The sequence below is a fragment of the Varanus komodoensis genome, unplaced genomic scaffold (genome assembly GCF_004798865.1).
Source record: "Varanus komodoensis strain SLA01 unplaced genomic scaffold, ASM479886v1 scaffold45, whole genome shotgun sequence".
NCBI classification, from domain to species: Eukaryota; Metazoa; Chordata; class Lepidosauria; order Squamata; family Varanidae; genus Varanus; species Varanus komodoensis.
The window spans coordinates 7818898-7890223 of NW_025336011.1; the positions used below are offsets into that span (position 1 = coordinate 7818898).

At 40.9% G+C, this 71326-nt stretch overlaps 7 protein-coding genes and 1 pseudogene across 9 annotated transcripts; 6 read left to right on the top strand and 2 right to left on the bottom strand.

Moving 5' to 3' along the window:
* Nucleotides 1-5839: 5839 nt before the first annotated feature.
* Nucleotides 5840-6808, bottom strand: LOC123030521 (olfactory receptor 10C1-like). Its single transcript, XM_044444534.1, has one exon. The coding sequence runs from the start codon at nucleotides 6806-6808 to the stop codon at nucleotides 5840-5842; it is 969 nt and encodes a 322-aa protein (XP_044300469.1).
* A 6340-nt stretch (nucleotides 6809-13148) lies between these two features.
* Nucleotides 13149-14117, top strand: LOC123030522 (olfactory receptor 2AP1-like). Its single transcript, XM_044444536.1, has one exon. The coding sequence runs from the start codon at nucleotides 13149-13151 to the stop codon at nucleotides 14115-14117; it is 969 nt and encodes a 322-aa protein (XP_044300471.1).
* Nucleotides 14118-18285: 4168 nt separating this feature from the next.
* On the top strand, nucleotides 18286-19247 carry LOC123030523 (olfactory receptor 5V1-like). The gene is given in 2 exon segments (XM_044444537.1): nucleotides 18286-18445; nucleotides 18448-19247. Coding segments are annotated over 2 exon segments (960 nt in total).
* Nucleotides 19248-22720: 3473 nt separating this feature from the next.
* On the top strand, nucleotides 22721-23659 carry LOC123030524 (olfactory receptor 146-like). The gene has a single exon (XM_044444538.1). The coding sequence runs from the start codon at nucleotides 22721-22723 to the stop codon at nucleotides 23657-23659; it is 939 nt and encodes a 312-aa protein (XP_044300473.1).
* A 7552-nt stretch (nucleotides 23660-31211) lies between these two features.
* Nucleotides 31212-32141, bottom strand: LOC123030525 (olfactory receptor 6N1-like). The gene has a single exon (XM_044444539.1). The coding sequence runs from the start codon at nucleotides 32139-32141 to the stop codon at nucleotides 31212-31214; it is 930 nt and encodes a 309-aa protein (XP_044300474.1).
* Nucleotides 32142-43777: 11636 nt separating this feature from the next.
* On the top strand, nucleotides 43778-44716 carry LOC123030609 (olfactory receptor 10A7-like). The gene has a single exon (XM_044444679.1). It carries the CDS (start codon nucleotides 43778-43780, stop codon nucleotides 44714-44716), a length of 939 nt encoding a protein of 312 aa, XP_044300614.1.
* Nucleotides 44717-49665: 4949 nt separating this feature from the next.
* Nucleotides 49666-51858, top strand: LOC123030526 (annotated as a pseudogene).
* A 3081-nt stretch (nucleotides 51859-54939) lies between these two features.
* Nucleotides 54940-67659, top strand: PLA2G4C (phospholipase A2 group IVC). 3 transcript variants are annotated; one of them, XM_044444676.1, is made up of 13 exons: nucleotides 54940-55073; nucleotides 55410-55526; nucleotides 56584-56726; nucleotides 58877-59075; nucleotides 59602-59710; nucleotides 60270-60410; nucleotides 60826-60879; nucleotides 62253-62297; nucleotides 62943-63068; nucleotides 63759-63866; nucleotides 65227-65381; nucleotides 65906-66074; nucleotides 67042-67659. In XM_044444676.1, exons 1-13 carry the CDS (start codon nucleotides 55050-55052, stop codon nucleotides 67206-67208), a joined length of 1557 nt encoding a protein of 518 aa, XP_044300611.1. In that variant the 5' UTR covers nucleotides 54940-55049; the 3' UTR covers nucleotides 67209-67659. The 3 variants fall into 3 exon arrangements, with proteins under 3 accessions (XP_044300611.1, XP_044300613.1, XP_044300612.1); XM_044444678.1 differs by lacking the exon at nucleotides 65906-66074; XM_044444677.1 differs by lacking the exon at nucleotides 60826-60879.
* The last annotated feature ends 3667 nt before the right edge of the window (nucleotides 67660-71326 follow it).

The following is a 71326-nucleotide window of genomic DNA, read 5'->3' on the forward strand; positions in this document are numbered from 1 at the left end:
GCTTTGTTTTGTATGTTTTACTGTATTTTATTGTTGTTTTAATATATAATATGTTATGGGTTTTATCATGTTTTATTGTGTTTTTATCTTGTGTTGTGAGCCTTCCAGAGGTGCTGTGGCACAATCGGGTGAGATACAAATGTTTTAAACAAACAAACAAACAAACAAGGGACAAAACTATTCAATGCATTTCTAAGTTTTCTAACATTGGTGAAAGATTATAGCCATGGTTCAGCACAGATGTATGTACTGAAACCCATTAGTTTCAAAATGTTCAAGTCCTCTGGAGCACCTAATGTTAATCTATTTTATGTTTCTTTTGCCCAAGCAGAGCATGGTGGGAACTCTGATGGAAAGCCCTGTGTGTTTCCCTTTGTTTACAAGGGCCGGAAGTTCTATACCTGCACGGATGAATCCACAAAGCCCAGGATGTTCTGGTGCGCTACCACAAGCCACTATGACGAAGACAAAAAGTGGAGCTACTGTGCTGATACCAGTGAGCATGCTTTGGACATCAACTCCTTGATTCAGAGGGTTTGTTTCATACTGCTCGTCCAGAGGGTCATGCAAACCAAAGCAATGAGCAGCAGATAGTCCTATTTTTAAAGAATTAAGGAGTTACTCCTGGTAAAATTCCTGGTCCAATAATAAGCAACAAGACATGGCATAAATGTACAGAGATCTCTTATTTAAGGGATTTCTTCCTTTCCTATGGTTCTGTTGCAATACATTGGCCAAGAACTTGCTTTCAAGTATGACACATGGCGATAAGGGCAGCAAGTAACTGTAGTTATGGAACTCCCTTTCTTTGAAGATCTTTTATATGTTATTCTTTTTGTGCTGTTTCAGTACTTGTTGGAAAGCCCTGCTATGATGCGGATCAGAAAAAGTCTGACTGTGACCCTTCAGGCAAGGACTCTCAGAGAGGAATTGAAAAGGTTAGTGTGGGCACATGGGTACATGACACTAACGGATGGATGAACTGTCAAATTCAATTTCTCATATTTCCCCTTTTTCCCAGTCTTAAATTCATCCCTGCTAAGGATTGGGACTAGATCTAGCAGTCTTGAATTGCCAGAAAAGCCTGGCTCAATGCCCTTGAGAGTTCCCTTCTCAGTGGAATTGACATGTGGATAGGAAGGGAACTGCCAAAGATTCTAGGACTGGTATCCCTAGTTCATAATGGGAAAAGGCACTGCTGGAATCAATGTCCACCTGTGACTTCATTCTTATGCTCCAAGGTTTCCGGACCTTCAGCAAAGAAAGAGCACTTCCCCAATCTGCTCATTCATGTAGGCATGTTCATCTCTGGAAGATGTGAAGCTGCAGACAAATCCCAGCACAAGCCAGAATGAAAGCTGAAGGGGGAATACACCTGACCTGAAGCCTTCATATTCTGAAATGCCTCTCCCCACAATTCTCAGTTCATTCCATAATTCCTTGCAGTTATCTGAGTTTGATAAACATGAGTAGGGAGAGAAGAAAGCACATAATGCTCCCTCAAAGAGTGAAACCAAGATGGTTTGATGACTTGCCTGAGAACAGAAAGTGCTCCCTTAATTCTCAAAATATAATAAATTAAATAATTACTTCACAGTGGCATTCAGATTTTGCCACCCGGGTGCTTCTCTCTGTCTCACAGTGGAGACAACAGTCTCCCCACCAAACACATGGACTCATAAAGTTCAGTGGTGAGGATTTCCTATCATTAAACATGTCCCAGAATTGTGGCTATTATTTTGTACTATCATTTATTGGAGATGAAGAATCAAATAAATACATAAATAAAAGTCCAACACTTGCTTTATCTCATTGTAGATCCTGACTGCTTCATTGCTCTCAGCAGACCAGAAGGAACCATTGGCAAAGGCTAAGAAACATCCAGAAAAAAAGGTCATAATAAATGAGCGGGGGCATTAAAGAGACCCAGAAAAGGCAGCTGAATAACCTGCCTCATTCACCTGGAAGTCTTTTTCTGGTTATCTGTGTGGAACACTTCTTTCTCTACCCGGGGTTTTTCTCACAGATGATCAAACCATGGATTGTTTTCTCAATTCCTGGGCTGTGTGTTTCTCTCCTTTGCTGGTTCTTTCCCTGTACTCCAAATGCCTTTGCAACACTCTAATACTAGCATGTGGAGTGGCTGGTTTTTAAGGTGTGTGTGTTATATTCTTGTCTCTTGTTACAATTTAATAGACCTATACACTGCTGAATATATTTTAAACTATTTCTAGGCAGAACTAACCATGAAAACCTGCAATTATGGGCACACAGATAAGTGCCACCCATGCTTTAAATAACTTAGAACTTGCAAGAACATACCATGGGTTCTCTTTTTGGGCTAAAAGAAAATCTGATTTGTTTTAATTGTATGTGTGTACATGTAAGTTGAGTAGTCATAATCATATTAAACTATAGTGAGTTGTGACTAAGCCAGTCCAATGGGAAATCTTTGAGCTCCATGACCTTCAGTGGAATTTTGTCAAAATTAGTTTTAAGGCCCATGTGTTTTTTGCTATGATAATCTATATATGGATAGGCAAAGCATATAAATGAGTGTTCTTAATGATGTAACAATGTATTCATATACAAAGATAATGAACAAATCAATACTCACTAAGGAGTTGTAGTGCTAAATGTCTGGGAACGTCTTTTGGATTGGCTGAAACCCCTTGCATTCATGAATGACATTTTTTATGATTATTTGTCCAGTTCCTCCAGGATTCTATCTGGTGGCCAAAACCAGAATGGCTGCTGTTGTAATTGTAAGATTGGTCCCAGACCCTGCTGGGACACCCAGGCCTGGGGGTAAAGCTATATGAGAGCAAACTCTTCCCTTCAGCTCTCACCTCAGCAATGCAGGTCTTTCTGCTACCTATGGTCTGGTTCAGCTCTTGCATCTTGCCAGACCTTTACTGCATCTGGTTCCTGCCTGCTTGTATCCTGCCTTGCTGTCTTGCCCCAGCAACACAGTTCTTCCTGTTTGCTGCAGTGCATTTCAGCTCCTGTATCTTACCTGTCCTTTGCTGGATCTGGTTCCTGCCTGCTTGTGTCCTGCCTTGCTGACTTGCCTCAGCAGCAGCACAGGTCACTTGCTTGCTGTTGCACATTCCAAGGCTTGCATCCTACCTGACCTCTGCCTGATCTCGTTCCTGCTTTGTCCTACTTTGCTTAGTCCTGCCTTGACTCACCCTGCCTTGCTACCATACCTTGCTTGCCACATCTTCTCTGCTCCTGAAGGCACTCCTTGCCAGTTCTGCAACTGCAAGGTAACTGTTCCTTGCTCTGTTTTCTTTTTTTTTAAAATAAATATTTCCCCAACATATACAATTATAAAGAAAAAAATACAGTACAAAAGAAAAAAAAATGTAAACATAAACAGAACAAAATAAAGTGAACAAAATAAACAAAATTGTGAAGGGAATTACAAACAAATGCAGTCCATATACTGCAGCCCCCTGAACCAACTCTCTTCATATCTTCCCATGCTCTATGAGAATTTACAAAAATAAAAAAAATATTAATTATTGCATACATGAACAGATTTTCTAAAAAATTCAAATTCTAATGCTTTCCTTTTCCCCTTCCAGACTCTCTTGAACTTTCATTAATCATGCTGAACACAATAAAATTTCTATTTGTCATTAATTCCTCTAATGGTCTTTTATTACTTATTTATTTATTACAAGCATTTATATCCCGTCCTTCCACAGAAGTGCTCAGGACAGCTTTTATTTATATAATTAGTTAGCTTTGCCATCACTGCATATTCTGCTTATCTATTTCCCATTCGTCAATGGTTGAGGGCTCCGGTGATTTCCATTTTGAAGTTATTATGATTCTTGCTGCCATAGTCATATACTTAAATAACTCTGACATATTTTTTAAAAGGGTCTCTGGCACGATATTCAAAAGCATGCTCTTGGGACTCAGGGAAACTTAATTTCAAAGATTTTCTGCATTTCTGCATGTATCTATTTCCAGAATGTTTGTGTTATTTTGCAGGTCCACCACATATGATAGAAGGTCCCATCTACCCTGTTACATTTGCAACATTTTACGTTATAATTCTTATCTACTGCAGCCAGTATAGAGACAGTTCCTGCTGAGGACAAAGCATCATAAACTGAAGCTTTCAGAGACCCAACCAGGACTCAGCTGCAGAATGTCATAGGTATCTGGAAGAAGTCCTCCTTTGAGGAGGGATCTGCTTACAAAGTACCCTTTACTCTTGAGGAACCCTCCTCTGTAACTGATTACTTTTTAGATTAATCGTTCTGGCCTGCCACTCCTCAGTGGCTAGCTGGTTACTCAACCTCTCTCTTAGAGCAATAATTCTCCTTCTCTTTTGAACGTGCAGAAATACGAGCTCAGCAAAGTGCAGTAATTAAATGCACATTTTGCTCCACATGCACTTTTTCTGAATTAAAAAAAAATAGTTCTTTGTTGTATTTTCTCAGGGAAAGAGCAGAATACAGAGGGCTTCTCTAGATGAGGTGGTACTTTACTGTAGCTGGCACTGTACTGAAGCTTTGTCTGATTTCTTTGTGGAAGAATTAGAGTGCCCTTCCCATGGTTCCTCCATGAAGTAGCCTTCCTCTCTGCCTTTCTTATATATTCCATTACAGACCACAAGGTGGTGCTGTAGCATACAGTCAACTTGCAAATAATATAGAGGCACCTTGTCCATTGTAAAACTCCCAGAGCCTATTGCTACCCTTAAGGAAAGAAGGTGGATTCAGACGAAAAAATCCTACAACTGATCCATGTGGAAAATCTTATCTAAGTGGGAAAGATCAAACTTCAGTGCGAGTCAATAAATGGGCAGTTGTCATACAGCAAGGTTCAACTCCCCATCCTTGATGGAATGTTGTATTGTTTTCAGAGCTATATTATATTATATTATATTAATTATATTATATTACATTAATATATAAAATGGTAGGGATGACCCCAGTCATGAAATATTACAAAACAGAGGGTAATATTTTTGAAAATATTTGCCATGGACAGATAAAGGAATTCCAAGTATTAAATAGACAATCTGAGGTATAGGATTTAAGTTTATTAACCATAACCTATTATTAGTCTATCATTAACCTTAGGTTCATTAGCCTACCCCACAAACTTGAGCATGCTCATCTGTGTATTTCTTGCGAAATCTCATTTTAATCAGTGTGTTCAAGTTTAGCTTCATCATTAGAGATGATATCTTGGAGGAGGGCCGTTTCCACTGTCAAAATTGCCAGTTGGCTAATACACCAGGCAACATATTGCCCTCATTGATTAGGTGTTGAAAGATTCTGTAGAACTGGAGAGTTTTCAGTTATTTCACTGTTATGTTTATCGTTTTGCATGTTGTGTTCATGTTCATTCTTTACACTAATCCAGATTACATTGATTAGTCAAGAGGGAAGAGGGACGTTTTTCAAATGAACAGATAAATGTGAAGTGGTTTTATGAGCAGCAACCCAGTGATTCCTCGATCTGGCTAGGACTAGCCAGGTGTGCAGATCCAGTGCTAAGAGTTTCAGACCACAATCTGAAGAACTGCCCTTTACCTTTCATATCCATCTATGGTGGGAGCTGAGGAAGCCACAGTGCTGTCCGACCACTCTTCCTTTTGCCTTTGTAAAGAACTGGTGTCCAGGTGTGTAGCACAGTTGGCTCAGGTGCTCATAGACAGGGCCAGACAAGAAATGAATGGGAGAAACTGTAACTGCCTCATCACCTGTAGCAGAGAACACTGGAAGAAAAACGTGGGCCTCAGATTGCCACTAGTCAACCCTTCCCAAGGTGCATCTGTGCATTAAGATAGTCCGTAGCACACCTTTTCATTTCAGTTGGAGTCCATTATTAGTATTTGAATTGGCACACATTTGTTGATGGCCCTTCTTAGAGACTTGCTCACCTCCTTATTTCTCAAGCTGTAGATCAGAGGATTGACAAGAGGTGTAATGACCATGTAGAAGAGGGAGAAGATTTTGTTCATTCTGTGCAGAGCATCAGTATCTGGGAGCAGGTATGCTGCAATTAATGCTCCATAAAATAGGGTTACTACAGCAAGATGAGAGGAGCAGGTAGAAAAGGCTTTCTTCCTCCCAGTATCGGACGGAATTTGCAGGATGGTGGTGATGATGCAAATGTATGACGCAAGGGTCAGCAGAAATGGGGGCAGTGTTAGCAGAGAGGTGGTTACGAAGCTAGACAAGAGCAGAAGGTGGGCACCGCTGCAGACATGTTGCATCAAAGGCTTGAAATCACAAACGAAATGGTCAATTTCAGATGGGGCACAAAAGCTGAACTGTGACATTGTTAGTACAATGGCAGTGACTATAAAGGAGCCAGTCAGCCAAGAGGCAAGGGCTAACTGGATGCAGCAACGACTGTTCATAAGGGACGTGTAGTGAAGTGGTTTGCACACTGCAAGGTAGCGGTCGTAAGACATCACTGCCAGCAGATAACATTCAGTTGCTGCCAGAAATCCAAAGATCCAGAGCTGCATAACGCAGCAACTAATAGAAATGGTTCTATTCCCTGTTAGAAGGCTGGCCAGCATTCTTGGCAGAATGGTGGAGCTGTAGCAGGTCTCTAAGCAGGACAAGTTTCCCACAAAGAAGTACATGGGGGTGTGAAGGTGCTGGTCAAAAGCCACAAGGGCGATGATGAGGATGTTCCCAGTCATGGTCACAAGGTAGATCAGTAGAAAAATTAGGAAAAGGAAGATCTGCAGATCTTGGCGATCACTGAACCCCAGGAGGAGGAAATGGTTTATGAGTGTTTGGTTTTCTTTTGGGATGCTACTCATGGAAGACATTGGCTAGAAGTCAGGCAGACATAAAAGAGACTTTAGATGAATGTAATTGCAAATGAGATAATCAAAACAAAAGGCAGACTTGTAAAAATGGGACATGTGGATTATGCAAGATGTTTGCCTGGCTTCTGGATCAAGAATGCAAAGCAGATGGACTTAGGAAACATTAATTATGCTTAATGTACAAACACTGAAATCAACTGGACTAAATGGAGTCCAGATTCACTTTCCTATTAACTTTAGGGGATCTGCAAAACCTGGTCTATGACCAGAGCTGGAATCCCAGGCTCAGGAGAACTTGTCCTCCAGCTTTGCTGCTAGAAAGAACTGTGCCGGGCATGGTCCTGAGGTTGCAGGGTAGGGGGGACCTCACTGGATTGTACTGTAGAGCTATCACTCAGTGTGCATGTGTGTGAGAGGAGGAGAAAAACATGCTGGCTTGCTGGCAGATGTATCACCATTACTTAGACCCAAATCATTGAAAAGAACACTGGACCTGAACTTGAAATAACCATTCATTGTGCTTCTAACTGCAACAGAATCTGATAGAAATGAGCTGCCTCCCATCCCCACCAATTTAGTCAGGAAATACATTCCCTTGTGCTGTAGATGGGTCAGATTTTATATATTAGAAAAATACCTAAGGAATGTTTCAGAAATCCATTGAACTATGGCTTGAATCTTGGGCCCTGAGTCTTTCCATAACCACTTTGCAGTAATTGTTAACATCATGAAGTGGCATTAAATCATTCTGTAAACTAAGTTTTGTAAATCTGTAACCTGAAACTGGATCCATCCATTACTTCTTGATGATAAACTGTCTTCCCTGGTAATATTAACTGAGACATTGTTGTCATTACTGTTTACATCAAACTAGGATACTTCAGCAGTTGCTCCTTACCAATGATGGAATTCATCAAACGTCATGGCTATCTTCTGCATGAGTTGGAATTGTTTCCCGCAGAGAAAGTGGCAGAGACTTCCTCTTTCTGTCTGTTTTGCTGTTGCTGAATTGAGCATTCACAAAAGCTTGCATCTCCTAAGTCTGTCATCACTTGCTTGCATGTTTATATATTTTTCAGAAGTGGGCTGGTTTTCCCTTCACTCTATGCAAGTGTGTAAAGGGAACTTTTTTTTGGACAGAGAATCTGAATAACAACTGAAACAAATGTCTGTATCCTTAAAACAGCCTTGTGATAACTGCTATATGGAACAATCAATAATCTACTGGGAACACAAGCCTGTGTGGCTATTAGGAACAGGCAAGGGAATTTTGTAAGCATTTGTTTTCATTATTAAATCCCTTTGAGTATTCTTGTTTCCTTGTGGTATTATTCCTTTTGTCACAGAACTTGTCAATTTTTTTCTCATTTGTATTCCTCTCCTCTCCCTTATTTTTTGTTTTTCCTTTTATTTCTTTTTTTATTAGTAGCATTATTTTTTCATGTCTGAAATAACTGCTCAATAGCTGAAGCTTTCTGGGTGGTTCACAACAGTTCATTGAACAATACAATAAAACATCATTTCTTTCCAAAATACAAACATTTAGAAACAAATTAAAAACAGCCAAATCACCAGATGGTGTAAGATAGAACTGTGAACCACCTAAGCCTTTAACTGAAGAAGTCTACCTTGTATTGTTGACTTGACGTTATCCAAGCTTGTCAAACCCTTTTCAAATGAGTCTGAGTAGTTCACCTGTCAAGGTAGTCTCCAAATGGAGATGTGGAAGAGACAAGCGTCAGTTCACACTTCAGAAAGGCCCCAGGAAGAAAAGATACAGGCAGCATTCTAATGGTGCTTCCAAGCAAACCACCATCTTCCTTGGAAGTTTTTCCACCTCCTCAAGCCTTTAACTATCCCTGCATGTTTTTAAATGCCTCTGCATAGCGGACTATGTTGACCTAGTGCTGAATGAATGACAAGATTGGCACCAGGCAGGCAGGCAGGCAGGCAGGCAGGCAGAGAGAGCATCCCATGGTTGGGAGAGGGTTGCCACTGAGAAGGACCTCCCTCTTGTTGCTTCCCTCCAAACCTCCCATGGATTTGGCACTTGGAGGAAGGCCCTGCATGTTGACCGTAGTGTGGCTGGAAGTGTGGGTGGAAGATGTACTCCACCATACTGATTTCAATAGATGACTCGGGAGCTTTGCCTTGCCTATAATTCCACTGTTTTCTATCCAAGCAGGATAGAATTTTTAAATCTTGCACTATTCATGATAAGAGCATCCCTTTGGTTGGATGAAACTCTTAGGGTTACTTTCCTTCCTATTGAATTTAAAAAAAACTAAGTTCTTTCCATCCTTATTGTAAAGAAATATATACATTTTGGCAAATGATTATAAAAATGATCAGGAATGAAACTCTGACCCATCTTTACTGACCAAATTCAATAGGTGTAGCTATTAGCAGCATGAAGAGGACTATGTTGTACCTGCCCACCACATTAAAGATGGGAAGCCCATCAGAAGAAGCAAAGGCAGCCCTAATTCTGCACCAAGTACAAGGTGATGTTGACATATAAAGCTGTAAGCAGCTTGGAAGCAGGATTCTTCCATATCAGGTTTCCCATTCCCTGAGATCTACAGCTAGGGTTCTCCTAGTTGTTCCCCCTCTTGTGCATGTACCTCTGATTGCAGCCAGAAGGGCCTTTGCTGTTACGATGCCCACCTTTTGAATGCCCTCCTCCTTGCAGTGCACTGGGTGCCAGCTTTGCAATATGAACTAGGTGCTTGCTGATTTGATTATCTAGCTTAGTAAATGTTTTGTTTAATCACAACATTGTATTTTATTTTAATCCCTGCTATATGAGACTTTGTACACCAATCTGTCATTTGGCAAGGAAGAGTACCATATAAATATCGTAAATAAATACATAATGGAGCACACTTGACTGAATCTAAACATTCACATTATGAGCATCAGCATAGCATTTATGTATAACCCTCTTCCATAAGTGTTCCAAGTAATCTTGGTTCCAGTACAAACAAAGGTAGAAGAAGTGAGGGAGGGATATGTCTTCATATCTGATGCACCAACACAACTAGCTTTTGTGCAGTTCTGAGGCCAATGCTTTTAGACACTTGATCCCTCGTCATGGAAGTAGAGGAGAGCTGTATTTCTGCAAATAGCAATGAAAGTAACCTGTTGATCCATCTCTTCTGGTATGCGAGCTTCAGTCATTGGAAGCCAACACTGAATTCTAATTGATTTTTTTGCAGTCTTCAATCATCCACAGGTATTGAGAGACAGCAAGAGAGAGAAATCTAATGATTTCCCCCAGAGTCATACATCTACCTGCTCTGCTTAAACTCTAGAACAAAGCTCGTTAGTAGCTTGCTGTTGTGGCCTTAAGAAACCTACAATACAATATATGCCAGAGGAGACTATGAGTTCCCTGTGGAAAAGAGAGAGGCACTGAAATAGAGGAAAAGAAGCACTGTGATGAGACATACATGGTAGAAAATAGGTGAAACTGCAAAAGTGCCTTTCTTTCATTTGAAGAAAGAATGGTAGTCCTAAAGAAGATGGGTGAAAAGAATAGAGGCTGGGTCCAGAAAAGAGGCAGAGCACATGAGGTAGATGGTCTTGTAACATCACAAAGCCACTTTACAATATACGGATTTTTTTAAGAAGTTGGGGTTTCAGTTTAGAAACCAGAATTGGCGGGGTGGTGGTGGAGTGGATTGTTAATGCATGCTTCACTTACTTGTATGGCTCCCAGATTAAAGCCAGTCTCGAAAGGAGTCAGCAAATGGATGGGGTCATGCAAAAGGAGGTCCAATCTGGGGTTGTGGCTGGAGTACTGGACTTAGATTAGGGAAACCAGAATTCAAATGTCCACTCAAATGCAAAATTTAGAGGATAAACTTGGGCCAGGCATGACATCTCAGTCTAGCCGATTTCATAAGATTGTTAAAAGGGCAAAGCACGGAGGTGGTGGTGATGGTGAGACCATGCACGGATGGTGCTCTGAGCTTCTCTGAGGAAGGATGGGATAATACTAAAATATTGCCATGTTCATTCTGAATATGATCATTTTGTCTGCTCAGGAGATCTAGCCACTATACAGCAGAACCAGAGGTAGGTGACTTGATTGTGAAGACCCAAGTCCGAAAATGTGATGCAATATTATTTTGGGCATAGGAAAAAGAGTCTGCATTTCACAAGTTTATCCCTTGCATAAGTTTATCCCTTAGATGTATATGCATGTATTTGCAATGCTGTGTATGTTGAGACAGAAACACATCCTGCAATTCCTAGCATTTCACAGCCAGTCACTTTCCAAGTCCTCTGAAATATAGAGATGAACAGATAAGGCAGGTTGAGCTCTCCAGTGCCTGGGAGCTGCAGCTGGCAAATCCTACTTTCCAGAATGGATAAGTAAGCCTTTAAAATACAGAATTGCTAGAGCTTTATATCTGTTTCCACACACAGGAGAGTGTTCACGCTCCCTTATTTCAGCCATTTGCGCTGGCGTGACTAAACGAACAATGGAGTACCATCTTGATTAACAAATGTCTGATGGTGCAGAATAGCTGTAATGAAGTCTGTTGAATGGGAGCTTCTTATTGCAATTTGTATAGAGTCCACAAAGAAAACATGATTCTTCCTGTATTAAGAACTTTTCTGGGATTGTCTCCAGAAGAGCTGTAATGTTTTAGGTCCCAGATTTTTTGATTTTTTGGTATTGCAATGTAAATTAGGGATAATTCTGTTGCATCCATTTTAAAATGTACTGTTTTTGTTTAATTATTCTTAATTAGTTGTACCTTTTGCATAAAAAACTTACATTCATCTGTGATTGCAATAAACCATTAATTTATTCACTTTCCAAGAAGTCTTAAGTATGAGGACTTTGGGAACATTCCCTCTACCACACACACCAGGCTAGAGTCAGTTTTAAAGCCTCTCATGTCCTATGTATGTGAACTGTTGTCATTAATGCAGGATGCAAAGCAGATCCCTTGATGTATTTATTACATTTCTATAGTGCCTCATAGCTGTAAGTGTTTGTAATCTTAATGTGCATGCTGCTAACATAGGTCCCCCCTTTTTAAAGGACTAAGATGATGCTCTACTCTTTTTCCCTTCTCCTTTGTTGTTTTTCTGAATCTTTGAATATGTTCCAAGAATGTAACACAGAAGATCTGGGTTCTGGCTCCCCCTTATCCTGGTGCTCATTGGATGACTAGATGAGCTGCTGATTCTCAGCCTAATGTACCTCTCAGGGTTGTTGTGAGGATAAACGGGAAGGGAGGGGGTTAGGTAAGCTGTCTTGCATTCTGTGCAAGAGGGAAAAAAGTGGGATATAAATGTAATAAATACAATTAAAATGTGTACAACATTTAGGTCAGGTTCCAAAGAACTGTGGAATTGGTTTTGCAAGCTTAAGCATCTCAAATCATGAAGATCTTCCTTTATTTCTGCATTACTATTTCCCTTTCCCCTTATTATTTATTAATATTACTATATGTGGGTTGGATCTATGCTACATTTCAGAACTTAATTACCATTTATGTAGATGGAGCCTAACTGCAGCTTGCTTAGTGTAGATCCCACTCTATACTATATATTTAGCAATATAGAATAATAAAAAAGAGTGGATGAATGAGTGATGTGAATTAATTTTCTCTCCAAGGACTACTACTACTATTGCAATTCTGAGAAGTAAAACTGATGAGCACAGTTACAATAAAGTCCTGCAGCCATCAATTCAGATGTAAGTTCCACTGAATTCACTAGGGCTTACTTCTAAGTGAGCATAGGATAGCAGCCTTACATTTCTTTCCATTGCATATCTTTGTATTAATCCATCTTTGCAATGGGGTTCTTAGGAGGACTGGGCATCATATGGATTTGTAGTCAACATAAAATATGAATTGGGTGGGGATAAGGCTTTTTTCCATAGACACTTATGATTTTAGCTGAATATGTGAACTTTGTCCTTGAAATGTAAGATCCAATCAATGATAGTTAATAGGTGATGGCTGTTTTCCAAAATACATCATCACTCATTACAGATCACTGAGTGATAAACATCTTCTGCAAATTCTTCAGAAAATGTGGATCTAGAGACACTTGATCAGTCTCGATCTATTCATTCTTTCTAGAATGGAAATCCTGTAATTTGCTCAAACTATCCAATATTGTTTCTCTGTGTTGGAAAACTGCTTTCCATGTGGCTTTCTCCACTTCTGTCTTGATTAGTATCTGCTTTATCCCTGCAATTAAAAACATACTTGTAGAAAAAAAAAATGAAAAGAACTACACAAATCATTTCCACCGAGTTAAAGATACATCTATTTGATCTTTGCAGGCATGAATTTATATAATGGCACAGTCCAAACTGGAAAACCAGACAGTGCTCACTGAATTCATTCTGCTGGGGTTTGGCAATCTGGGAGATCAGTGGTCCCTTCTCTTCTTTCTCTTCTCAGTGATCTACATTGTGACCATGGCTGGAAATATCCTCATCATTGCCCTGGTGGTGGTTGATTGCCACCTTCACACCCCCATGTACTTCTTTCTGGGTAACTTGTCCTGCCTGGAAACTTGCTACAGCTCCAACATCCTTCCCTTGATGCTGGCTAATTTTTTCAATGGGGGGCAAAGGGTGATTTCTGTAACTGGCTGCATGATACAGTATTACTTTTTTGGCTTCCTGGCTGCTTCTGAATGTTATCTCCTAGCTGCAATGTCCTATGATAGGTATGTAGCAATATGTAAACCGTTGTTCTACACAACTCTCATGAATAGCAAGGTTTGCTTCCAGCTAGTGGCTTGCTCTTGGATAAGTGGTTCATTGGCTATTAACATAACTATATATTTAATGCACCAATTAAAGTTCTGTGGCTCAGGAGAAATCAACCATTTCTTTTGTGATTTCAATCCAATATTAAAGCTGTCATGCAGTGACACACAAATAATCAAACCATTAACAGCCTTCTTAGCAGCCGTGTGCTCCTTGCCTCCGTTTTTGTTGACCTTGGCATCTTATATCTACATCATATCTACAATTGTGAGAATCCCATCCATCAGCGGGAGGCAAAAGGCCTTCTCAACCTGCTCCTCACACCTCATCGTTGTGTCCATTTTCTACAGCACAATAATGATTGTCTACATTTTGCCCAAAACAGATACACTGCAAGACCTCAACAAAGTCTTCTCCCTTTTCTATACAGTCCTGACACCTTTGTTCAATCCTCTGATATACAGCCTTAGAAACAGGGAGGTGAAGGTGGTCTTCAGAAAAGCTGTCACTAAATTTTGTGCATCCAAAAGAATACAGAGCTTTAAGTGAATCTGCTTGCACCCTGAAATGCTGGCTTTTGTTTTTTTTTAATTCTGCAAGGATTGTCATTTCTCTTTGGATAGGAATGAAGATTCTTTACTTACTTGCAGTTTCCAAATATATATTTGTTTTGCTTTTTGTTTTCATCCTGTTATTTCATATATTTTTGTTTTACAAATAAATTGCATAAACTAGAGATGAGCCAAGTGGTTGGCTCTTTCTATTTTATATTGATTTTCATATTTTGAGAAATAGAAAGTTTTCTTTCATTTTTAAAGGTTTGTAAATTATATGAACTTTGTTTAGCGTGTGTGCATGGTCCGAGCTGGGCAGCCAAATGTGTTTATTCATATATGCCATATTTAAATGTCAAGTGGTAAGTAGGGCTTCTTTGCTTTTTTGCATGAGATGGAGTGAGGAGGGCAGAATAACCCCATGATAATCCTTGATTGGGTTCAGACAAAACAGATAACCACACTCAAGGGCAGAATGTGGTTTAATGTGGATTGTTGTTGAACCACGGGTTATTGTTGAAACATTGGTATCATCTTGTCTGAACCCAGCTGTGTTAGGAAACTATGGTGTATTAACCAGGAAAATTATGAAGAGAAATCAGTGTTAGGTAATGAGTTGTGAGCTGTGGCTGTTTGTGGCTAACTATCATGGGTTATTTTTTTTTAGCACAACTGGGTTCAGATATATAATGATTTATATTTCAGTAGCAAACCATGGCTCACTAACAACACACACTTAACCCATGTGCAACCCTTGAAAAATGGTTTTCCTGTTGTGTGAATCCAGTCCTTACTTTAGTATGTTTCATCATTTAATGTACATTTCAGAACTGAACGTAGACATGAATGCATTCCATGGTTCTGATCCATGCATTTCCAGGCTTGAATACAATTCACAGGAAAAAAAAACCTTGAAAAAACCATGTATATTTAAAATAGAGGTATACTTTTGAAAAACATGCTCAGACACACTTGAATCAATGGGAGAAAATGTGTACTTTTCAAAAATGCACAAAATTTTGTATACCTTGGCTCAGTCATCAATTCAAAAGGAGACTATAGCCAAGAAATTCAAAGAAGACTGAGACTTAGAAAGGCAGCAATGAAAGTACTAGAAAAGATCGTCAAATATAAGGATATTTCACTACAGACCAAGTCCAAATTCATTCAGACAATGGTATTCCTAGCCACAATGTATGGATGTGAAAGCTGGACAGTGAAGAAAGCTGACAGGAAGGAAATGCATGTGTTCCAAACATGGTGCTGGAGAAGAGCTTTGGACTGTCAGGAAGACTGAATGTGAGGGTCCTTGATCTAATCAATCCAGAGCTTTCCCTAGAAGCAAAAATGACAAAACTGAGGGTGTCATACTTCAGACACATCATGAGGAGTCAAGACTCACTGGAGAAGACAATCATGCCAGGAGAAGTTGAAGGCAGACCAGATATGAGATACATCAACTCCCTGAAGGAAGCCACAGCCTTGAGTTTGGAATAGCTAGCAGGCCTGTCATGGATAAGACATTTTGGAGGGCTTTCATTTGTAGGGCTGCCATAAGTTGGAGACAACTTGACAACACACAACAATGTATAAAACATGCACAGAAATAGGAATATATTTTCATGCAAAATAGAAAAAACTTGCAATCTGATACAGTTATGAGGTGGAACAAGCTTTGAGGGTTAGGGGCAGGGGCAGGGTTATAAAAGAGGGTTTGCCTCTTTTACAGATTTGCAAATCCTATTGAGGTAGCTCTCACCTGACTTTTACAAGATTACAAATAGTTACTTGAGCATGGGGGTGGTTTCATTCCCCTCACTGGTGCTCATCATTTCATGAAAAAATAGCTCTTCAGCACTGCTTTATGTATGAGTGGGGCAGTCTTGTTAATAAACGCATGGGACTCCACCACCAGATCTTGTTTGGCTGCAAATCACTAACATAAAGCACTGCTCATAGGCTTTTTATATCAGTAGAAAGACTCAGAGTCTTCCTCTACATGTCCAGAGAAAGTCTGAAGGCTTCCCAAAGCTCTAGGCACTCCTCGTCCCTGCCTCTGGTGTGCCTGGCAGCTCCCCTCACCCACACATTTATGTAGCATGCCTAAGAAAGTACATGCCAGTGTAGCCCCCGGGTTGAATCTCTCAATGGCTTCCATCAGTTCCACATGGTTTCCTTCCATGAGTACACCTCCTGAACAAAGGTTGAGTAGGAACATTTCTGACACTCCCTTCTTAAAAGCAGCGGTAGAGAGCCCCAGACCGGATCTGGAGAGCAGCCCTGGGAAGAGAAGTTAACCCTTTCCCTTGCCATTTCCTGATGTAATTTGCCTCCCCCAGTTGCTATTAGTTGTGGTAATGGTGGGGGTACAGGTACGATCAATGGTCTCCCAAGGTTTTTCATAGTATCATGCATTTTTGCAGTTTTAATCTTTGTAAACTTTCCAGAGAGCTTTGGCTGTTGAGTGATAATAAAATGAAATTAAATATACTGTTTGGCCTATAGTAGTTGTTTGTGCCTGCATTATCCCCTGTCCATCTAGGGCTACAAGCTATTAATAGGTGAACCTTACTCAAGATGAAGTACTTCCCAGGTTCTTTCTTTCCAAAAGAAGCAATGTAAGCAAAGACTTAGGCTCCCATTGAAATCCAAGTGGATTTTAAAATAATCCACTTTGACTGGCACATGCCCAATTAACTTTAAAAGTGTCTTCCTACAGAGTAAATTACATTGGAAATAAAATTTAAAACATTCTTTTATTTTTTCTTGCTACTCTTAAATTACTATAGTGCGTTTCAAGGTAGCTTTAATTTCATGGAGATTTAAAATAGTTTGCAGTTACCCCTGTGCATAGATATCAAGGGAGGGTTTGACTTCCTGCAGGAAAAAAAAGAATCAATAAGATGAGTTATATATTTCTCTTGCAGGATAAATATGAAATAAAGGTGCTGTGCCTGTGTAGATACAATAGATGCAATAAAGATTCATGCTGAGTACTTGGAGCAGTTTGTTCATATAAACAGCCAGATGCTGGAATAAAGATCCTGGGATATTTGAAGCCCTTTGAGTTCAGGAAAAAGAGGAAGAAGCGCATGCTGAACTTTCTCATTCACTTATCTCATACAGAGACTTAGCTGCTCCTGCTGACAGAACTCACAACTCTCAACACTGTTCATTGTAGGGTAGACATCAGAAGGTAAGCCAACCTTTTCATACACATTTTCAGAACTGGAAGAAGCAGGGCCTGTGTCTTCCCACCACAAAATGCTTGATATTGCAATTCATATGGAACTTTTTATCAAGAGATGTTAACAAAACAAGCAGGAACTGTAACAAGATGTTGCAATTTCAGGCATTTATGATCAGGATTCTAGCCAGTGAGCCATGCTTTTTTCCATGAGACTCCTATCCATTCCCACCTGGAATAATCAGTAGGCATTCCATGGGCCCTGAACATGCCCATCCTTTAGCATCTCTTTGGGCCCCCTTTCCCTACTTCTCCAGTCCTTGGGTTATCTTAAGTTATGTCTTGGAAATGGTACCAGTTTAGCTACATAAGGATGGACAATTAAGGAATGCATTGATCATTAGTAAATGTTGATCATTGGAAAAAATGCAGACAGGAACCAAAACAGTGACCAAAACCAATGCTCTATCCAGGACCTTTCTATAACTCTGCAGCCAAGGGATCTAATAATAATTTAAATAATCCCTTCCTTCTTTTCCTTAGTCACAGTATGCAACTAGTGCTGATTTGCACTCTGCCCCCAAGTATCAGACCCTGGAACAATTCTCCTCCTTGTAACTCCCTTCCAGGGTAACTAAAAAGTTACATGGGAGGTGGTTTCCTGTGTTGAGCCATGTTGGACCAAGAATATGCTGGACATGTTAAATATATGAAATTAAAATGGATAGGGGGATTCCTTTACAGATTTGCATTGTTTTAGAGCCATTGGATCTCCAGTGGAATTAAGACCTGTGCAATTTTAGGCTGTGCACTAGAAAAAAGGGCATCGAACAGGCAAGTTCATGTAAGGTTGCAAATTGCCCATGAAATAATTTGAGCCAGTCATCTAGTCTCAAGTTATTGTCCAACCACCAAAGTAAAGTTGATTATAAATGGGTACTTGTATTCTTTTTCCAGTGTGCTAGATCATATTCATATGTCTCTCTGGGAAAAGCAAAATGGAGAAAATCAAACCATGATCATGGAATTCATTCTTCTGGCATTCAGGGGCAGTCAAGATTTACAGATTCCTCTTCTGTTGCTGTTTTCAGTGATTTACATTGTGACCATCAGTGGAAACCTTCTCATCGTTCTGCTTTTGTGGCTGATAAGCACCTCCACAGACCCATGTATTACTTTCTGGGCAATCTATCTTGCCTGGAGACCATCTACAGCTCAACCATCCTGCCCAGGATGCTGTACAGTCTCTCGACAGGAGATAGATCTATTTCATTAACTGGTTGCATCACACAGTTTTACATTTTTGGCATATTGGTTGCCACAGAGTGTTTCCTCCTGGCTGCAATGTCCTATGATCGTTATCTTGCCATATGCAAGCCATTGCGCTATGCTACCTATACGAATGAGGGATTGTTTGTCCAGCTGGCAGCTGGATCCTGGGTGGCTGGGAGCTTGGCCATCACCATAACATCATCTTTAATGTCACAGTTGGTCTTTTGTGGCACAAACGAGATTTACCACTTCTTTTGTGATCTTGACCCAGTGATAAATCTGTCCTGCAGTGACACCAGAATCATAGATGCCTTGGTTTTTATGCTGTCATCACTGTGTGCCTTTCCACCTTTCCTCTTGACCTTGGTATCCTGTGTTTGCATCATCACCTCTGTCCTGAGAATTTCATCAACCTCTGGAAGGCAGCAAGTTTTCTCTACCTGTTCCTGTCACCTCATAGTGGTGACCATGTTTTATGGAACCCTGGTTATCGTCTATGTCCTACCAAAATCAAGGCCCCTGAAAGACCTAAATAAAGTCTTTTCTTTTTTGTATACCATATTAACTCCTCTTGTCAACCCTCTCATATACAGCCTAAGAAACAAAGATGTGAATGAGGCTGTGAAGAATGTTGCCAGAAAGCCTGCAGTTCCTACAAGGAGCTAGCACACAGCACAGTTACTTGGACAATATGACTTACGTATTTGGGGAATGTCTATCTCAACTGTTTGCCTAAAGATTCCAAGCTGATGGCAATAGGGGAGCATAATCTATCCTGCCCCTCGCATGTGCAGTCCAACAACTAGGACCAGGAAGTACAAGATGGTTTGATCCTTTAAGACCAGGAAGATGTTGGCCCTTTGCAGGCATGACCCCTCATTTCTCAGGCAGCTTATGAAATAAAAGAATAGCTACCAATCAACGTGGTCTGTATACTGAACTTGAGATAACACATAATTCCCCTTTTCTCCACCATTGAGGTGGCTAATTCTGCACTGCCAAAAAAGGAGGGGAGCATCACCTGCAAAGGAAGATGCCAATTAGTATGGGCATCTGCATATAGACTTATGCTTGGAAGGAAGTAGTATGACTTAAATAGAGATGCAATACTTGAATTTCACCATACTGGGGAAGGGTGACTTCTCTGCCTCCTCTCCCTTTTTATATTTATCTTTAAACATGTACTTGACAGCCTTTCAAATACAGACATAATCTATGTAAACTAGGATATGTGATCACCCTACCCATCTTTGAATTCTAAGAATATTTGGAAAGAGTGATTTATGCAGGACCAAAAAAATCTGGCCAGAGGCCAGCAAGAAATAAAGATATTGTAGGAAGAATTGTTGGAAAATGTAATTGTGGGTGGACAGTTTTTATTTGCATCTGTGTGGGCGGGAAAGGGATTTTAAAGGGATATGAGCATGTAGCTAGATAAATATCTCATTATTTATTTATTTAAAACATTTTTATGCTGCCCCCATCGCAACAAAGCCTCAGGGCAGCTCACAACAAAAACAAAATACATAAATATAACAATTGTACAAATAAAAGTATTAAAACCCTTTGTAGTGTAGGTGTAGTGATGAAAAGATTTGCTTCAGCATATGTGGCCATATACAGTGAAGATGCATGAGAGTTTAGCTAGCTTAGTGGTTCCAATCTTTCAACGTCTTTCTAAAGTATGGAGTAAGTAAAGGCCTTTTGTAACTTTGCAGCTCTAGATCCTTGTAATTATTTACATGGAGAGATTGGCTTCATCCAGTTTGTCTGGACAATCAATTGGGCTTTTTGCCCTGATTCAGTGCTACAGCATAAGCTTTGCATGAAGAAGGTATAAGTTTAATCCCTACCATCTTCAGCTGAAGGAATCAGGTGGTAGGTGACCTCTTGGCCAGAGGACTTCAGACCTTGGAAGCTGGCACCACTCCAGGCAGGTAATATTGAACAATACTCTGACTGGAAACAAAAGGAGTTTTCTCTGAATGTGGACATCAAACACCAACAATTCTAGGAGTTTCTCAAACACTAGAATGCTTGGAAGCTGTGCCACCAAACAGGTCAGGTGCTATGCCATATTCTTTACAGGAAGGTGACACTGCAGACCATCAGGATGTATTGCCTGAAAAAGGCTTTACATGGCTGAGCTAATCCAGAGAAGCATTGAATTTTAAACAACACAGGGAATCCCATGAGACATGAAGCAACATAGAGCTCTCCTGTGAGTTTAGGAAGGTGGTTGCATCAGTAGTGTTCTTCAGACAGTCAGAAAACCAGCACTTACTCTTCCAATATCACTTCTTTTAAATGCTCATGAGACAGCTTTCGCAGGGACAGCTAGAAACACTTCCCTGCTCAGATTCGTTTTTCATCAAGACTTTGAAGAAAACCAGTCGTCTCTGAACATAACGACAATTTGCTGCAGGTAAGTTCTAACTTCAGTCCCTGCTCTTCTTTGGCAGGGCTATCCCATCTTTCAAAACCTTTCATTGGCATCAAAGCACCCCACCTCATCCCTTTAAGGATTTTTGGACAAATGACAGTAGGAAAAATTGAGTATATGCTCAGCCAAATGTTTTAATATCATGATACCATGGTCTTCTGCCATACCCTAGTTTTAAAGGCTGAGGACATTTTGGCAGAGTATTCTGTGCTGTTTTTTAGAGTAGATAAATATTTGCATATGGCAGATGATGCAGGGCATGCTCCATTCTGCTCATTTAATCTTCAGGGCTGATATCATTTGATCCATGAACTTGACCATTAAATTGATCTTGAGCTACAAAACAATGCTTCTTCACACACTGTGCCTGATGCACTTACCCAATTCACTATCCTAAGTCAGTTGACAAGAACTAGATATAGCAACTTATATGGCACCTATTCAGATAGCTTTGAAGGTAGGAGAGACAAATTCATGAAGAAAACAACTATCAGTAGCAATCAGTAGACAGATCTGCCAGTAGTACAATGAAGGCAAAACAGAGATTCTGTCTTTGTGAGCCAGCATATATTTTCATAGTGTGCAAGCAGTGATGCTAGGCTGTGGCCATTAGTCCCTGCCTATTGGATTTATCTGGCTGGCTTTGCTGGGAACAGAATACTGGACCTGGACTTTTGGAATAATCCAGCAAGTCCATTCTGATGTTTTTTCCCATTAGGAACATAGGAAGATCCATGCTAGATCAGACGAAGGACTCATCTAGTTCATCTAGTCTGTTCACACAGAGGCCAACTGACTGTCCACAAACACCTTCATACCCATGTCTCCCCACAGCAGCTGCCTCTTCTCCTGAAAGCAGCATCTAGCCATTAGCCCTAGTAACCATGGATAAGTCTAATCCCCTTTGTGGATAACTGTAGATAACTTTGTCTAATCCCCTTCTGAAGCCACCTAAATTGGTGGCCGCCACCACATCTTGTGGAAGGGTGCTCCATAGCATGTGTGGTGCACACTGCACCATGTCAATGGAAAGTGTGTCCTAAAATGGCCACTGAATTCCTAAAGCCTGCAGGGAAAGATTGATGGTAGTGGGAGGTTGTCTTTCAAAAATGGTAGCATCAAGGAATGCCTAAGATATTTCCAGGAAACCACAGGGCTCTCTAGGCTGCCGCAGGTCAACAGTTACCTGGCAGTCGCCAGGACATCAAGCTGCAGCACAGAAAGCTGGGAATCCAGACTTTGCTTGAAGATCCAGATCCATCAGACCACACCTTTCCCAAAAGCGTTTTCAGCTGAGGACAGGACAAACTATTTAACTGTAATAATTGGTGCCTGAATTGCTTCTTCTTCCACCTTCCCATACTTTCCCCCCTTTTGGATGTATCTTTTTGACCATCAACCTGAAGCTAAGGGTGCTTCTGTTTTGGGGATTCCATGTCAGCCACACTGGGGAGGTTTACTGATTGAAGAACAAATTAAATATATTTAGAAAAGATATAAAGAGAATGAAGTTTGGAAACCATGCATGAGGATTAGGCTCCTGCTGGGTAAATAAGAAAACTTGCTGAGTTTCACTAAGGTGTAATGGAATTACATTAAGATCTTGTATATACATTTTCGTTGCTATGGGTCCATCAACATGCATTGTGCTGTATTCATATTCTAGCTTTTGCATGAGGTGCACTGGAATAGATCAATGTGGAATGCAGAGAAAGGCAACCAAACAGCAATCACAGAAGTTGTCCTTGTGGGTTTTGGGACTCGCCTGGAGCTGCAGCCTCTTCTATTCCTGCTCTTCCTCATGGTTTATATTGTGACAGTAAGCGGGAACCTCCTCATCGTTTTGCTAATTGCGAGTGACCGGCACCTCCACACCCCCATGTACTTCTTCCTGGCCAATTTGTCCTGCCTGGAGACCTGCTACAGCACCATCATCTTGCCCCCAATGTTAGCCAATTGGTTCACTGGAGAGAGAATCGTTGCTCTTCGCAGCTGCATAGCTCAATATTTTTTCTTTGGAACCAGTGCAGGTGCAGAAACATATCTTTTGGCAGTGATGTCTTACGATCGCTATCTAGCCATATGTAAGCCATTGCTTTATGCCTCTATTATGCACAGGAAATTGTGTTTGCAGCTCATGGTTGGGACAAGGTTTGATAGTTTTTTGTTTAACATCATAATAACGTATATGCTGGCTCAGTTAGATTTCTGTGGTCCAAATGTCATAGATCACTATTTCTGTGATTTAATCCCAGTGGAAAAATTGTCCTGTAGTGATACAAGTGTCTTTGATGTGGTCTTGCTTCTCTTCACCTTTGTTTTCACTGTGGCTCCATTTGTCCTGACCCTCACCTCCTATGCTTGCATCATTGCCTCCATCCTAAAGATCCCGTCCACCACTGGGAGGCAAAAGGCCTTTTCGACCTGCTCTTCTCATCTCCTGGTGGTCTGCATATTTTATGGGACAATCATCATTGTCTACATGTTGCCAGACACTCCCACTCTGAGAGACCTCAATAAAATCTTCTCCATTTTCTACACAGTCCTGACTCCCTTGGTCAATCCGCTCATCTATAGCTTGCGAAACAAAGAAGTTCACAAAGCGCTAAGGCGAGTTTGCCATAAATTCTGTTGAACTGAACTCATCCCTGAGCTGAAAGTTCATCAATAATCCAAGTTCTGAGTCAAAGGTGCTAAACTTTCCTCCCTTTGTGAGTGCTTGTCTCTTTCTTTCTCTGTGGATTCTGATTGGGATGGAGGTAAAAGAGAGTGTTAACATAGCTCAGCCCTTCCCCATGGCAGTTACTTCTTCAAGAAAAACCAATGACACAAAGGCAATTTTGCCTAACTTGGCTCTTAATTTAATTATGTGTGATTTTGCTTGCTTATATTTTATGCTTAAAAAGTAATTTCCCCCATGTGTCATACTGTGGGGAGTTTCCGGCTGACAAGACGGGTGCTCCTGTCAAGGCTCTGGTCGAACTGTGGAATGGGGAGATGACCAGGGCTGTAGACACGATCGCTCCTAAGCACCCTCTCCCACCGGGCAGAGCCTGCTCTTCCCCTTGGTATACTCCTGAACTGAGGGCGATGAAGCAGGTTGGGAGACGGCTAGAGCGTAGGTGGAGGAAATCACGGGATGAATCTGACCGAACACACTTAAGAGCCCACTATCGGGCCTATGCTGTGGCGGTGAGGGCGGCGAAAAAGAGATTTTTTTTCCGCTTCCATTGCCTCCTCACAATGCCGTCTGGTGGAGCTCTTTTGAGTGGTGCAAGGCCTGGTCCGCCCAGGCCCGAAAGAAGATCTGATTCTACCCTCAAAGGCCCGCTGTGACGACTTTGCCAGGCATTTCAGGGAGAAAATCGCTCAGATTCGTCATGAGCTGGATTCCACTATTGAGTCAGAGGTCTTAAGGGAGACACCGATGCCAATATCCCATTTCTGGGCAAGGTGTTAGAACGAGTGGTGGCGGGACAACTCCAAGCACTCTTGGATGAAACTGATTATCTGGACCCATTTCAGTCCGGCTTCAGACCCAGGTATGGTACTGAATCTGCCTTGGTTGCCCTGTACGATGACCTGTGCAGGGAGAAGGACAGGGGGAGTGCGTCCCTGTTGGCTCTCCTGGACCTCTCGGCGGCTTTCGATACCATCGACCATGGTATCCTTCTGGATAGGCTTGCGGGATTGGGGGTCGGAGGTACTGCTTTGCAGTGGTTCCGCTCCTATCTCAATGGCCGATTCCAGAAGGTGGTACTGGGGGACTATGGCTCTGCGCCATGGCAGCTATGCCATGGAGTACCGCAGGGGTCCATTTTGTCCCCCTTGCTGTTCAACATCTACATGAAAACGCTGGGAGAGGTCATCAAGAGGTGTGGGCTGTGGAATCATCAGTACGCTGACAATACCCAGCTCTACCTCTCGTTTTCCACCAATCCAGGTGAGGCAGTGGCTGTACTGAACCGGTGCCTGGCCGAGGTAATGGGCTGGATGAGGGCCAATAAACTGAAGCTCAATCCAGACAAGACGGAGGTCCTGTTGGTAGGTGGTTCAGGCTTTGGAGAAGGTGAATTGAACCTTGTCCTGAACGGGGTTGCACTCCCTCCTAGGGATAAGGTCCGCAGCTTGGGAGTGCTCCTCGACCCGGAGCTTTCACTCGAAGCTCAGGTAACAGCAGCGGCGAGGAGCGCTTTCCTCCAGCTCTGGCTGATTCATCAGCTGCGCCCCTATCTGGAGAACGACTGCCTCGCAACAGCGACTCATGCACTGGTGACTTCCCGTCTTGACTTCTGTAATGCGCTCTACGTGGGGCTACCCTTGAAGATGGTCCGGATACTTCAATTGGTTCAAAATAGGGCTGCCAGGCTGCTGACGGGAACTGAACGTTATGTTCACATGACTCCAGTTCTCTGTCAGCTTCACTGGCTTCCCATTGAAGTCCGGGCCAAATTCAAGGTGTTGGTGATGACCTATAAAGCCCTAAACGGCTTGGGTCCTGGTTACCTGAAGAAGCGCTTACGTCCATATATGCCCAGCCGCCCCCTGAGATCAGCGGGAGAGGCCCTCCTCCGGGAGCCCTCAGTGAAGGAAATTAGGAGGGTGGTTACTCAGAGGAGGGCTTTCTCAGCGGTGGCGTCTAAGTTATGGAATGCGCTCCCCAGAGAGGTCCGCCTGGCGCCGTCGTTATTTGTTTTTCGGCGCCCGGAGAAGACCTTTTTATTTAAGCAGCATTTTAAATGTTAATGTTATTGAATTTTATTTGGCCGGGGCAGCTTATTTTATTCTAATGTATATATTTTAATTGTTATTGTTTTAGTTTATTGTGTATTTTATTCTATGTTGTGAGCCGCCCCGAGGCTTCGGCAAGGGGCGGCATAGAAATGTTTTAATAAATAAATAAAATAAAATAAATACTATGAGCCCATATTGAGTGTAGCACTTTAATTCCATCATCTTTTAGGATTTTGAATAGCTCAGCTGGAATAGTGACTTCTCCACTAGCTTTATTGTTCCTAAGACTTCCTAAGGTCTGTTTGACGTCGACCACCCCTTTGTGGTTATCAGGGACATTAAGGTCTGTCATGTATGGTTCTTCTGGGTAATCCTGCCACCCCTTCTTAATCTTTTCTTCCTCTGTTAGGTCCCCAACATTTTTCCTTTAACATCTTTGCAAGAAATGTTTCCTTTCTCTAACTTTCTTGAAGAGATCTCTAATCTTTCGCATTCTATTGTTTTCCTCTATTACTTTGCACTGTTCATTTAAGAAGGCCTTCTTGTCTCTTCTCGCTATTCTCTGGAATTCTGCATTCAGTTGGGTATATCTTTCCCTTTCTCCCTTACCTTTCTCTTCCTTTCTTTCCTCAGCTATTTGTAAAGCTTCCTCAGACATCCATTTTCCTTTCTTTTTCATGTGTTTTTCTTTGGGATGGTTTTAGTTGCTTCCTCCTGTACAGTGTTGTGAACCTCCATGCATAGCTCTTCAGGTGCTCTATCTGATCTAATTCCTTAAATCTATTTGTTACCTCTACTGTATATTCATCAGGGATATGATTTAGGTCATACCTGAGTGGCCTAGTGCTTTTCCCTACTTTCTTCAATTTAAGCCTGAATTTTGCAACAAGAATCTCATGATCTGAGTCACAGTCAGCTCCTGGTCTTGTTTTTACTGGCTGTATAGAGCTCCTTCATCTTTGGCGGCAGAGCACATAATCAATCTGACTTTGGTGTTGACTATCTGGTGATGTCTATGTGTAGAGTCATCTCTTGGGTTGTTGCAAAGGAGTGTTTGCTATGACCAGTATGTTCTCTTGACAAAATTCTGCCAGCTTTTGTCCTGTTTCATTTTGTACTTAAAGGCCAAACTTGCCTGTTATTCCAGTTATCTTTTGACTTCCTATTTTAGCATTCCAATCCCTCATGATGATAAGGACATCATTTTGGGGTGTTATTTCTAGAAGGTGTTGTAGGGCTTCATAGAACTGGTCAACTTCAGCCTCTTCAGCAACAGTGGTTGGTGCATAGACTTGGATTACTGTGATGTTGAATGTTTTGCCTTGGATTCAACCTGAGATCATTCTGTCATTTTGGAGATTGTATCCCAGTACTGCTTTTCCTACTCTTTATTGAGTATGATGACTACTAAATTTCTTCTGAGGGATTCTTGCCTGCAGTAGTACATATGATGATCATCTGAATTAAATTCACCCATTCCTGTCCATTTTAGTTCACTGATTCCTAAGATGTTGATGTTCAGTCTTGTAATTTCATGTTTGACCACATCCAGCTTACCTTGATTCATAGTTCTCACACTCCAGGTTCCTATGCAGTTTTGTTCTTTATAGCATTGGACTTTCCTTTCACCACCAGATACATCCATGACTGAGTGTCCTTTCAGCTTTGACCCAGTCACTTCATTCTTTCTGGCACTACTTGTACCATCCCTCTGCTCTTCCCTAGTAGCACATTGGAGACCTTCCAACCAGAGGGGCTCATAGTTCAGTGTCATACCTTTTTGCCTTTTGGTACTGTCCATGGGGTTTTCATGGCAATGATACTGGAGTGGGTTGCCATTTCCTTCTCCAGTGGATAATGTTCTGTCAGAACTCTGTGCTATAACCAATCCTTCATGGGTGCCCCTGCATGGCATAGCTCATAGCTTTATTGTGCCACACAAACCCTTTTGTCATGGCAAGGCAGAGATCCATGAAGGGGAAATCCTAATTTTATTGTATTTATTCTCACACAATAATTGGAAACTTCCTTTCCAACTGGGACTGGCCACTGGGACCGCCCGGTGAAGCTGCTGTCTCTATCCTCTTGGGACTTCATGATGAACATGGAAGAATTGTAGTGAGAGCTTATTTGGATATGATTACTCAGTTAATGGCTCTAGAAAAAACAACAGCTGGGAATGCAGAAATCAGCGGAAGGAAGCTGGAATTATCTGAGTGGACTGGTGCAGATCACACATTCTTCTCTCAGCATGAAGGCTGGCCCTGACAGTTAATTATCAACACCTTGTACTGTATCCAGAAATGTATTGGCAACTAATGAAAAGGCTTTAAAACAGGTGATACCTGGTCTCTCCATGATGTCCCAGAGACCAGCCTGGCTGCCACATTTTGTATTTGTGCAGTTTCCAGAGGAGGCACGGGGTAGCCCTACATAACAGGCATTGCAGAAATCGATCCTAGAAGTTATGGACTTGTGCAGTACTGTTTTCAGGTCATTCTCCTACAGGAAGGGTCACAGTTCTGTTAGTGGATGCATAACTCGATGCTATTTCTTTGACATTTGTGTGGCTATAGAAACCTACTTTCTGACAGCAATGACCTATGATCACTATCTGGAAATACACAAACCTTTGCTGGATGCATCAATCACGCCAAGAAAGCAGAGTTTTCAGCTCATGGTTGGGGCATAGATAAATGCTTTAGGCAATTCCATGATGGGGTTTTTTTTTGCTAGCACATTTATACTTCTGTGGATCCAGTGTCATAACTCATTTCTTCTGTGACTTCTTCGCAATTGAAAAGCTTTCTTGAAGTGACACTAACCTGATTCAACTTGTTGCCTCTCTCTTGTCACTCTCTCCTGATCTACACTGCCATTCCATTCCTAATAACTCTTATATCCTATGTCTGCATCATTGCTACCATTTTAAAGATTCCATCCACTTTGGGTGACAAGAAGCCTTTTTGACATGCTTCTTTTGTCTCACTGTGGCTTGTGTTTTTACAGCTTGGTAATCCTTGTCTACATGTTGCCAGATGCTCCAATTCAGGAAGACCTCAGGCTACATTCTCCCTCTTCTGCACAGTCCTGAATCACTCAATCTAACCCCTCATCTACACTCTGAGGAACACAGAAGTTCACAGCACCATCAAACACTAGGCAGTCAATTGGCAGGCCGTGCAAGGAACCAGCTTTTTCCTTCAAGTGTTAAATGAAGATCACTGAGCATGCTGTGGAGCACCATGTGGTGCCCACTGGGTGAGAATGTGGTGGCAAAAGGGCTTATTACTATGGTATAAAACCTATGGTTCCCACAAGAGTCCCCAGGGGGAAAAAGGATGGCTTGTAAAACTGCTCAGAAGAGGAAATCAACCACAGCCCCTTACTCCTCACATCTTACATGGAAAGAACTATTCCAGGTGTCTCTCCAAGTTCAGAAAGCACACCTTGGAGCCTCAGGAAAATGGGCATTCTGGTGGACCAAGGGAGGGGCTACAGAAAGTAGCATAAGAATTATCCCAAGCCCCACTGATCTCCTTTCCATTCTGTCCACAATGTCCTCTGGGCATGAGGGGATGGGGAACTGTGGATCACCTTTGCTGTTCTTCCTGCTCTACCAGCTTCAGTTTGAGTTTTGGGGGCTTCTGAGCAGCAAGAGCACAATTGGTAGGAGTGTGGCCTTAAAAGTGTTTTTAATACAGGGATACCAATGCAAGTAGAAAGCAAGGACACTAGGGAAGCACACAGGAAGGTCTGGGAACTGGAAATATTATAGGCTTTCAGGATGCTTATTAACTTTCAGCATACCTAGATTTACACCCATACCTAGCTCTTTCTGAAAATTCTGGAAAAAATGCCCTCCTTTCAAGTATAGGTGTATGTTGGTCTCTCAAATGGGCAAATATTGCATTATATTAGGAACTCATCCCTGAAAAAATTTCCAATCACTTGGGTTTAGATTGAATTAGAATTTTTGCCCTTTAACTTCACTCCTTTGTTCTTATGGCCATCCTATATCACAGTAGCTAATGTTCTTACAATCAATATTTATACATTAGCTTCCTGAAACACAACAAAGGGGTTAAACCATAGGGTTCCAGAAAAAGGGACACTGCTCACAATGAGCTAGTAGTTAGTGATGACTAACAATGTAATCCTAGATACACTCACCTAAGTATATGCACTAGTGGACAAATGCAGTCTTACTTCTGAGTAAACATTAAAAGGGTTTGTTGAAACTGAAAGCAAAGAGACTTGAGACTGTCATTGATTGATTGACTGAAATATGTGTATCACAATTTTCCATCCTACAACATGGGATATACTGCATTGACAACAAACAATAGTTTTACTTCTAAGAAGATTTACAATATCCTGAACAGAAACAAAGAAACAACAGAGTCATCAAAACAGAAAGGAAAAATGTTCAGTTGTTCCCTGTGCCTTAGATGCAAATTAACAAATTAGATTTTGCCAGATATGTAAACATTACCAAAGAGTGACCAAAGCCTTCCTTTCTAGGAAAGGGGCTTCACAACATGGGTACCATAATCAAGAATAGACAAGCTCATAATACTATAGACAAGCTCTGTCTATAGTAACCACCCACCACACTTTTGCCAGTGGTGGAACAGGGAGTAGGACATTCCCTACAGGCCAGAGTGGACTGGCAAGATTTTGTGGATGAAAATAGTACTTTTGAATATCTAGGTAATGAATGACTTAAAGATAAGGACAGGATTGATCTTCATTGAGCTTTGTTTGTTTGCTTGTTTTGTTCCACTTACCCTCATAGTAAAATGATTTATTGAGTTTGCTAATAGCATCCTTGTGCCAAATACTGACGTTCAGGTTATATACAGACCAGCAGTCAGAAAACCTGAGGTCATTTTTTGTATACATGCTGATAATCTGCTTGAATTGGCCTCAAAAACAGGTCAAGAGCCTGTGAATGTTGCACAATCATGATGTCACATATTCTGAAAAGCAGGCCTAGGTCAAAACTGTTGCAGCAACATTTTGAATCAGCTGAAGACTCCTGACACATTTAAAGGGAATCACATTTAGAGAGCATTACAATGATCTAACTTAGATGTATTATTTGCAATGAACATGCCACTTTGCTTTAACTGAACTTAGGTTTAAAATAATCACGGCAATGACCATGTCAAAAGAAGGGGAAATGGGTGTGAATGGAATGAAGGAGCAAATGAAATATGACTGTGTGTAATCTACATAACTGGTTCTAACCATTTACATATTGGTACAATGGAATAATGTGTTCACTATTGCTTTTTGTCCCAGTAGCTTCCTATTAATGAAATCACTTGGAAGGCATGTCTTGTAGTGTGTCTTACCTACACACACAGTAGGACTGTTAAACAAAAAAGGATGGAAAATGGATTTTAAGAATTCCAGAACTGATATGACTATATACTTACTGGAATCCTTCAAAGAAACACCACTTTGCAGTATACTCTTCTTAGAGCTTTGTGGACATCTTTGTTTCTTAGACTGTAGATTGAGGGATTGACCAGAGGAGTCAAGACTGTGTAAAAGACAGAGAAGACTTTATTGAGGTCTCTCAGAGTGGGGGTGTCCGGCAACATGTAGACAATGATGATTGTCCCATAAAAAATGCAGACCACTGTGAGATGAGAGGAGCAGGTTGAAAAGGCCTTTTGTCTTCCAGTGATGGATGGCATCTTTAGGATGGTGAGAATGATGCAAACATAGGATGTGAGAGTCATTAAGAAAGGTGTGATTGTGAAAATGAAGGTTGACAGAAAAGTGACCAGTTCAATCAGGCTTGTGTCACTGCAGGAAAGTTTTTCCAATGGAACAAAGTCACAAAAGTAATGATCAATGATGTTGGGACCACAGAAGGGTAACTGAGCCATCAGAAACAAGATTATGCCATTGGCCAATAAAGAATCAATCCATGCCCCTGTCATGAGCTGAACACAGAACTTTCCATGCATGATGGAGGTGTAATGCAAAGGTCTACATATTGCCAGATAGCGATCATAGGACATTGCTGCCAGGAGGTAAGTCTCTATACCAACGCAAGAACCAAACAAATAAAATTGGGCCAGACACCCACTAATAGATATGGACCTCTCGCCACTTAACAAATTGGCCAACATTTTGGGTAAGATGATCGAGCTGTAGCAAGTCTCCAGGAAGGACAAATTCCCCAGGAAGAAGTACATGGGGGTGTGAAGCTGCTGATCAGTGAGAGTTAGTAAAATGATGAGGAGATTCCCAGTTATTGTCACAATGTAGATTATTAGGAACAGCAAGAAAAGAAGAGGTTGCAAGTCCTGGAGATTCCCAAAACCAATAAGGATGAATTCCATGATGGCTGTACAGTTCCCCATTTCCTCATTCCACATAGATTTAATCCAGTGTAGGTCACACAGACACTTGAATAAAATCACAAGTATATCAATTTTAATACAGAGGCATCAACCAAGACTTGTGAGTTTTAAGTGTACAGAGAATTTTGAGCTGAGTTATCCAATCAGATCTTTTTGCTCACATGTACTTGTGGAAATCCTGTAACCATGAAACATCACTAATTTATCTGCTATTATATTCTGCTAATCTATTTCTGCATTCTTCATTGGTTGGGGGCTTCCGTGATTTCCATTTAGAAGCTATTGTGTTTCTTGCTGCATAACCCCATGTTTCAACTGCATAGATAATTCTGAGCATGACCATTCATTGCAAAAGGCATTTCCTCTGCTCCTACTTATTGTTCTTGTTGAATCCGAGGCTGGGAAGCAGAATTGACTTTGTGTTCCTGGAAAAGGGATAGTGCAAGTTAAATAAGACAAGCAGATGACTTTAGTTCAGCTGACATTTTAGTTACTTTATTTATTTTATTTATTAATAAATAAATTTATTTAGTTTTAGAGGAAAAAAGATGGGCTATAAATGCAGTGTGATAATAACAAAAGAAGATCAAAGCAGCCTAAAACACCCCCCCCCCCCCATTATAGCCTTCCAACGATCATATTTGGAGGCTGTGAAAAAGTGAGACTGATGCTGACAGCTTCATCCTGATTGGTGGGTGTGGGATCTGAACCTGGATCTTCAAGGAAAGCAATCGATTGGCATCTGCTGCTGGCTTAGTTCCAAACTTTAAGGAAGGTAAGTGTGGCTGCTAATTGGATTGGGGGAAATCTACTTGGAGGACAGAGATGGATTAGCAATGCTTCCCTGATATAAATCACCTCCTTCCTGAAGCTGCTATTAGTTCTGTAGGAAGAGGAAGGCTTCTAATAATGAATTATTTCAATTCTTTCTACACTGGATGGAGAAATTCATGTGCCAGTCATGAGAAGGAGGCTGCATTTCTCAGTGCCCAGTACAGTGGTATCAACTAACCTTAGATTCAGTGCTAAGTGATGTCACCCAGGACCTAGGAGAAGGTTTTAGTGTTGACAAAACCAGTTGGAAATGATGCCCAAAGTGCTCTCAGATCACATGCACACATGTGTGCATGCACAAACACACAGAAAGAATGAAAAATTGCCAAGGATTTCCAACACAGGCTTCAGAAAAGGTAATTTTCCTAGAATGATGACACTAATACAAAGAAAAGTTGAAAGGGGGAGACAAGAGAATTAAATCCCTTCAGAAATCTCAGAGGTTACTCAAAACCACATTAACAGAAGCTCAGCTAGATTGTATCCCACATGCTGGGAAAAGTGGCTTCATTCTAAAGGTAATCAGTATGTTAAGGAACAAGCAATGTTAAGGAAGTAATTATAAAAGAGAAGATGACTTCCTTCAGAAAATGGAAGTCCTCTGTAAATAAGGAGAACTAAAACAAGCACAAACTTGCCCCAAGGAGACACAAGGAGACAACAAGTGGTACAAAAAAGGAGGAATTTTAAGGAGCCTTTTGCTAGCAACATCAAGGAACAATAAATAAATATTTAGATATCAGAAGCAGGAAACCACCTAGAAAGACAGTTGAGCTATTGGATGAAAACGGAGTTAAACGGAGCTAAAGGACAATAAGGAGACTGCAGAGAAGATGAATGGATTGCTTCCTACTCTTTCCACTGAAAAAGATGTAAGACATAGAATGGTGTCTGATGTCTTCAGGAGTAAGAGCAAAGGCTAATAGAATGATAAAAAAAAATAAAGTACTTTTTGCTGACAATTAATAAATTGCCAGGTGTAGATTGTATCCATCCTAGAGTTCCTAGGGAACTCAATGTGAAATTGCTGGTACAGACCATGTTCCTAAGTTTCATCTTTGTACTCTGCTATGTAGCATCTCACAGAGTCAAGATACCATCAGCACTAACATAGAAACAGAGCAAGTTGGAAGGGGCCTCCTGGGTCTGACCCCTGGCTCCAGCTGACTCCACTCACGACATGCCCACCATGTGCATGTCCAGCTTATCTTTGAACACCCTCACTGATGGGACCTCAACGACCTCTTGTGGAAGCCCATTCCACACTCTCGGGTTCCTAACTGTCAGGAAGTGCTTTCTGGCATCTAAATGGAACCTTGGTTCTCTGAGCTTTGCTCCATTGCAGTGCGTCCTGCCTTCCTCTTCAGGGGAGAACAGATCTCTACTCATCTCCATGTGACATCCCTTCACATACCTGTATGTTGCCAACAAATCCCCTCTGAGTCTCCTCTCCTCCAGGCTGAAGAGATGCAGTTCCCTCAGTCTCACCTCATACCCGATCCCCTGCAAACTGGCCACCAACCTTGTGGCCCTACACTGCACTGACTCTAACCTGGCTATATCCTTTCTGTAATGAGGGGCCCAAAACTGAGCACAGTACTCCAGTTGTGGGTGCACCAGAGTCATATAGAGTGGTACCTGCAGCTATTCTCTGACACACTGAGTGATGTTCCAAGATGAAGCATCAGTTAAGAGGGTGGTTCTCAAAAAAATATGAAGAGGACACAGTGGGCTCTGTGCAAATTGGAATTGTATCAATTGCAGAATTAAACTGCCTCTCACAAAAGCTTCAAAGAAGTACACCAGGGGATTTGCTGTTGATTGGCCACCTGAAAAACATTTATGACGCAACTGGCTTGCTAAGAAGGCCTCCAAAGAGATGCCAATATTCATTCTTGCACCATGGGAGTGCTTTACTCTCTAGCTAAAAATACAACTTAACTCTTCAAAAGGTGGTTCAGATGTTCAAAAACCACCTCAGAGCCTATCAATTAATGCTGACTATGGAGTATATGAAGGGACTGCAGGTGGCGCAGTGGTTTAAACTGCTGTGCTGCTGGGCTGGTTGATCAAAAGGTCACCAGTTCGAATCTGCACAACGGGGTGAGTTCCCACTGCTCCGTCCCAGCTCCTGCCAATCCTGCAGTTCAAAAGCATGCAAATGCAAATAGATACAAAGGTACCACTTCGGTGGGCAGGTAACAGTGTTCTGTGCACTTCGGTGTATAGTCATGCCGGCCACATGACCACGGAGACTGTCTGTGGACAAACGCTGGCTCCCTCGGCTAGGAAACGGAGTTGAGCACTGCCCCCTAGAGTCAGGCATGACTGGACTTAACGTCAAGGGGAAACCTTTACCTTTACTATGAAGTATATGACACTGGTTGTCCACTGATATCACTGAAGCATCCTAATTGTGATTTCTTTCATTATTCTAACATATCTTTTAGATGTACATATCATAAAATCCCACCCAAGTAGCAAGGGCTGACCCAGTTGCATCACCCACACAAACTAGATCTAAATGTTTTGAGTTTTTGTATACTAGAAGGAAAATCCGTTGACCTTTTGTGGTAATCCACATTTCTCACAACTACCTAAAGAAAATACACTTTAACTGAAATTATCCTGTTCATTATGAGTGGGAATTCTGCAGAAATTTTAGCTTTGCAAATTCTGATATACACTAACCTGATTTGCACCGCCTTGACTAATGTGTAGGCTGAAGTATAGTCATCTGCTACACTTCTCCAAATGTTGTAACATTATTATTTCAAAGTACATCTGATGATGTGTCATTTTGAGATAAAATATGTTTAGAAATGTGTACTTTGAGGGCAAAATGCACTCAAAAACAAATATTTAAATGCACATTAAAATGTGATCATCCTGTGGATATTCATGCTGACTATAAAAAGCAATATTAATTGCAATTTCTGTGATTTCAAGTTGGTTTTACTCATGGTTTCATATGGGGAGATTCTGGTTTCAAGTTGTATCGTGATAGAATGTAAAACATATTTATAAGCAAAGTCATGTAATACTGACACTGACCATGAAAATAAAGATTTGTCCATGATCTAATCTGAGTTCATTCCTTCATGTATTCTTTTAAAGAACCATCTTTAACATTTCATTCTTGTTCAGGTCATGTCTCAAATCCTATTATTGCAATAATGCCTTGTGAATCGATTTTTTCCTTTACCTTACTTGGAAACCCTAACGCTGTTTCTTCATCTGCATAAAGATCTTCTTAAGTAAATCCATACAGCTGTAAACTCATGTAACTGGAAGTCCCTAAAGCAAGGAATTAAAGAGTAGTGATTGGATAAAATCTGGGAGATTATGACTATTTATAAACTGACTGATAAGTGCAACAAACATGAATTCTAACTTCAAGAGGGATGTGATGGTGCAAGGGCTTCCATTTATTTTCTGGGTTGAAGCCCTTCAAACTTCTGAGTGAATTCCAGCCAGGTACAATTACTTGTCACGTATGCTGCTATACCCCTTTGGAAAAGGGTTATCAGTCATGCCTGAAGAAGAGGTGTGCTCCAGTCCCATCCCTCTCTTCTACTAGCTTTCTTGCTCACTACTTATGGAGGGCACCTGTCTGAAAAGGAAAGTCTCCTGTCTCCATGGAGATTCTCCATGTGAGTCAGAATATTGAAAAAATGTGTTCTGGGTCTTGCAAAGAGACTCCAGAGATACAGGAGGTTTTCCCTTCAGATGAGTAGATAGCAACAAATGTGATGGAGGGAACAGGGCTTAGGAATCACATGTTTCAAGTTCAGTCAGTGTTTGTTGTATTTTGAATAATTGCAACTTCAAATTCTTGATTCATATGGACAGTGCTTTTTTGTAAAAAAAATAAAATAAAAGGTGCCAGAACTCACGACTTGGGGTCACACTTTTACACAATGGTCGCTGCCGGCAGTAAGCACTCAGCATGAGACCACATGATCAATCCCAAGCCGAGCAGTGCCCCCACAATCAACGCCGACAATCAGCACCGACACACAAGCAGCCCGCAGGCACTATGTTAGTGATTTTTGCTGCCGACCTGCTACGCCCACAGGGTGATTCACAATCACTTGGAAAAATCCATCAAAAAATGGTGCCAGAACACCATTCCAGTGCGTTCTATGACAAAAAAAGCCCTGCATATGGATACACATATAGCCTTCTGTTTCTATCTAGCAGGCATCTTAGAAGAGGCCTTTTTTCAGCTTCACAACTGCTGGTTCCTGTGGCATCCACCTTACTCATGGGCTGATTGTACAAATAATCTGAAATGCAAACAATTGAAGTATTAAGAATTGTTCCTGTTTTAAAATATGTTTGGGAAACCTTGTAGTACGGCAATTCTTGTAGCTTTTTGCTGTCTAGCAGATAATTGCAAATGAGATAAATACAGGAGTACCCAGTTAGTATGCAATTAAGATGTATTAATAAGCATTGCAATTAATCTGAATTAAATATGAAGCTAAATGTAATTCCTTTGTGTCATATTTTTCATCTGGGTTCATTTTGAAAATGGCTTTGCAGGGCATTGTGTGATCAATCCTCAGTGTTGCAAAAGTTGAAGCAATATCTTAAAAGTTAAAAAGTTGGGAGGAGGACACTCAAACACCTCCAATATGGAGTGAGTTCATTGGCAATGCACTGATCTCTTTTATAGTAAAAGGTAGCAGTCCACACTGCCGGTCCACATCTTTGCCAGCATTGCTCAAATCACTGTCAGCTAGGGATGGCTTGAAAATTCTGTGTCAGAATCTCTCTGCACCATAATACATTAAGTCTCAGGTTTCTCTATTATTTGCAGACCATTCTGCAGTGGGATGAATAGGGCACACTCTAGTTAGAAAAGTGACACCTGTCTTCTCCTTCTAGCACCTTTCCTTTTAATCACAAGCAGCACCTACTGAGAGTCACATCACTGCTTCTCATAGAAAAGGAAGCTTTTAGGTGATTAGGTCTTTCTCTACTGCTTCCTTCTCTCCTTTTGGTTTTTTGAAAAAGGAATGAACAAGTGGCTAAGGCCTTTCTATATAAGGAATTCATTATATACATACAATTTCCTACTCGTGGTTGCTTGTGGGTTTTGCAGACAACATTGTGACCCTTCTGTTTCATTTTTGTGTCTAAACAACATTTCCGGCAAGTTTTTTTAGAACAGGAAAAATGTGGCAATTGACTGCAAAATGAAAGAAAACACTATTTTGCTCATGTGTATTTGTGTTATTCTGCTCTACTACAGTGCCCCCTACTGATTCTGTCATGGAACTGCAGGAAAAGAAAAGCTCTTTGTGTAGTCCATGGATCTCAATTCAGCAACAAGATACAGTAGATTACCAGCTGCAAGCAGAAAAGCTCTCAGGCTTCCCCACCTACCTGGTTTCCCCAGTAGTACCATGAACACAAACTTAGAAGGAAGAGAAAGAAAAATACTCCTCAAAACAAATAAACAATTAAGCTCACGTACATTGCTGCTTGTAAGTGAAGTTAGTAAAGGAGAGAAGCTACAAAACCAAAGCAGGTGTTCTGTGTGCCTGGTATGAGTTACTATTTGGATTGTTTCAGTTCTACAGATGCTGTGCATCTATGCTAGTGAACATGGAAATCTGGAACTTAGTTCTACCATTCTGCCTCTAAGAACTATCTTGCTCTAAGATAGTAATGAAGCTGGAACTAGATGCAGCAAAGAATACTATATCAGTGGGGCATAATGGTTATATTACTGGACTAGAACTTGGGGGGGAGAGGTCCAGTTCTAATCCTCATTTTAGCTCACCAGATGGTTTTGGGCCAGTCACTGATGCTTTGCCTAACCTATCTCTCAGGACTGTTGCTGTGCGAATAAAATGGAAAGGAGGAAAAGCTTGTAAGCCATTTGGGTTCCTTGCAGGAGGAATAAAGGTGGGGAATAAATGCAAGATAATGTAATTATAATGACACCATGACCATATTGCCTAAATCAAAGGTGTCAAACCTCTTTCCAACCAAGGAAAGCCAGAGCAGCTGTGCAGAACAAATTCCAGTGGTGGGCAGGACCAAATTTTAAAAAAAGGGAAAATAGGATCCAAACTAAATCTCAGCATACTGTACTGCCAGCATTTTAGCATTAGGAAAAGCATTTCAATCCATGAAAGAAAGCATATAAAATCAAAGACTGTTTCACTCTGCAACATTCTCAGCACTTTTCCGATGGAGCCAATATTTCATGTCACCCTGTGGGTTTTGTAGCAAATTATCTTTCTAGATAGTCCCATGTTTTTCAGGAAAGGTGGGTTTTCCTGATGCAAATCCAGCAGAGTTTTTTTCTTTGGCACCTAAAGCAGTTCTATTTTCCCAACAGTTGGGATTAGGCTTGCAAAGCTGACTTGCTTGTCAATACATATAATGCTACCAGCCTGCAACATAATGCAGGTGTAACATTTTAGATTGCACATGTTACATAAAAGTAAAACAGGGGTGCTGACCCTTAAGTTGAAAAGCAGGAAGTTGTCCATCGTCCCTTTTACTTCCCTTTGTTGCTTGACCCCTGTTGTCAGTAAGTGGGCCATCTTTCCAGTTGCCCTTCCAAGGATAATCCTATAGTACAAAGACATGTGCTGCAAAGTGATTAGGGAGTGATTTGATGGCTCATAAAGGTGTGTCCTGTTCACTTTAGATCCAGAGTGCTGAAGCTGTGGATCGGAAGCTGTTGGATGACAGATGCTATCATCCCTGGCCACTGGCTACACCTGCTGGAACTGAAGGAAGCTGTCATTCAACAACATCTGAAGAGAGTACAGAGTTCTTTCCCTGATTTAGAACAAGCAAAGCCTAAAATAATTCAAACACTTTTATATTTAAACCCCGCCAGGGTTTAAGTACTCAAACAGACATAAATTGGCAATTTTAGTTCTGACTTTCAAGGACTCTGATTTGTGTTAAGGCACTAATGATTAAAATTAGTTCTGGGGACTATAGTGAATTCACCTGGGCATAAGTTACCATTTCTTTCTGAGAAAGTTTCTCCTGCTTGTTATGTTGTTAATCTTCCACTGTGCAGAGCCTGCAGTATTAAAAATAGTCTGAGATGCTTGGCATAATTCCCAGAATTCTTGGCATCTTCCTTTCCAACATTGTAGCACATAATTAATTTGTTAGGAGACTAGATTTTAACTCTGAAAGCATTTGCTCTTAATTGCATTTGTAGGAAATAAATTCACTGTGTCTCTAAAGCATAAAAAGGATTTTTTTGCAGACTGAGGTATTGTAAGTTATAAATAGGTTATGGCTGGATAACTTGAGATTAGAAACATATGCAGTTGACAAAGCTGACAGCACTTGGGATGGTACTGAAAGCAGGGGCATTATGATGCGTCTAAACAGCCATCTGAAACAACTGTTTCATCAAACCTTAAGCTTCACAGTCAATATTTTGAATCCCATGAAGGGCAGATGTCTCAAATATTTAGAATTGTGGAATTTTAAATGTAATTTTGGAATTCTGTGATTTTAATTAAAGGCACATGATTTAGCATTGCTTTGAAGGATGCTACCTATAAGCTACAAGGTTCTCAATAGGAGAATCTTTTGAGCCAATTGGACTATAATATTGTTACAATCTCTTTGAAATGACGAACCCATTGTTATCAAGATCTCAAAAATGCAACACCTGCCGGGAGAGCCCAAGAGAAGGTCTCTGATTTTTTTCTTCTTTTCTCTCCCCCCTCCCCACTACATCTATACCTCCAACAGAGAGAAAAAGGATTTTATCAGTAGTGCTGTTACTAAGATAGCACGTCAAACTGCTACATTCTTTTTCCAGTCATTGCAAACATCGGTCTATAGAAATAGCTTGTACTTAATTAAGTTGAATTAATTACTTAAGTGCACTTGATATTTTGTTACTGAATTAAAGCATGACCGAGCAAGAAAATAGAAACACCACTGACTACGTTTTGGGACACAGAAGAGAAACTGATTTCCTAGGGATGGAAGATGACTGGAACATATCTAAGATTCCACCTAGGGATACAATCATTTCAAAGGTAAAGATATATTTATGTTTCTATATTATAAGGCATTTGTCCTCATGTGAGGGATTTGGGACAGGATATTACACGAGGGTTGTTAGTGGCACATATGGATACCTAGTGCCACTTCTTTTGTACATTGTGGTAGTGGAAAATCAAGTACATACTTGGTAAATCTGACCAGACCAAGCTATGTTTGGATTGACAGAAAATAATGACATTTCTAAAATCTGTCTTTCTTTTCTTTTGTGGGTGAATCTAAGGTTTATGAGAAAAATATTAGATTTTGTAGGTATGCATACAACAAATGAAATTATATATTTTCCTTGACCAATTATTGTCATAATCATTAGAGTATCAGGCCCAAATATTTTGGATAGCATGAAATACCTATCTGGGGCTAGGAGCTTGGACTAAAAATAAGTGTACCAACCGATCAATATTTTTGATTTCATAAAGGTCCCATGGACCTAGGAAAACTTGCAGTGAATTCAGAAAACTGTAATGTGAAGAAGACATCGCATACTACAGACCTATCACCCAGATTTGGATTTACAATTCTTTAGGTCATAGAAGCTGTATGGTTTGAATCCAAGTACTTTAAATTTAGTATTAAAACTTAGACTAGTTTAGGGTGAAAAAATGCTTTTAAAGTTTGGTACAGTATGTAGATGCTAGTGCTGAAATTTGAGTCCAAATATTCAGGCTCTGTTTGGTTTGTAGCTACCAATATTTAACACTTTTGAAGTTCATTTTGGAAAATCACAGCCTACCAGACACAATCCTATGTAAATTTAGACAGAAAAAGAAATTTCCTGGCTGGTCATGCTGAGAGTTGTAGGCCTTTTTTTTCTGTGTAAACATTCATGGGGTCCCCCATTAAAATTGGATGAACAGAAAAGAGTGGGATTCCCCAGGGACATCACAAGAATAACCTGGGCACCCTTTCCTACCTGACTAGATGGCATGAGATACAGAGGCAGCTGTTGCTCAGGTGGTGAAACAGATTAAGCCACTTCATTCTGTAGGTGCAAGAATCAGATTTTTTAAATGCCACCCGGCATAAAAATTAAAATCCTGTAAAGAAGAAAAGTAGCAGAGCAGGTAAAGGGCATGTGCTAGATGTTTACCTGTGGAGAGAGAGGGAGAGACTGGAAGGCATTCAAAGTGCTACTTACACCAACACTTTTGAAGAGGTACATCCCTTTCTCAGAATTCTACTACCTCATATAAGGGGATGGATCCAAATTCACTCTGGGTGGCTTTGAAAAGGGCTTAGGCAAATTTGCAGTGAGGGGATGTCAGTGGCAACTAGCCCTGATGACTCTTTGCTACTTCTAGCATCAGAGGCAGTGTGCCTATGTACACTAGCTGCTGGGAAACATGGGTAAGAGGGTGCTGTTGCCCTTGTCCTGCTGGTGGATGTTGCTTGAGCTGCTGGTTGTCTCCTGCATGCACAGAATGCTGACCTAGATGCACCCTTAGCCTGATCTAGCATGACTTTGCTTATGGTCTCATTATTTATCTTGCCGTCCTAGATTATGTGTTTGTGTGAAATTGTGCCATGGTGCTATGAATTCCACAATGGTGCAACATTGCACATTTTCCTCCAGTGTGTGTGCATGGAATGGTGCTAGTGACTGAGGAATGATCTATCAGCATTTTAGTGGTTTCCGTTTTCCTCCAGGCAAAAATGTGCAAAACATGTAGGATTCAACCACATTCTGCCCTGCCAAGAACTAATCTGATTTGGTGCAGAATCCAGACATGGCCGTTTCTATCGCCATCTCTGGTGGGAATAACACAGACTTGTAATGGCAGGGGGTGGTGGAGGCGGGGCTGGTTGCAGTGACAAGGGATAAGTGGTGGCTGCAGAAGGGCTAAGTGTGATCTTTCCCAATTGCTGCACTTTTGCAAAGCATCTCTTCCCAGAACAATTTGTAAGGAATAGGGAGGCATATATGGATTTTGCTAAATCTATTCCGTCTGTCCTTTGTGGATTCTCAGGCAGCTATATTCCATTATCCTCTCATTGAAGAAATCAGATTCCCCCCTCCCCAAAGTTCATTTTACTTGCACTAAATCATGTTAGTACTGATTTGTATCACTGCTGATGCAAATTAATGCACCACACTGCCCCAAAAGTGTGAAAATTTGTTCTCATATCTGTGGCATCTGAATGACTCAGAAAAAAGCCAATCTATTACAGAACATAAAGGTCAGATTCTTCAAATCAAAACTGCTGCATATTTCTTCAAGCAATACTCTAGATCCATACAGATAAAGAAAGGGGAAAATGTAGTTCTGTCTTGACCCAACCAACCAGGTCATTGGCTAGAATTTATCTTATGGTAACATATATTTTTCATGTGTGTGTACATGCATATTTTTTAGATAAAAAAACTCTTCAGAATAAAGAGATCCCTGTCCTTGATGTAATACCTCTTTATGTGTTTTGAAGGAGGAATTAAAATGTGGCAGAGCGTTCAAACATATGATCCCCACTTATATTAACGAGCAATGCAGATGAAACCATACTGGTCTTCCAATATGGTTCCATCTGATTTACTACTTGATATGAGTGGGGGATAATGTGCTTCCATGCGTTACCATATTTTAAATTTTAGAACAGAACCCCCTCCCCCATACCAGTATTTACTTCAAGCATCAATGGAAGGGAAAGGGTGGCGACTGGGGACAACTGGAATCATCTAGCTTACTAATGCCCTTCAAATTTTATTTCAGGATGACCTTCATATTCATGAGCAATCACGAATGGGGGGAAATCATTCAAGCACAACATCATTCATTCTTTTGGGATTTGGCAATGCCTTTGAACTGAGAATTCTCTTCTTCATGTTGTTTCTAACCATTTATGCATTGTCAATTGTCGGGAACCTCATCATTGTTGTCCTAGTTGTGGTGGACCTACATCTTCATACCCCAATGTATTTCTTCCTTCTGAACTTGTCCTGCTTGGAGACCTGCTACATTTCAACCATCCTTCCCAGAATGCTGGCTAGTTTCCTCACTGCAGATAGATCTATATCTGTTAAGGGGTGTATCACACAATACTATTTCTTTGCTTTCTGTGCAGCTACTGAATGCTACCTGTTAGCAATGATGTCATATGATCGGTATTTGGCTATACGTAAACCATTGCACTATACATCCCTTATGAATGGTAGACTCTGCCTCCAACTGGCATGCGCATCTTGGATGTGTGGCCTGTTAACCAACACTATAATAACTGCTTTTATGTTAGAGCTCACATTTTGTGGACCTAATGAAATTGACCATTTCTTTTGTGATGTGTATCCTGTGGCCAACCTGTCCTGCAGCAATGCCCACTTAGTGAAACTCGCAACTTTTATTCTAGGCCTCATGGGAACAGGGCCCACTTTTCTACTGACTCTGTCCTCCTATGTCTGCATCCTATTCACTGTCTTGCAAATTAAATCCAAGACTGCACAAAAAAAGGCCTTCTCCACCTGCTCCTCTCACCTCATTGTTGTGACCTTTTTCTATGGGTCAATATTCCTTGTCTACATAGTCCCTGAAACTGAAAAACTGAAGGAACTTCACAAACTGTTCTCTCTGTTCTATACTGTCTTGACTCCCACACTCAATCCCCTGATATACAGTTTGAGAAACCGAGAGGTAAAGGAGGCTCTTTCCAGAACTGTCCGAAAGTTCAGCAACCGAGTTTCATAGCCTCATGATGTTTTGAAGGCCATGAAGAGCTGAAAAAGGTTTTGTCATAGACTGAGGAATCTAACCTTTGTGAATTCCTAAATGAAATGACCTTGGCAGTCTCCAATGCTGCCTATGGATCTAGGAGACCCAACTAAATCAACCAGGCATGAGCTGAAACACACATTTCCAGAGCAGAATAGGTCAGTGAAACTTGCTGGTGTGCTGACATGACATAATCAGCTTTGGACATTGGTCTCAATTTTTACCTCTCTTCCCAAGAAGCAGATCAGAAATTAGCTATCAACTGGACCTCACGCCTTTGAGTGTTGCCATACGGTTCTCAGCAGTTACAACAGATGAGGATATGTATTAAAAACTTAGTTTGAAAGAAAATACTGACTTCATATTGAAATGCAAATTTAGTCTTATGTGCTGATTTTTCAAAAAGTAGATTATTTTAGAAATGGAACAGAACTCTAGATAAAAAAGATCTTGCAGAAGGGACCCAGACCAGAACTAGATGGCTCCTAGTCACTGATAAATATTTAACACCATAATCGTATGCCCACATTCCAGAATAATTTCTACTGAACTCAACTCCAGAATAAACTCTATTGAACTTCTACTGAACTTTACTTCTGTATAGACATTTATTTATTTATTACATTTAGAAACCATTTCATTAGTCCTTCAGGGCTAAGTAAAGGACATGTATAGGATTACCTTCTAATACTCCTTTGGGAAGGGAACCATTCTTTGAAAATTGAAATGCCAATCACTTTTAGTGTTTATGATTTTATAATTAGGGATGGATGTTTTAGTTGTGTTTCTTTTCTCATGTTGTTTTAGCCTTACGTTCAATTTGTCTCATACACATATCAGTCTGAAATTTTGTCCCATTTCTCCAGCATTCTGTATATTTTTTGAAAATGTCACCACAAAAGTATTTTCTTTTGCAAAATTCCCCTTCTTTTGCATACAATTGTGCCTAATACACAAAAGTTCTGGATGCATTTTAGTTACAAAACCGAATCACAAATTCAAAACAGTGCAAATATAAAAGTTTTTTAATATATTTATTTTTGAGGTAAGAATTATCTTACAAGCTGAACAAATTTCTCTGCAATCCTTAGAACAAGTGGAAACTCACAAGACAAGGTGGTAGCATATCCCCATTTGCTCTTAAAAGAGCAGTCCTCTTCAGGACTGCAGCCAGTTCACAGCTTCCAATTGTGCATCTGAGCTGAAGGGTGAAGTGAAAGAAAAATAATGCTTCCCCCATCTCATTTCCCTGAAGCATTCTGCCACTGCCCTGTGTTCATGATCAGGTGGACACTAGGATTTCTAACAACACAGAAGGAGAGGATTGTGATGCTCCTGAAAACTTAATGAATATTTGAAAAGTGATTCTTAAAAAAATTCTTCAAGTGCATCATGCATGCCTCTGTCCTAATTCCCCCTCCAGAATGTCATATGCTCTTAGAATGGGGTGGGCAACTCATGGCTCTCTGGTGTGTAATTCAGTTTACAGCATTTCAAAGACATCAAAGACTGATGTGAGGAGCAGGCCAAAACATCTGGAGGGCCATAAGATGCTGAAACCTAGCTTAGAAGGTAAAACATGGACTCTCCTCTCATTTCATTTTTTCCCTGAAAGCAAAAAGCAAAAGTCAGCTGTCACACCATGTCTTTAGGAGATCATCAAGCAGGCTCCTTTGCCCTTTCATGTGTTGTTCTTGTTCCTTTCTATTTATAAACTATCATATTACTGCAGATGTGGGCAGTTTTCTAAGTATGGAAAAAACTCAACATGTCCGGGGATATCACTATATCGTAGCCAGACTGATAGATATTGGAACACCCAATTGTGTTTGTCAGGACCCACAACAAAATGCTGCAGTGTGTTACAGTTCCAAACAAGAACTTTCTTCTCGTTGTGGTACCATTTGGAAATGCCTGGACATCTGTCCATTATTTGGCTTATAAAAGACATCTGAGGACTTTTACAAATGCACATACATGTTTACAAAAGGCAAGTGTTACAAGCCTCCAAATCTAATAAACATAAGATACATTGAATATTTAGTTACTTGTGAAGCGCCATTTATAGAAGCAACTGGTGTGTGTTTGTGGGTGAGTACTTTCTATCACTTTTTCTAAAACTGCAGTAATTTCAAAGGTTTTTAAAAGTGATATTTATATAGAGATTTTTCAATATTCTGCAAATGTACAGTATGTTTAGTGAAATAAAATACACAGTAACATTTTATGCAAAGTCTCAGTACTGTTTGCTTTCTTCTGGAAATTGCAGAATCAGAGCAATTTGACCTCAAAAAGTAAGCCCTAACCCTAAAATGAGGAAACTGGTAAATGTAAATTAAAGGAGGAATCAAGAGGGTTAAATTCATTCAAAATGCTTGGACATTACTCAAAACCACAACACAGGAAGTTTGTATAGCACACATGCCACAAATTATGAAATCCAGCAGTTCACTGCAGTGAGGAGCTGTTAAGGAGAAGGCTGCTTTCAGAAATAGGATTTTTTTCCCCAAATGAGGATAACTGAAAAAATCTCAAGCTTGCACAAAGGGGAAGCATATAGACAAGAGATAAGAGATTAAAATAAAATAAAATAATAAAAGAAAAGAAAAGAAAAGAAAAGTGGAGGGAGCATTTTGAGAAGCTTATCAGGGCCAACAGTAAAAAAATTCTTTAAGTATATTTGAAGCAAAAAACCAACTGCAGAGGTGGTTGCACCATTGGATGAAATAGAATATAAGGAATACTGAAGATAAGGTGATTGAGGTCAATCTGAATGAATTTCATTTGCCTTCAAAACAAAGGATCCAGGACAGATCTATGTTCCTAAACTTAGGTATTCAGGAAGAGAGTTAGAGGAATTAGGGCAGTGATAACAAAGATGAAATTCTCAACATTTTTGATGAACTGAAAATAAATAAATTGTGGGGTCCAGATGGTTTTCATCCTACAGTGCTTAAAGAACTCAACCATGAATCTGCTGACTTTCTCACAAAAATTTGTAACATGCCCCTAAGATCAGCCTTAGTACCAGAAGAATGGAGAATTCTTCAATATTTAGAAAGGGACCCAGCAGATGGGGAGGAAAATCTTGAACAGTTGGCTTAGTGTCTGTCTGGGTAAATTGGTTGAATGCATTGTGAAAACTGGACTTGATAAGCATATAGAGGTACAAGCCCTGCTAAAGATTAAGCACGGCTTCTGCAAAGTTAAGCCCTGTTTCATTGAGTTCTTCAACAGCAAAGGATATCACACCATATCCAGATCACCTGGATAATAAGTCTGCTAAGTAAATGTCTCTTAACTGCTCTAATTTCCCAGCACTTTGGAGCTTGAGTGATCATGGAGAGTGAAACTCAAAGGGTTTTTTCCCCAGTTGAAATATATGTGCAATATTCAGGGAATTTAAGTGGATTGTCAGGAGTCTATGAAGTAATGAACATTGTAGGACCATTTTAGCTGTTCACATACTTTCCAGCTACACACAGAGTAAATGCATGGAGAAGAGAGCAGCACTGTAACAATGTGACTGTAGCCACCTGGTCCTGGTCCCAGTTTTGCTGGAAGGTCTGGGATCCAAGATCTCCACAGACAGGGACTGCAGCCAAGAAATTTAAAGATGCTTGCGCCTTGGGAGGAAAGCTATGGCAAATCTAGACAGCATACTAAAAAGCGGAGACATCACCCTGCTGACAAAAGTGCATATAGTCAAGACTATGGTTTTCCCATTTGCAAAGTATGGCTGTGAAAGTTGGACCATAAGGAAGGCTTAGAGCCAAAGGATTGAGGCCTTTGAATTGTGGTGCTGGCGGAGACTCCTGAGAGTCCCTTGGACAGCAAGGCGATCAAACCGGTCAGTCCTAGAAGAGATCAACCCTGGCTGCTCTTTAGAAGGCCAGATACTGAAGATGAAACTCAGATATTTTGGCCACCTAATGAGAAGGAAGGACTCCCTGGAGAAGAGCCTAATGCTGGGAACAATAGAGGGCAAAAGAAGAAGGGGACGGCAGAGGATGAGGTGGTTAGATGGAGTCACTGAAGCAGTTGGTGTGAGCCTCAGTGGACTCTGGGGGATGGTGGAGGACAGGAAGGCCTGGAGAAATGTTGTTCATGGGGTCGCGATGGATCGGATGCGACTTTGCGACTAACAACAATAACTGGAAGGTGTACATGACACTTCTTATGGTGTTTTAATGGCTACTGCAGCAATTAGCCAAGCATATGGTTTATCACAGAAGTTGCAGTGACCTTGTTTGTGAACCTTTATTTGTCTATCAAAGATAATAAGAGGCAAGTCCTCAATCTCGGTAACCATTACCAGCTAGGAATAATAAGATGCAGTGATACTTTTCAGAAAGACTCCTCCTGGCCTTACCAAGACGTTCAGGCTTCTTGAATTCTCACCCTCCATGCCTTCAGTGGACAACCACTTCACACACTTTGTTTTCCCTAGTAAGTATTTCCAGAGATGGCTTTAGAAAAAACCTGCGAGCATCAGGGATAGTTTCAGTTCAGCTGGCAAGATGATTAGCTTTTCCCAATTGCCAACATATTAAATCTTCCTAACTGACAGAGGAATTTTCCTTGGAGGTAATAACGCTCTTGGTTCCTTTTCTCCCTTGAGGATATTTTTTCTTACATCTTCTGTTGGTGGATTAACACCAACTGTGCCAGACTTAACCTTGAGCACTGCTGACACATTGCACTCTTCTTTGAAATGACTGAAGACATTGTCTAACCTTTAGTGTGAAATATTTTTTCTAAAAACATAGTTTAAAAGTTCAGGAGAGGTAGTCACATTTTTATACTCAGTAGCTAAGATTCCCTGAGACACAGAACTGTTTGGTAAATGAACTGAAGTAAACAAACAGCACAGAAGAAGATATTGTGTGTGGTGACCACCAAACCCAGAAATGGGAAACGAGAGTATGCCCAGTATTCATCCTTCTAATAAAATCCACTCTGAGGTAAAGTAGTTTTATGAACTCCTGTTTCTGTATATCAAAATATGTGGTTGTTTTAGAAATAATAGCACTTTATCTAATCCAGGGGTGACCTCCATGGTCCCACCAAGTTTTTAATCACTGTGGGTTTTATCTATAAAATGCTTACTGTTTCTTTCAGAATGAAATGCCATGAAAGAGAGAGGGTCCACAATGTTTAATATTGTCTTTCTTGAATTTTGTATGCAATAATGTGCTGAATGAATAGTCAAGTAAACATTCAGACTTCATAATGGATCCTGACCACCCATGGACTTGATCAGGTTATCTGGCAAAACAGTGGCCTCCAAAATGCACTCCTGGCATTAGATTAATGTACTTATTAGCAATGTGGTTCCTTTTTCTTCTTTTTTTCATGGAACGTTCCTGGGAATTGCTGTGCTGGAGGAGGAGGCTCAGACCTTGCATAGAAGCTGCTTACCTTTTGCTGACATGGGTAGCATTTAAGTAGCCTTACTATGTGTAGGTTTATCTGTCCAAGTGTTGAAGCAGAGCAATGCCAATGATTTCTTGCCCCTCAGCCTACCAGGATGCCTGTGTGGCCCAGCTTGGAACAGCATGTTGGTAAGGCAAGAATAATATTTATTTATTTATTTATTTAGAAAATTTCTATGCCGCCCTATTCGCCAAAGCCTCGGGGCGGCTCACAAAACATTAAAATATAATACATTAAAAATATAAAATGAATTACAATATAAAATAAGTCGCCCTGGCCAAAGAATAAAATAAGGAAATAACATTAGCAATTAAAATGATGTTTGAATAAAAAGGTCTTTGCCTGGCGCTGAGAAACAAATAATGACGGCGCCAGGCGGACCTCTCTGGGGAGCGCATTCCATAGATTGGGCGCCACCGCAGAGAAAGCCCTCCTCCGAGTACCTACCCTCCTAAATCCTTGTCTGAGATTTTTCCTTTTCCTTTTCTCACCCTGCCATGGAAAGGAGGCTGCTGTGCACAATTTCTTCCAAATAGTCCCCAGGTTTCTTTCCTTCTTTGTTTAATTTGGTGGCACTTTGACTGATGCAATGTCCTGGAATAATGCCAGGTGTGGGGTATTAAATGGTGGACAGGCTGCAGCTATGCATATTGTATGTCCATATTTCATCCCATATTTATATATTATAAATACATTAGCTATTTCATAAAATCTTTAATTTCCTCCAGCAAATTCAAAACAGAACCAATCAAACCAGCACTGCCAGCTTCATTCTTCTTGGATATGGTGATCATCCAGAGCTGCAGACTCTTCTCTTCCTGGTTTTCCTTACAATCTATATAATCACCATGGTGGGAAATCTCCTCATTATAGTGCTAGTTGTGGCTGATCTTCATCTCCACATCCCCATGTACTACTTTCTAGGGAGCTTGTCCTGCTTGGAGATCTGCTACACAACAACTATCCTACCCAGGATGCTCTTCAGTCTTTTAACAGGTGGTAGATCAATTTCTGTTAGCTGCTGCATCCTGCAATACTTTTTCTTTGGCTCCTTGGTATCTACGGAATGTTATCTCCTGGCTGTAATGTCATATGATCGATATTTAGCCATATGCAAACCACTGCATTATTCATCTTTCATGAACAGCTAGCTCTGCTTCTGCCTTATCATTGGCTCCTGGATAAGTGGTTTAATAAGTAACACCATCATAACATCTCTAGTGTTGCAGCTATCATTTTGTGGGCCAAATGAAATTGAGAATTTCTTTTGTGATTTAGACCCAGTGGTAAAGCTTTCCTGCAGCAACACCCACAGGGTGGAAATGGTGACTTTCATCCTCGCTGCCATGGATACAATATTTCCCTTTTTCCTTATTACTATTTCATATGTTTGCATTATCATCAATATCCTTCAGATCCGATCAAAAGCCATGAGGCAGAAGGCCTTCTCCACATGCTCCTCTCATCTCATTGTAGTGACACTTTTCTTTGGGTCTTTGATCAGCGTTTACCTGATTCCCCAAATCAACTCACTGAAGCAGCTTCATCAGGTCTTCTCACTTTTTTATACTGTCTTAACTCCCATGGTCAATCCTCTTATATACAGCCTAAGAAACAGAGAGGTGAAAGAGGCCCTGTATAGGACTGTCAGTAAAGCTGCCAATATGGCTCAATATCTTTAGGTCTTGGACATATTGTCTGGCTTCTTGCATATATTTTAACTAACATGGAAGTAAGGAGCTACATAAAGCTACCTATGCATGACACTTTAATATTCTTTACTTTGGATCATGTAAATCCTGTATATTTTTCATGAAGCAGAATTGGGATCAGCTAAGTTGATAATCAAGTTAATAAAATTCTGATACAGGTAGAAAAGAGAAAGTCAGCCAAGAGTTGCGCAATCTTGGCATTGCATCTAGATCAGATTAGGAAAGATAAGACAGGACAGGCAAAGCCCCAGCTGGATAAGATTATGGAGATCTATGAATGGATTCCCCAAGGCCTTAGATTTCTGCAAGTAGCAGCTGCCGGGAACTGCAGCCAAAATGTGAAAATTGAGACAGTGCTAAGAGAAATGGATGACAACTTATTTTTCTTTTTAATTTTGTTCATACTGTTCTCCAACAATATGCTCTAATTCAAACAAAATTTCCTGAATTTAGAATACTAGATACCAAGATGAAGAGCTCTAGTCTGGCCTTTTTCCCTGGTGTATTTTTGTTTTTTTTTCTTACATAGACTTCTGTATCCATTTAGAAAAGTGGAAACAGGCACCTCCAACCCCAACATCAGAGGAATACTGGTTGAAATTGTACTTATGGGTGGTTCATCACGGCAAAGGCTCTTCTTGACCCAAAATTCTTGTGGTTTCATCTTCAAGGAACCCAACAAGGAGGCAAGGATTCTGGGGTTTAGAATGTTTACTAGAGATGAAACCCTCAAAAAAATGACTAGAAGGGTATATACTATAGAGGCATGGGCGTCAAGCTGAGATGTGAAGATACTAGTCATACTCTACCAAAATTTATGACTTTGGTGTCTATGTATGGGCCACCAGAGATGAACATTTCGGCACCTCCTATATTAATTAGGCATTTATAGAAAGTTAAGTCAAAGACTTAAAGTTGGCAAGAGATACAGTGGATGTTCAGGGTGTGAGGAATGGAAGCTTAATCCATGCAAAGCTGTTTTAAATCCCATATGTACTATTTCTATAGATTTAAAATTGAGGCTCTTCCAATAACCAAAAACCAGAATGATTTGTTAAAAAGCTCCTCCAGAGGCCGGTGATATAACAACAGTGTTGCATCATTGAGACATATGGTATGGAAATATCTTGAGGCATTTTTTCTGCCAACAAAGGCTCGCTCTCGAAAATACTGGTCTTTGTGAAAGTCTGTGTGGTGTTGCATCATATTCCTGTGACATGAGGATTAAGAGAAGGACAGTGAAGGTGGAGAGTGAGTTTGCAGAAAGAATTTATATTGCAGAAAGGCTTTCAAATTGCCAAGAATATTGTGTTGACTACATTTGAATGTATACCATACATATGTACATTTTGCCTGATGCTTATTTATGTGGATCGATGGTCTGCTTGTATGAACAGAAACATCAAATCTCTCTCTCTCTGGTGGTGTAGTGAATATTTATGCTTCATTGACAGGTTTCTTCTGGTGATACTGTTTTTCCCATGTTTGTATTGTTATACTTGATTTTTTAAATTATTTTGAAGTAGCAGTATTCAGCTTGAATCAGAACCATGGTAAAGGGGTTATCTGCCCTCTCCTAGTCCAGATCAAAATTTAACATATGCACACAAGCTCCTGCAAGGGGCTTTTATCAGCAAATTAAAGCCACACATCCCTGGACTAATTTTCCCTGAAGAAATGGCAAGTATATGCAAACATGGATTCAAGGTTTGCCATGTTTACTTCTCTTTGGAAGACAGAGATAAGTGTGTTGTGCTGCATTTCAGCACTGACTTGGGAGTCAGGGGCAATTTTTCTTCATTAGATCTTTCCTGGCAAACCAGGAAGATTAGATCTCTCTGCACATGACTTCTCTCCAGTGAATGAACATAGTTTAGTTGTATTTCACTTCTTGCACTTTGTGGCTTGCCTCACAACTTAAGTTACCTTGCATCAGTTGCTTTTAGCTCAATTGAGCCTGGATTGGGTTGCCCTTCCTTATTCCCACCATTGAAAGGCAGCAGTATTTTAGTCCCCTGATGTCAGAGACCTCCAGTTCTGGGTGTTCCTTAGCTTGCATGAAGGCAGGCAGCTCATGGGAAGGGATGGGCAAAAGGATAATCTTGGCTTAATCCTGTAGCCAATTTTCACTGATATCGCTGGGGATGTGACCAGTCAGCCCAGGGTTAATGCTGGTCAGCTCCATGTGTTTCACACACACATACACACACACTTCCTGTGCTCTGATAGGTTTGCCTCATCTGTCAGTTATGGAAATGGCCTAGATGGAATCCATACTGGAAACATGCTCACTTTAAGTGGAGCACTGGGGATCATCAAAATAATGACGACAACAACAACAGCAGCAAATCAGTAGTCCTACGTCTTGCTAAGAGGGCTCTTTCTGACTTTGACACATGCTCTAAACTCTGATACATTTGCACATTAATAAAATCAGCACGCATTTAAAACTCCTCCCTAGGAAAGGTCTTCCATTTTTCCTGCTCCAGAGAGTTGTTCAGATTTATTTATTCCCTGCTCTCTAGCAGTGAAGGCTCCCACGTGGGTTACAAAGCAAAAAAGAAAACATCTCTGCTCTCAGGCTTAAAATCTAAAAAGGCACATGATATGGACAGAAAAAGGGGTGAGAAAGATAATAGAAAAGTAAAATATTCAGGGGCCAACTAATGCAGATTCTCTCCCCCCTCTCTGGTTTCTTGGAGAATTAATCCTGCAAAATAGGAAAAAAATTACTCAGCTCGAGTTTTCATTGACTGCATATCTCAGGAAAACCATATCCAGCATGTCTTAGTGTTCCCCCCTCAGCAGAACTGTGATCTCTGCATTTGCAGAAGCTCTTGAATAGTGAGTCCGGTATTGGGACTTGTTGTTTGAAGCTGGGAATAGAATCGATAAAGCAAATGCTGAAGGAATCACATTACTTCCCGGCATGAGGCTTTCCATTCGGTGTCATCTGATTTCAGGCACCATAGAATGCCTGGCACATCATGTACTGCGGTATCTGCTCATTGGCTGGAGGTGGGGAAAAGGAAAAAGCAGACCAGGCACAAATGCACTGCCTGACAGCCACTGTCAATCAAGAAATATAAATCTCAGATTAGCTGAACTCTTATTTGGGTGTGAGTTCTCTGAAGTGCTCATAAAGAAACGAGGGGGAGAAGATGGAGAACAATGTGGCAGAAAAGGTAAGTTCTATCTTTGGCAATGCATCTTCCTCTCTGCAGCTCCCCAGGACTAAAATCAGATCAGTGTACTTCTCAAATCTAATAGCACAGTAAGGCAGACTCATCCATGGTCTTGTCTCAGTTTTCTTTGCTCCTGCTGCAACATGGCAAAGCAGAGCTATGAAGTGTAATGTCTCCCAAGTAAGGGGCCATGCCTCTGTGATCTTCAAAGCTGAGGATCATCGGAAGCAAAACAAATTAAGATAGTGATCTTCTTGTCTGGAGGCCCTGCTATCCTGCTTTCTATGGTGTGACAGCATATTTCTTCTGTATCTGTTTGTGTGGGTCCATTGGCAGGGAAGAGTCAGAGTGCGAATTTCGAATGATCTCTCGGAGGGTGAAAAAAGAGCTACTGCCACCAGGAAAGAAGAAGTGAAGAAAGGCCTTGACAAACTTGGGATTCCGTGTGATGTGGTAGGATTCCATTTTTGGTGTCTGCTTCAGAGGGCTCCAAGGGAATACCTTTTCAAAAAACAAAACAGAACAAAACAAAGCAAAACAAAACAAAATGACCACCCCCACCCCCAAAAGCACTGAAGTCTGTATCTTACCACAAATGAACTCTGTCTAATTAGTGGGGTGGGAAGGGCTGGGCAGGACAGAGCCATAGCACTTCAATGTATTTATTGAATGGAGCTGGTCTTTACTGCAATAAAGTTTTTACCTATCTATGTATCTAGCACTTGGGCTTGGCATGCAACAGATCTGAGGTTCAGTGCTTGGCATCAGCAGGCAGAGCTGGGAAAGAAGCCTGCCTAAGCAGTACTGAGCTGGACAGGCTAATGAATTTCTGCAGTAGAAAGCAAGCACTAGACCAGTATTGCAATCCAAAATATTTGAAACAGCTCTTCAGTTAAAAGTTACGAAATGTTTTGAAATGTTCAGGCATGAATATAATTAAAGTATTTTTAAAAATCAGACTTTGCCCTCCAAAATCCAGTTTGCCTTTTAAATTTTGGATATAACATTGTCAGTGTGCAATGAAGAATAAAGAATTCAATTTTGAATGTGTGTGTCTGGCAGAACATAAAGCGGGGTGGGGGGGGGTGCTCAAGGAGGCCTGGAAAGCCCTGGCCTGCTCTGGTCCTGCAGCACCAGCACCCACGCTGGGCTGCTATGGCTGCATTGAGAACCATCTCTCTCCATCTTCTTGCCCCACTAGTCCTGCTAGCACAAGCAAGAACCCTGGGCAGCAGGTGGCTGATCAAGCTAGTCCAAGCAGGAACTATCCCACCCTATCCCAGCCACCTTGATGGCCCTACCTGCTTGCCAAGAGGTAAGGCAGCTGGACAGTTTTCTCAGTTGATCTCACTGTATGTTACAGAAGACATTGCATGCCAGTCATCAAATAACCCTTGACTTTGTCAGCTGTCCAAAAATCCAGTACTGAATCAAGTATAATCAAGGGACCAAAGGAAATGCCAGAAGATACCTGCAGACTTATTCCCTTTTGTCTGTCTCCTTCCACTAGGACAACATCCCCAATATTGCTGTCCTGGCCTCAGGTGGAGCATTGCGGGCCATGGTGGCTCTCTGTGGCACATTAGTGGAGCTGAGGAAATACAATCTCTTGGACTGTATTATGTACTTAGGTGGGGTGTCTGGTTCCACTTGGTAAGTGCATGAGGGTAAAGATAAGGGGAGATGGAAGAGATGGAAGGCTTGAGGATGTTCTCTGTGAAGAAAGGTTACAACCTCTGGGACTGATCACTATTAATTAATTTAAAACTTTTGTATACTGTCCCATCACAGATGCCTTGGGATGGTTCGCAACAACTACAATATAATAAAAAATAAAAGTAAAGGTAGCACAGCATTCAATCTTAAATGGAAAACCACAGATTAAAACATATTGGCAATTATAATAGTGGGAGAATAAAAAGATGTTCTCCTGGCACCGGAGGAAAGAAGTATTGGCACCAGACAAATCTCTCTGGGGAGGTGTTTCCTTAGGAGACACACACACTCAAAGGAGCAAAGACAGAGGTATAAAATTATGGAGAATATGGCCAAGGAAACGTTTTTTCATTTCTCAGAATGCTAGAAGTCTGTATCATCCCATGAAGATGACTGGGGGGAAATTGAGGACAGATAAATGGAAATATTTGTAATTAAACCAGTATTCATTTCCACAAGATGGAGTGATGGGCACAAATTTGGATGGCTTTAAGAGTCGCCCCGAGGCTTTGTTGCGATGGGGGCAGCATAAAAATGTTTTAAATCAATAAATTAAATAAGAAGGTATTGGGCAAGTTCCTGGAGGAGAAGGCTACCAATGGCTACTAGCCCTGATGGCTATATGCTACCTCCAGTATCAGAGGCAGCACGCCTGTGTGATCCAGTTGGTGGAGAACCAGTATGGGAGGGTTGCAGTCTTCTTGTGGGTTCCTCTTGGGAAGCTGATTGGCCACTCTGTGAGCAGAAGGTTGGATCTGATGGGCCATGGCTCTGATCCAGCATAGCTTTTAATTCTTAAATGTTTAATAAGATGATAGGATGCAGTGCCAGATGCAGTCTCAATATTCTGCTTCCTGTAACAACTAGTGAAAGTTTCCTGGAAAATGGAAACAGATGATCAGGAAGGCCATGGCTTTTCTTTGTTCTTTTCCTCAGTGCTTGGCAGTCAGAGGCTCTCTGCAGTGGCTCCATTCATCTGTCATGACTGCATTAAGTACTCCTGTCTTAGGGGTGGGAAATCTGCAAAATGACACACTGATGTGACATAGTGTAGTCATTCTTCAATTATGTTTAGATATATAATTTGGGGTGATAGGGGTCTAATCCTTTGCAGTAACATATCCGCAATAATTGTGTTTGTTTTTAGCTCAAATTGATACACTTTTTAGGAACAGCTAGGCCTAAAGGGATTTTTTTACAGGTTTTGTATCAAATTTCTGTGAACTATGTTTGTGGATTGCTGGCAGGCTTCTCCAACTTGGTGCCTTCTCAAAGTTTTGGACTGCACCTTCTGTTATCCCTGACCATTGGCCATGGTGGCTGTAAGCAATGGAGTTTTCATCCAAAACAGATGGAGATAGAATATGTTTAATCTTGGTTGAAATGCTTAGCTGAATTTTGTAGCTCTAATAACACAGAACAGCCATCTAATGAGTTAACAGGCAATCATTCATTCAATACTTCAATAGTGATTTTAGGGCACAGGATAGAATTACAGGCCCAAAGACACAATTTGGCCTACCTGGAATCACAATCTAACTCTTTGGCGGGGTCCTTAGATCACCCTGCCCACTTCCACTGGTCCTGTCCCTTTCCCTCTGACCAACAGTTGTTGCTTGGTTGCCTGGGTCTTGTGCTTTGTCTTCCATTCTGGAAGTTGAAATGCCTCTCCCGAGGCTTAATTACTGGTCCCAAGAGCTTTTAAACTAAAACATGCAGATAATTTTGGCCCTCCCCTTCTGCTTTTGGCTGTGCAATCACTGCAGTGCAGCCCTAGAGTTCCTCTGAAGTTCCTTGGGCTGAAAGCATTTCAGCATCTGTGCTGTAGTAGTCAGCTCTCTGGTGAAACATGTATGTTAAAGGCCATATGTTGCCTGCTTTAGAAGCAAAAGGTTATTTGATAAAAGTTAAATAATCCCTGATGTTCTGGAAAATCAAGCTGCAGCTAAAGATGGCTTAAGAACCTTATTCCACATTTTTCATTTACCAGTTTCCAAGCACCCTCAAAATGTGTACATTTCAAATTAGGATGCAATCTATTATATTTTTGTAATGTCTCAAGTGTATTTGTTCTTTTTCATGAAAAGGTGTATGTCAGGCCTCTACAAAAATAAAGACTGGGTAGAAAAAATAGAGGAATTGGAAAAATGTCTACATGAAACCCTCACCCAGGGCAAGTGGGAAACAAAGAAGGCAATTGAATCTGTTCTGGAGGCAGCAGAAGATGAATGTTACTCTCTGACAGATATCTGGTCGTATTTCATAGTACATAGACTTTTAAACCAGGTTGGTGGAGCATACAATTAAAATATCTGTATCTCTCTAAGGTTCTATTATTCCAATTTCTCAGAGGCATCACAGCCGTTAAGACATTTATCCATGCAACCAAAGCTCTGGGATGAGTTGTTGTTTACCTTGTTTGTTGTTGTTCTTGTTGTTGCTTACACGCCTTCATTAAAATAGGTTAGAGCTGCCTGGAGGCCTCATGAGTATGAAAGGCCACAAGTTGGGCATTCATGAGCAAAGGCACTGCTTTTGGGAGGCTAAGGTGAGAGTTCTCCTTGGAAAGAGGAGAACTCTCCTTGGTAGATCAGAAACAGATCAAATGTACATTAAAGAACTTCTGTAAAGCCTGAAGTGCTTGAGCCTTCCTAATCTCGGATGCTAAGCAGGGTCAAGTCTGGACAGTTTGGATGGGAAACCCAAGTCCTGCACTGAACAGGGGGTTGGACCTGATGAACTTCAAGGCCCCTTCCAAGTGTATGAGTCTATGCTTCTAATATAATTTACATAAAACTCCATGTCTTTTCAGTTTGATGAGACTACATTGTCTGTCCACGGGGCATCCTGTGAGAATGGGAAAAATCCTTACCCTATCTATGCAGCTGTGGAAGCGGAAACATACCAGAAACCTCATGCAGGTAATTATGTCAGTGTTGGATGTTCCCAGTGAGTGGAGACCCACAGCAGCAACTCAGTGGGCAATGCATCCATTCCCGGTTGTAGCCTGAAGATTTAAGGAGCTGTCCCCGATTCCTAACCCATTTTAGGGTAGGTCCAGCACCATGGATTTTGTCTTTAAAGTTCAGGCTAAAACGCTCATGACACAGGAGACCCAAGACTGCGCTGAAGACTTGTCCGCTGCCCAGACAATAGGTACATATTGCTAAAACATGTGCATTTGCGTACTATATTACAAACTTGGAAATGAATTGGTTTCTGGCTACCAATGGCATTCAGATCAGCATTCAGTTCTGAAGTGACATAAAATGTGAACCTGACAAATGACTCACCTATCCACCCTAAGGAATTTTATTCCTATTACTGAAATTCCTTTTAAATCCTAACAGATGTTTCTGCTGTAGGAAGAAGAGAGGATCTGCTGACAGCTTTATTCATTTATCTCCTGATCATGCAGTTCTCATTACTGAAGGCTGTGATCTTGCATATGACATCTTTATCTTTGCTTGTGTTTTTCAGGTACCTGGTTGGAATTTACTCCGCATGAAGCTGGATTTCCTGGCATAGGAGCATATGTAGACATCAAATACTTTGGGAGTGTATTTCACAATGGGCAAATGATTGAAGAAAGAAAGGAGAAAAATGCCTGCTATCTGCAAGGTATGTCATGGTCACATGCATTTTTTCTTGAATACATTATTCTCAAAATGCCCAAATCTGAGCAAAGTAGCATAATCTGTGCTTCTGTGGTCCACAGCAATAGGAACACAGAGTTGAGAATATAGTACTCAGAAGCAATGCAAAAATGTATAGATCCAACAAATTATAAAAAACAACCCAACCACTGTTCTGGGGCCCAGCTGGGAGTATCTCCTTAGGCAGAATGCCCTGGATCTAATGACCAAAAGGAAATCTTTTGCCCAAGGAGGGGATGTGGTAAATGGGGTTGCCTTCCCTTGCTCTGTATCAATAGGGAGGCTATGGTATACTCAAATGAAATAACCTGACCTTCTGCTGGCACTGATGAAACATGAAACTTGTTACTGCCATCATGCGTCTCATTTTTTATTTTCAGGTTTATGGGGAAGTGCCCTTGGAAGCAAGGAAGAAGCTCAAAAGAAAATAGTTGGTATTGCCCTTTCTATGGCATAGCAGGCAGGATCAGGGAACATGAGATTGTGTGGGCAAGAAACATTCCAGGAACAAGGCTGTTTCAGATTGCCTGGTTGGGTACTTGAAACCAACCTTTCAAGAGATCCCTGAGCAATCTGAAGGGGCTTCTGGGAAGATAGAAAGATTTCTTGATAACCAGCATGGACCTTGTGTATGTGCAAATCTTTGTGCACTCAGCTTAGAGCTGAGCACCTTTCTGGTGGAAGGGCAGTCTTGATTCTAGGCATATCCTTCTTTGCTCTGTATGATTGAAGATGTTCAATGACATAAGGAATTTCAATTTCATTGAAATTTCAAAAGTTTACGTAACCATCCTATGCCTTTGCCACAAATACATTCAAACAAACAAGGGCAAACCTTCAGCTGAGGGTCATAGAAACAATTGTTCTGAAGCATCTCCATGCAGGCCCATGGAGATGTTGGTTGGTTTCCACCAGCAGCACCTACATACATTCAGCTTTGACTGCTATCAAAGTAGAGAACACCATTTGCTGACCAGCTGGGATGCAAACCCTTATGTGTTATGAAGGCTGGAGTACCATTATGGTTAAGAGAAGAGGTCCATATTGAGAAGCCCCTAATTCAAACCACATAGATATGAACTGACTGTGGGGCTGAAGCATCAATGGTGGGGAAACTTTTTCCTATGAAGAGCTGTTGATCATAGAAAAAGCAGCTAATGATGGAGGGAGCAAAAAGTGGCTCTTCTGTATGTGCCACCCAATCCCTTCTCTGCTTCTCTATCTCTCATGCAGCATGCACGAAATGGAAGAGAAAGCACTTCTCAGAGGTACATTTGGAGATTGAGAGTAAGTTTGCTGTTTCTGCAGAGCAGATTTACTCTGAAGGCTACATGAATTTAGGCCAAGGGCTGTGGCAATTGTTTAAGGGAACTGTTGCTAAAGAAGAATAGCTGTCTGTGACCCTCATCTGAAGGTTTACCCTTATTTGTTTGAATGTATTTGTGGCAAAGTTATAGGGTGGTTTAAATAGAAATAATAGAGCACATTCCTATGTCTTAAAAGTACTTGGTGTAATATTAGAATGTATTGTTCAATTGTTAAGTGATCAGAAGTTGGAAGGGTGCCCAGGTGGATGGAGAGTGACTAGGAATTGTGCGGTTGTCATAATGGGGTGACATAATATGACAAAACAGAAAAGGGAAATTCAACATTTGAATGATTTATTGGCTGGCACCTTGGTGGTTGTTCTTGTTGATGCTGTTATTTTAGTCATTTGGGTGTTGCTAGCTATATTGTTATGTTGTTTTTCAAAAAGTATACCCTGGTGTATATTATCGTTATCTTCTCTGTCTTTGTTATCTTTGAGATGTTCTAGAGAATATTCTGGAAGAGACCACTTCTAATGACTTGGGTAAGAAGTTACAAACTATTTCAACATTTACTCCTCCACACTACATTTCTTTCCACATCTCTGTGATGAACCAACCATCCCAAAAAAGCTGAAAGAGCAAGAGTGAGAGCGAGGGGAGGGGGGGAGAATAATTTAGAATAAATTTAATCAGAACTACTACATATTGTTCAGAGGACAGGTATCCCTGTTCCACAAATGTATCAGCATTAAAATAAATGAATGCACTCTTAATTTGGAAGTGCACTGAATAAAATATGCCTTCAGCAATAGAAATTGGTCTTGGCAGTTAGTCAACTAAGAGCACAATCTGAACAGGCTGCCATTCTGCAGACAGAGAGATCTAAGACTGGACATTCCCACCCATTCAAAGGCCTTCTGGGAATAGCATTTGCTGTGGCTTCTGCTGGATGGGTTGCTGAGCCCATCCAGCAGAATTAGGTTGCAGTCGTATACACAATCCTATTTGTGAGTAAGCCCTAGTGAAACAAATGCAATTTATTTCTGAGAAGACATGAATAGGAATGCCCTGTTAATCTCAGGTTCTTTATTGCTTCATCTTTACCCAAAACTGCTCTTCCTTTCTTGCCTGCAAAGCCTTCTTTTTAATCCTGCTAAAGTCATCATGATTTTTCACCTTTTATGAAGACCATGATTCCAGCAAAAGCTCTGAATTGCTCAGAGAGATGCTTGAGACCTGGAATTCTGCAGATGAAGAAACAAGACAGGAGGAGTATATGAGATTGAACCAAGCTTTGGACACAGATATTGGAAGCAAGTATCATAGTGAGCATGTCGCTTTTTGAGCAGCATTTCTGCATGAAGATACCTGAAATTGTTGGGCCTCAGACATTCATTTTCCTATCAATAAGTGATAATGATTAGTAAGATTTGCATTTGAGAGTCTTCTAGATGGCCCAAAGTGGTCAGACTTTGTGATAACCACCTCAGTGGTTCAAGAATAATTTTTAAGAGATACATATGTTCACTCTATTTATAAGATGTTCCTTAGTGGTGTATTTCATTGAAACAATATCTTGGTCTGGAGGCTGCCTGCTGTGTTCCCCCAGAATTCTCCCAATGTCAGGAGAATGTCTCCCAGAATTTTATCTGGGGCATTGGGGGAAATTTACATGATAGACAGTTAACTGCTGCCTTGCACAGATGAAGGTGCTGCTGCTGCCCCCAACAACTGGCAAGCCCATGTGATATAAAACAGTTCCCTCCAGAGCAGGGTGCTCCACAAACCTGGGCCCAGCACAAATGCTGCAATGTCTTTCAGAAAAGTAAAATAGAATGGCACATCATTCTGCATACACCTTTATTTTAAGCTTACTGTGCTTGAAATGCAACCTCAGAGATCTCAGAGTTAGAAATCCTTGCCTTTTAGGGGTGGGTAGGCAGTGTGAATTTCAAATTATCTTGCATGAAATTGTTCTTAGCTCTGCATTTCTTTTACTTCAGGATCAGACAGTCCTGCTCTCCACAATTTCTCAAACATGATAAAAAAGACATGTTTATGCCTTTTAAACTGGACCTGGGGAAGCACCAAGAATTTCCTCTACCACTGTTGTAAGCTCTTAAGCCTATTGTGTGAAAATAATGCTTCTGCACTTGTATGGATTTATACTCTTGGACTGGAGGTGCATAAGACATGTTTGGTGGATATGGCATTAAAATGCAACCACCACATTGCATTCTTTCCTTTACCGCTATGACATGTATCAGTATCCCATCAGATGGTTATCCCATGATGCAGCTTCATCCCCTTGTGAGTTTCCTCATAATTGCCTGAAGAGCTGGAGAGTTAAAAGTAAGGAACTCACACTCCCCAGTTCTTCAGGCAATTATGAGGAAACTCACAAGGGGTAAAGTCACACTATGGGATAAATGTCCCTACATTCTTACTGGGGGAGAGGGGAGCCATATTTGGTGGCATTCAGTTATACATGGTGCCCTACTCTCCAGGAAGGGATGAGAGTCTTTTGGGATGTAAACTGCAATGAAAAGAGATAGTGTAATTCATAAGACAATATATGGGCAGGGCAGGGAAGTGTTTATATGTATGTGAGCTACTTAGCTATATTTATTCAGAAACTGGCAAGTTCTCTGCCGTTGTGTGTTGTGGAGTCCATTCTTCACTATCAGCAGTCCCTTGCCTCACAATTCCTTGAAAGTAGAATTATCTGGTTATGTTGCAGAGGGTTATCTCCATCTGGTCATTAGCTGCTGCCTGATAATACAGATTCTGGCATGCCTCTCACACAGCATCAAGGACAGAGCAGACAAAAAAGTTACAGCCTAAGAATTCGTCCACTCATTTGTTCCATGCTAGGAACAAGGACATACTGGAATAATGTTTTTTTGTTCGCAGAACATGTGCACATGGTTTGTTCAAAGTCCAAGGAATGACTGTGAGCATGTGTCTGCCAAAAATGTTCACAACTTGTCAAACCAAAGCTCACATTTATCCTGTTCCTGAGTCCATAGGCCCAGGGATTTAGAATTTACACTCCTGTTTCATGTTTGGGCTAGGCTTCTCATCTTTAACAGTCACACCAGCAGGCAGCTACATCATGTTGTTCTCCAAGCTGAAAATAACTGTGCTATATAATTTAGCTAGTGGCCAAGAATTTCATTTCACTACATTTCTTAAAAATACAACTCTACTAACATTAACAATGTTCCTATTTGGGAGGAAAGAAACTGAGATTTTGAAAAAGAAAACAGATCAATCTATTCTTAATCATATGTAGCACTTGTGCATGGACGACTTCGCCTCTGTTTTCTTTATGGCATCACTCCTCCTGCTTGCATGAAATTCTCACTAGAAGCAGATACAGTGGCAGTATTGCAATTGATCCTTAGTAAGTAGCTAGTTTGCATTGGTTCCATTAGCTGTACAGTAACTCTCTGTTTCCCATACTGTTAGCTGATGTTGAATTCCCTGAACTGTCAAGCAAGCCAGTTCTGTACTTCATCGATGCTGGTCTGACTATAAACACTGCTTACCCATCCATTCTGCGCCCTGAAAGGCAGGTGAAGCTGATCCTCTCCTTTGACTTCAGTGCTGGAGATCCTTTTCTGGTAATTGCTTTAGTTTACAGCAGGAGGCATGCAAAGCTTGAGCTCTGACCAAAGGATAACCCTGCCAGATTTCATTAGAACAGTATGGTCATTAGGCAGGTCTCATACTGTCTTGATATCACTTTTGAAATGAAATGGAGGTGCTTCAGAAGGGTGTTACAGCAACATGCTTTTGTGAAAAAAACATGTTGGAGTTTCCTTAGCAGTTTTGCAGCTGCTGCAAAATGACTGTTTTTGTCTCTGAAATGACTCTTTCCCAGAAGCATCATGTCCCACGAGGAAGTTTACTGTGTAGCTTCTCCTCAGTCTAGCATTTTCCCATGGAGGGCCCTGACTTGAGAAACAACTTTCTAAAATGCCTTGGATGTCCGATATCAGTAGAATAATGCAAGAGCGAGTCATGAAACATTGTATTCCATGCTTGGGTCTCCAAATGCAAACTAAGAAGTAGTCTCCCAGCTGCTATATTTCCAAGCAAATCTGGCAGTTAAGGATGAGTCTGAATCTTTCCCCTCTTGGTTCAGACTGTTAGACGTGCTGCTGAGTACTGTGATGCGCATGGAATACCGTTCCCCAAGATAGATGAGGCAGAGCTGCAGGACACGGACAACCCATTGGATTCCTACATCTTCAGAGGGGAACGTGCCCCAACAGTCATGCACTTCCCACTGTTCAACAAAGTCAACTGCCCAGGTGACTTGGGAACGGGGATTACTGAGGGAATGTCTAGTTCTGGGGTCTTCAGCACAGTGTCTAAATGCACATGGAGGCCTAGCCAGGCACCCACAAAAAGGTGCAAGGCTGTGCACTCAGATCGGTCCCCCACATCTAGTTCTTCCACGCACTGGCCTCTTCTTCCCAGACTAGCTGTTTGCTTACAGCCCCTTTATTACAAATTGCACAGCCTTCTTCCCGTTCCAAATGCCAGCAGGAGGACTGAAGAAAGTGATGGTTCCATTACAGGAGAGGAGAGGAGAGACCAGGTAGGCAGGTGGGAAATGGCTAGTGGGGAAAAGGTAAGATGTGGAGATGTGAAGTGAAGTGGGTCATGGGAAGAAAGCACTGTAAGAGATCCAACGGCTACTACCATGAGGGCTTTAGGGACCTTTCAATGCCCTGCTCTGGTTATCAGCAGCGTGCAAGACTTGGGATTCAGAATCTGGATACACTGAATTATGAATGTCCTGGTTCTGAGATTTATGTGCCTTTATTGGACTGTCCTTTCAGAATTAATGCGTGGTGCCTCACCTTCCCCTCATCCAGGGACCCATTCCTTTGATTCCCTCCCTTCCAAGTGAAAAGTGCCTTGTGACAGGTTGACTGAATGAGGGGTACTGAAGGCTGACAGGTGCTTTGCAGCATCTCACTGAGTCACACTCACCTGGATTGCCCACAGCACATTCAGCGGTGTGATTGTATGGTGGAGTTTTTGGAATGTGTGGATTGCTATACCTTCTGATTAGGAATGTACATATGACTGATATGATATGCATTGTTAGGCCTTTTGGTTTGGCCATTGATTCGATGATGGAATCAGATGTGGGTGTGCACACATGCCAGAATTTAGTTTTATATGCACTAAATCTGAATCAGTTGTGAATTTCTTTGACATCTGTACTACTAATTCAGCTCACTCAGTCATAATATCTCTCATTTTCAGGCAAAATTGCTGAATACAGAGAGCAGTTCTCAACCTTCAAGATGCACTATTTAGGTGAAGAGATTGAAAAGCTGCTTACTGCAGCAAAGAAAAATGTATCAAATGTCCAGCAAAAGATTCTGCAGGAGATGAAGCGTATTGCAGGTCCTCCTTCTCAAAAGGCTTAACTAAACCTTTGCAACAGACTTCCTAAAGAGGTCCACCTGGGTCCATCACTACTTTTGTTTTGGCCCAAGCAAAAACTGTTGTCTTTTGAAGATATTTTGAGACCAGAGTTTAACACCTGATTATAGATTTTAACACCTCACTCTGCTCCAGCAGATTTCCCCTACCTATACTTGTAAATGGAATGTTTAATTAATTGTTGTAATTGTTCAATTATAATTGATGAATTAATGAATTTTAATGTGTTAGCCTCTTAGAGAGCCCTGTCAGGCTATTCAACAGCATATAAATTTTAATCATCATCATCATCACATTCTACTCTAATAGCAGACTCATATGATCAGGCCTGTTTTCACCATTGAAGATCCTCCCAATTTGTTGTTGATCATCATCAACACCACCATAAGCACACTAATCAATAAAACAACTAATTAAAACATCATAAATCACAAAGGCCTCAGACTTATGTGTTTCTCCTTCCCTTCTCATTCTCTGATATAACTCTCAGGTTGAAATGATTCCTTCTAGTTTAAACTAATAATGATTTATTTTGGGATCCAGAAAAAGTGAGTGTTTGGGGATATTATTCACTAAGCCCTGAAGGACACCCTCTCCCCCAGTGAGCTCTTATTTGAAACCAGCATGTTTCATGAATGTCTGGATTTGTACCTAAGTACACAGAAGTAGTGCTCATGAGCAGGTGAACTGCTTCTGTTTTATATTGAGTAACAGAGGTTTTCACCTCCACTTTACCCCACTTATTTTTATTATATTTATAGCCACCTTTTTCTGGCCAAGGAAATCAAGGGGGCTTACCTATTCCTCCACTCAGTCTTATCCTCACAACAATTACAACCTTGTGATGCACTTGGCCCGAGAGTCTAAGACTTGCCCAAAGTCTCTGAGTGAGCCTCATGAAGACTAGAAACTAGATCTCTAGGATCCCCAGTCCAGCCTTCCAAATACTACACTGCATTGGCTCTCCTAAAATGGTGAGCTGACAACTTTCCTTCTATAGGGAAAAAGTGGAAGTGGTTCATTTACATGTATGCACATGTGTTGAGCCATTTTTTCTGGGTTTTTGCTGGGGGCTTTATGTCAATTAACTAGAACCAAGGTAAATTTCCCAAGATACTCTGCAGAATTTTATCTGAATATTTTCTCTCTCTTTGGTGTCAGTCACTATTATTCTATCTCTGACAATAATGCCCTGGAAGTATGCCAGGTTCAGAGCATTGTGGAGGATGAAAGAAGGTTCCAAGGCTGCTAAGAAAACATCATACAGCCTTTTGCAGTAGCAGTGTGAAAAATCCAACCTTTCTCTTTCTCTTCTGCACAAAGGACATGCAAAATCTGAGACCTATAGATGTTTTGGCATTACTCTCCATCTGAGGCTTGGCTCCCCTCATATCCTGCTCCCCACAATGACTTAGTCCTATGTTAGGCATGTGCCAGTGCCCACTTGAAGGGCACATGACCAAGGTCACTTCAGTTTGAGTTTCCAGACCTTCTCTGGGGATTTCCCAATTCCTCACCCCTATAGAAATACTTTTGGTTATGAAAGCTTCATTTGCATTTAAATGGCTGGCAAACAATCAAGACTGCATATTTGGATGCTGAGTAGCTTCAGAGTCACTCCAAGCTGCTTTGCTGAGCTCGTCTTCAGGTTCAGAATAAGGCAAGTAACTGTTTATTAATTCCATATAAAACTAACCAATTCTGAACTTCCTTTTGCTTGGGACTTATTTGGAAACTAGAGTTGACTGAGTTTCTTTTTCTAGCCAGAAGCTTACCCACACTCTTGACACATGCATTAACCTGTTTTTAAAGGACATGAAAATAAATTCTGAAAAGGAGTCGAGTCTTCTCTATGGGTAGAAACCAACAATCTGGATCCTTACTTATCTGCAAAATGTACTCTAAGTGGAGTCTTGCAGCCTGCCCTACCTTGCAGGCTTAGAAGAGGAGACTCCTGACTGCCACAAAAAGCAGCAGTAGAAAGGAAATCTTGGGTGACTCTCATCCCTGAGAAGGTGTTGGAGAATTTCTCCTCCACCAGGAGAAAGTAATTTCCCCCCCCCCCACAGATAGGATGGAGAATGCTGAGAGTCCATTTGATCATGTCTCCATAGTTGACCACCCAGCATAGTTTTTCCCTCACCTGCCTCTGCATGTGTAGCAGATATCAGACTGGAAATTATAAGGTGAGTCCACCTATCTATCTATCTATCTATCTACCTACCTACCTACCTAAATTTATAAATGCATATATTTCTTGATGTGTTGTAATATGAATTATCTAGGTAATATGTAATTGTAATATGAAGGTGTCTAGGTATTAAAAAGTCAGTTATTGAGGATGCAGGATTGTCTGTGACAGATCAATCAACTTTGACCCCAGCCTGTATTCAGCTCCTACAATCAGATAAATAACTGATTCTGCTCAATGCAAGCATTCTATAGGTGGCTAATTAAAATGTGAGAACTTTGTTGTTAAGCTCATTGCTGAGGCCCCATCTATATTTTGGGGAGCTTTCTGCATGATATCAAATCCCTGATTTTTCAGAGTTCTGCATCCCTCATTGAGCATCTGAGGACTCAGCATTCTCCCCATTTCAGAGATCTATCCTGAAGGTGGAGGGCAATGGGGATGGAGAAGGCAGAGCTACATGCTTCTCACTTTTGCTTTTCATGCATTAAAGTTAGAGAATGTCTGCATGGGGCTTTCATTATTCCTCTATGAAGTCCACATGCACACCTCCCCTCACCCATCAGACTAGGTCAAATTTTGCAAGCAAACTTTGCATTCTTCATCACCCAGATAGCTTGTGAATGGAGTTAGAAAAAAGACTCCTTGTGGCAATGGATTTTTTTTTTAAGGGAGGAAACATTTTTAATTAAAAAATTAGTACTTCCAAACAAAAACATTTTTTCTGAATAATTCACAGAACCTTAATGAGGAAAAAGAAAAGCAAAATACAAGACAAAAACAAAAATGTAAAAAGGAGTCATAAAGAATTACATTATGGAATATATTAACATTAGTCAGTCAGCAAAGACATGAACAAGTTACATAAACATATTCTTCTACAGGCAATAACAGTGGGGTTCTTTATGTTATCTTCACTGGAGAATCTGATTGCCTTGGCAAGTCCAGTGAATAATTCCTGGTTGTTCAAGTACAGAATGTACAGAAACTGTTCAATAACATGGGTTCATAATATCTGAAGATGAATCTAAGAACCCTGACTAAATGTTAAAGAAATTTCATTCACTGCATAAATTTAAAAGCACTGAATAACAAATCCATTTTCAATGGAGATAAGTACTTTTTTCATCATCTCCTGAATCTGCAGCCATGAACTGTTCTGTTGTCTCTCAGAAGCCATGCTATATTGAACCATGTGAACTGACATTTTATGTGTTGAAGTGACTGATTGAAGTTACTTTGAATCTGGACTGGGAGCTTCATCCCTGGTTTTTGAAAAAAAAAATTATATCCTACAAGGGTGGTCAAAACTCTTTGTGAAGACTGGAAAGTTTACTGGAAAGTTTGCCAGTAATGATATTCAAATGGTGCTGCATAGTTAAGTGACTCTAAGAAGTTTTATTCTATTCTTTAACATTGTACAAAAGTAGAAAACTGTGTATGCCCAGCAGGTCATCTATGTGCTCTGTCCTAGAGGAACAGAAACAGTGCAGCAACTTGCTGTAGTGACAAAGCCCTTTTCAAATTTAAGGGTGCATTTTGCTGCTGTGGCAAACCAGGAGAAATAGCCCTTTTTATTTCTTGCCCCCCACAATGTCTCCTGCTAAGAAAGGATGTTGTGGTTCCTGGGAGCAAAGGGAAAAGAAGCATGCAGAGTATGAGACATAGCAGACATATTGACACAGAGCATAAGGGAAGAGACTCAGTGAGGAATAAACTGGGGGTGATATTTAGAAACTGACTAAGTATTTGGGCTGGTGAGGGCGGCATGGAGGTAATTCTTGCCTGTAAACTCTTCTGGCTCTCTGTAGGAAGCCCATAACTTCCCGAGTTCAGAAGGTTATTGGGAGCCTAAGCCAGGTCACAAGACCTGGTGTTTCTTCTTTCCCAGGAACATTTATCAGATTCATT

Excerpts from the sequence above, each read along its gene's own strand:
- LOC123030521 (XM_044444534.1), bottom strand. The coding sequence starts at position 6,808 with ATGAGTAGCATCCCAAAAGAAAACCAAACACTCATAAACCATTTCCTC.
- LOC123030522 (XM_044444536.1), top strand. The coding sequence starts at position 13,149 with ATGGCACAGTCCAAACTGGAAAACCAGACAGTGCTCACTGAATTCATT.
- LOC123030524 (XM_044444538.1), top strand. The coding sequence starts at position 22,721 with ATGTGGAATGCAGAGAAAGGCAACCAAACAGCAATCACAGAAGTTGTC.
- LOC123030525 (XM_044444539.1), bottom strand. The coding sequence starts at position 32,141 with ATGGGGAACTGTACAGCCATCATGGAATTCATCCTTATTGGTTTTGGG.
- LOC123030609 (XM_044444679.1), top strand. The coding sequence starts at position 43,778 with ATGGGGGGAAATCATTCAAGCACAACATCATTCATTCTTTTGGGATTT.
- PLA2G4C (XM_044444676.1), top strand. The coding sequence starts at position 55,050 with ATGGAGAACAATGTGGCAGAAAAG. Across the intron at positions 55,074-55,409 it reads AGAACAATGTGGCAGAAAAG|GGAAGAGTCAGAGTGCGAAT; the intron begins GTAAGTTCTATC and ends GTCCATTGGCAG. Across the intron at positions 55,527-56,583 it reads TTGGGATTCCGTGTGATGTG|GACAACATCCCCAATATTGC; the intron begins GTAGGATTCCAT and ends TCCTTCCACTAG.